The sequence below is a fragment of the Phoenix dactylifera genome, chromosome 12, assembly GCF_051530095.1.
Source record: "Phoenix dactylifera cultivar Ajwa chromosome 12, Ajwa_hap1_PhDact_Kaust_v1.1, whole genome shotgun sequence".
Classification (NCBI taxonomy): Eukaryota; Viridiplantae; Streptophyta; class Magnoliopsida; order Arecales; family Arecaceae; genus Phoenix; species Phoenix dactylifera.
In genome coordinates, this window is record NC_143201.1 from 22,287,000 (window position 1) to 22,357,722 (window position 70,723).

The following is a 70,723-nucleotide window of genomic DNA, read 5'->3' on the forward strand; positions in this document are numbered from 1 at the left end:
TGTCTACTTCAGAGGAAGCAACATAAGGCTTAAGTATCCAACCAAGCACCTTCAATAAAAAATTACGAGCAATAATTAGACAAACCTACACCGACTAGAAGAAATTATATCTTATATGATGCGCATCATGCGCTTGTTCCTATGGGTCCCAATCATTAAGTGTTTATTTTAGTGCATTGGTATAGAAATAAGTAATTATAATTGGTGGCGTACATAACCACGTGGTGCACACGATATCAGATATAATTTCTCCAAGAACTAAGGTAGGCTTTTGTCAATTTTATGGAGTTCTCATTTCCAACTCATCCCTGAAGGGCCTGAACCTAATATACAATGGCTTAGTTTTCTAAAAACAACTCCAGTGCTTTAATGACTTCTCTTTCCAGCACACAACCCATCTTTATGTTAACAACCACCAGATCAAATCCACTATGCGCATCTCACGTGCCAAGATTTGTGCTTCCAATCAAACCCCCCGACCAAGCGTGCTGTATAGCCCAGGCAACCGAGGCCTCTCTACCAACCGTTCACTGAGGGCTCGTTTGGTTCGCAGGAAAAAGAGAGGAGAAAGTGTGGTCAACCGAAAAGTAATGAAATGCCTCTTGTTTGGTTGGAGTTTTCAAAGGAGAGAGATGGAAAAGTTGTATTCCCATGGGAATATGATTTCCACATTTCATGGGAAAGTTACTTTCCCATGAGGTGGAAATCACTCCTTTTTTATTTTTTCCCAAAAAGACCCTTCAGCATTAAAGAAGCATTAAAGAGGCATTAAAGACCTAATTTTTATTAAGGGCATAATAGGAATTATACATAACTTTTCTAGGAAAGTGGATGGTCAACCAAACATAAGCACTTTGGAAATTTGTCACTTTCCCATGGTTAACCAAACATGCCAAAAATACTTTCCTAGGTATCCTCTTCCTAGGAATATGATTCCCAGGAATCATATTCCTAGGAGGGAAAATACTTCCCGCGAACCAAACGAGCCCTGAGAGGTAAGAAGATCACAATCTCTTCATTTGTGCCTCCTCGTCCGGAAGCCAAAAAATGATGGTACAGTTAGAACGGAATTTTATTTTTACCAGTGTTATTAAGATTCGAAACGTGCGAGCATCAATTAAATATTGAGGATCGAATGCTTTTCGTCTGAACATATTCATTGAAAACGCTATCTGATCCAGTTAGCAGTGAGATGGCGTTAGGATGGTCTACTCACATGTAGGATGACCCACGGGTCGGAAAGAGTATAAGCAAAAATTTCTATCCACATCGAATATTTGCTGGTGGAAGGGAGCCGAGTAGGGGTTGCTATACTGATCAGGCTTCTCTTCTTCCTTCTTTTTTATTTTTTTATTTTTAAGCAAAAAAAAAAAGAAAAAGAAAAGAGGAGTAAAAAACGATTGCTTCGTTCACCCCTGCTTCGCGTCACCGCTGGGCGCCATCCCCCTTTCCCCTGCTCGTTTCTTTCCTTGTAATCTTCCTTCGACTCCGTCTTCTCCTCCAAATCCTGGTACAAGAACCAGGAACTCTTCTGCTGGTTAGTAATCCAAGAAATCTTTTACCTTTTAGGCTTTTAGCCCAGATGGATATCTTAGCCGAGAAGGATTTAGGTTGGGCTTTCGTCGGGGGGGCGATAAGAGAGCGAAATCCCAGCGGCTGACGCATTGGAATTGGGAAATTTGGAGGTCTCGGAGAGGTGGTGGAGATGGCGATGATGAGTAAAACCCGGAACGTGTTGGAAGGGCTGGTGAAGGACGGGGCGTTCAAGTGGGCGCTCAGCCGCCGGAGCTCCTTCGACGAGGAGTTCGAGGAGATGGGCCGCTCCCCGTCCGGCAAGCGCAAGTGGATTGCCGAGCTCTCCCCGATGGCCAATGTCATCGTCGGCCGTTGCTCACGGTATAACGTTGCTTTCTCCCCGTGATTCGATTTTACTTCGAACTGAAGCGGAATTCTACTTCTGTTTAGTTAGAGCTTCGAAATTTTTTCCAACAAATACAACATATTGCAGAAATATTCATGATTTTTTTAGTGTTCAGCTTATCGGTTCAATCCCGTCTTATTGTTTATGATAAAAAAGGAAATCGGGATGGTGCCACTGAAATTGGACTTGAAAATGGGATTTTTTTGTATTATTTCGGATAAATTTTGTCAAGATGAGACTTCTAAGGGTTTCTAGTCATCCAGTCACTAGTTTTGGTACAAAGTGTTAGGAGTAAATCATTAATACCTCATCAGAATATACCGTTCGGAAAGCTCGGTAGTATCAATATGATTCATCTTTGGGTCAGTCACTAATTACTAGGCAGTGTAGCGGGCCTTCGTGCACTTGTCCTCAAATTTTGAGAGTGTTAGATGATTCAGTAAATGTTCATTATTGTAATGGGATTGCTGTCTCTGCTGCACAAATCTTTTGCTTCCGCGCTTGCTATGGTTCAGAATTCTTGAAGTTTCAATGGACGAGCTTCAGCATAACTTTGATAAAGAGGCATCTGAGTCCATAAAACACCCCTCAAATTATGCAAGAAATTTATTGGAGTACTGTTGTTTTCGAGCACTTGCTCTCTATACTCAAGGCGCAGACCACCTGGCTGATAAGAACTTTCGCCGAGTGACGTTTGATATGATGTTAGCTTGGGAAGCTCCTGCTGCTGCAAGCCAGACTTTAGTCAAGGTAGATAATTCATAGAGACCCGTACACATAAATTTTATTGGAATTATTATTCCCTTATTTTGTAATCAGATGATATAGCTTGCAAATGCTAGTGTGACTGGTTGTTCTAAGTTCATCATTCTCATCTTTAAAACAGGTGGACAAGGAGAGTACTGTTGGGGTAGAGGCTTTCTCTAGAATAGCACCGGCGATCCCCACCATTGCTGATGTAGTCACCTGTTTCAATCTTTTTGACGTACTTACAACTTTGACTGGAGGGCAACTTTCCTTTGCTATATATGACAAGTACCTTGGAGCGCTAGACAGGTTATCATTCACATTATTTCATTCAATATGCTGTCAGCAGGATACTGCTAACTACTTGTTTTATTAATAGTTTATGCCTGAGGTTGACAATGTGACATAACAATCTGTTTCGCAAATGTCTTAGAGCAGAACTTTTGAAGGCAGATCTTGATAACTACTTAAGGGCCTTTTCCAAACTTAATATATAATATCTCAGTTGAACCACAGTAAACAGACTTATGCCAAAATTCCAAATTATAAAAGGTGGCATAATTTTTTTTAATCTATTCATATGAAGGACTACATCCCTCTTCAAGCATTTTCAAGGGCTTTCTAAGAACATCTAATTCTGCCTGCATGTGCACATACCATACCCAGCACTGTTCTCCAGTTATATTCACATGCTTCCCTTAACACTCCATTTCTAATCACTTGAACACTGTCACTTAGTCTATGCTAGTGTCTGCTCATGCTATTCCCCAAGTCTATTCATACGATTCCCAACATTCTCCTCCAGTTATCTTGATTTCTTATAGTAATATGCTTTCCCTGATGTATTCAATTTTAACCACCATAGTATTCTCATTTTCCTATGCTTACCCTGTCCCTTCATGTTGCTCCAACATTTTTGATTCATTGGACATAGCATCCCTTTTCGCCATCTTATAGACACGTGCTTGTCCATGTCCCCAAATTTCTGCATGGTAATCCCAGACAATGTAAACAATCATACTGGTGTTTGTTCAGGCTATCAAACTTGTAACACCCATTCTTTGAAGTTTTTCTCCATTATTAAATTGATGTTTCATCCCTTTCCTTCAGCAATTAATTGACAGTACATCTTTGTTCAGGCATCAGCAGTCTAGCTCCCTGTTATGAGTCCATTGCTTGTGGAAAATCGCATCTCGAAAGAAAAAAAACTACTTTTGATGCTATTAATTATTCATATCCATAACAATGTTTGTGAAACCTGTTGAACTATGCCCTTTCAGATTACCTCTCATGTCTCTGTGACATATGGCTTTTTCAGTTCAACGAAAACTTTGTACAAGCAAGAAAATAGCTGTTTCATTAAACCTTGTTAGTAAAACCCAGATTAGTTCTCAGATATTATTGTAAATTTCCTTAATCATTTCATCTCCCTCTAATAACTTTATGGTATGCTGCATAACATTTATTCCACTATGGAAGCTGCAGTATCGCTTCAGTCCTTATAGATGTGTATCATGTGTCTCTTCCAATTGTTGCCATTTTCCTCTCTTTACTATCTCGCTAAAAAAATAAGATAACAAAAGTGATCTAATTCCTCCCCTGATGTCCATACCATTATTTAGTATTTATGTTGATCTAATGCCTTTGACATACAATCCCTACTTAATTTATCTGGGTTGGTGATAGCACACATTCACTCTACTAATTGTGGTTTCTCAAGGTATAATTAGTCAGTAGACCATCATCTGCAATTTATGCAAATAATCTTCCACCTTTCCTTAAATTCATCATATTTCACCAAAAACTGTGTTGTCCCTTAATTTTTATAGCATGTAACTTGGTCCATCTCCGCTTTTCCTCCATGTAATTGTATCTAATCTGCCTCAATAGCTATTTGGTCGTCCCACAAGCGTAGGGAAGGAAGGGAAGATACAAAATTGATATAACATAATCTGACAGCCCATGATGTCAACAATTATGATAGTTTTGGCACATCGAATAAGCAATATTTTGTTGCTTACGAGAAAAGCAATTTTAATGTGTGATGTTGATACTTTGAATGCCGATAAAAGCTAATGCAGTGAAAAGACAATGATGATGAAGCAGAAGCAAAGCCAAGAAATATTAGTGTGGGAAAAGGTCCTGATTTCTTTGATGCACCTAGCCAAAAAGGTACAAAGTGTTGTGTTCCTCATTAAAATTTCAGACAAGTTGACTAAAACTTGAGCTTGGGTTATCTACTACCCTTTCACTGGGATTAAAAACTTATCAAAGTATCACAAAAAAAATCAAAAACCATCATGATATGTTCCACATGCTCTTGTGAGAGTGTCAAAACTCTCCAACTTCGGGATCTGCCATTAATGATATTTCACTGAATATGGCATTGAAGTTACTTGATTGATATTTTCACAACCAACCCTGTTTTCATATTGATACATAGCATTTGACCAAAACCTTCTGTTTATGAATATTTCACCTCTATTCTCTCTCGCATTCTTTAAGGCTTGCATGCAAATTCATACCTGCTATTTGAACATTTTGGGCATTGATGTGGTTAAGCATGATCTTCCATGCATACTATCCTTCCATAGCCAACAACAAACATCACATATTTAGATCTCAAATCATCTATATTCCTTAGGTAGAGAAGCCAAGTTTTTCCATAATAGAGCTCAAAGGGGAGAAAGGTTCCAGTGATCGATGACTGTAACATCTATTGCTGCTTTTTAATTATAAGATCAATGTTGCTACTTGCTGGGTTTGTGAGCCTCCTTGCTAAGTATATTGCAAATTACTGACTTTCAGCACTGCCCATCTTTTTATTTTGCTATTTTTCAACCAAATTTTCTCTTTTCTTCACGAAGTTCTTCATACACTATTCGCTTGTCCTTCAAGCTCTGATCCACCTCTTTTCTCTGTACCGGGCGATAAGGTTCCCTCAAACTCTTCCTCTTGTATTTTCCCTATGTTCTGATAGGTACCACTGCCTTGAGGACTAAAATATACTTCAACAACATGGCAATCTGTCCATGGACATGTGGCCTTGGTAAACCTTAAAAACTGCATTAATATTGATTATCATTTTAAAGTCTACGAAGTTATTTCTCTGATATATGGAGGAAGACATAAAATGTTGCACCAACTGGGCCGGATGAATGTCGATATAGATCTGATATATTTATAAGCACTGAAATGTGTGCAATTTCAATCACGTAATTGCTGTAGCATTATAGATAGATGGTAGATATAATTTCATGCCTCACACATGAAAGCCAAGGAGCTACTATATTTTTTCTGCAAATAATGAAGTTTTCCTGCTCAACCCTTAACAGTAGGACCTGAATGTTAGCTCTGATAAAGAATGAGTTTTTTGAGTGAGAATTTGCCATCCATAACAGTACTGTTAGTAACAACTCTCTCCTGTATTTCTTCTAAATGATGATAACAACTAACCTCCCTATCATGAGCAAAATACATGCACTGAGTGCATGGTAACTAAAATCTAGAAGTTGGAACCAAATCCATGGCACTGTAATGCAGCTGTTAGAATGTGAAAAACAGAATGGAACTCCTTCCTTTGGTCCATCTCCATGCTTCTCAAATGTTAGTAAAACTTAAATTAGGACACTCCTGGCCTAACCTTTCTAATTTCCATGTTCAAGAATCTCCATTCAACTTCTTGGCACTGCTCTGTTCACTTAGTTCCCGCTTTGACACATATAATGAAGCTCAAGTAAGGTCATTAATTTTTAATTCCCTTGCTTTGCCTTTCTGAGTATCGGATGGTTCTTTTTAATATATTTTAACTTCTTGATGCAAACTGCACCGCCTCCTCCTGCTCAAGAGTGCACAGCTCATTATCCAACTCTCTTATGGTGTCTACTTCTCTACTTTTATTAATGTTTCATTGGGTTTGATGGCATCGTATCTTAGTTTCTTTGTCTTTTGTGACTTCCTGATAAATTGAAGCAATTTCTTCTGTGACACTAAGTATATACCAACTTTTGATGTCTTTATAATAGCTTATGTTGGTTTTGAACAAAGTTTCACTGTGTCATTTCACTTCGAGCATGAATCTAGTGACGTAATTATGGCTAACTTACTAATTAACATGAATAAATTAGGCAAATTTAGGTATGACCGTATGAATCGAGCATGATGTTCCATGTTGTAAGTATCACAACTGTGTGCTTCTTTCTTTTCTAGTATTTAATAATAGGTCTCTAGTAATTGGAGTACGTGGTGATGAGTAAAATATTCCAAGAACTTAGTTTTGATACTTTAGTGTTTTCACAAAGCTGGCAATGTTTTTAGTCTATGGCTCTATCTTCGAGTCGTATTTCTCAGATACAGGATCTTGACCTTTTATTCTTCATTCCTAATGATATTTTAGTTATGCACATGCTGTGTCAGCTCATAACTGAAAATATGAAGGGCAAATTGGGTCTCATTTTAGATTTTTTCCCCCTTATGCAGAGCAATAAAAAAAATGAAGACTCAATCAGAATCATCTCTTCTTTCGGGCCTTCGATCACATAGAGGAGAAAAGATTCTTGATGTAGATGGAACATTGACCACCCAACCGGTACTTGAACATGTAGGAATTTCCACATGGCCTGGTGGGTTCCGTATTAACTAACATTGTATTTGTGGGTTTGGTGAATGATAAAAACCATGCAGTGATTAATGCTCTGCTTATTCTTAAGTACTTAAATTCACAGAGCTTTGGCAACAGTCATGCCCTCTTGCTGCTATGGTTGCTTATTAAACTCTATTAATGCAGGAAGATTAACACTGACAGATCATGCTCTCTACTTTGAACCTCTACGAGTTATAACTTATGACAAAGCAAAAGTATATGACCTTGCAGATGATTTAAAACAGATTATCAAGCCTGAGTTGACTGGGCCATGGGGTTCACGTCTTTTTGACAAAGCAGTCATGTACAAATCGATGTCCTTGTAAGTCATATTGTTTTCCAGTCTGTTGCCAATGTTGCACTCTTAACTTCCTTACCGCTACTTTTTCTTTTCTCTATTTTTTATTTGGATACTGGGTGGAAAATTAATGGATTCAGGCAGGGTTTGATGTTGGTAAAAGTTGAATGCTCTTGAAGAAGATTATTGCCTATTGATGCCTCCAATTTTGTTTGTAGATCGGAACCAGTGTTCATGGAGTTTCCAGAGCTTACTGGTCATTCACGTCGGGACTATTGGCTGGCTGTTATGCAAGAAATTCTTTATGCCCATAGGTTTATTAGAAAATTCCAAATAAAGGGTGTTGAGAAGGAAGAAACACTTTCTAAGGCTGTGCTAGGCATTTTGCGTTTACAAGCTATTCAAGAGTTAGTTCCTTCAATTCCCTTACGATGTGAGGCACTTCTGATGCTCAATCTCTGTGATCAGCTTCCCGGAGGTGACCTAATACTAGAAACTCTAGCTGATTTGGTGTCTTCTAGAAGGTTGGATCAGGTTAACATATCTAGTTCAGGAAGTGGAATGTATTCTATATCTGTTTTGGCAGTCTTGTCAAATCTGGGGGTGGAATCACAATATGTTAACAACGAAAGACTTCCTGTTGGTGAATTAGTTGTAGGACAGATGAGTTCCTTAGAAAAGGCTGTTAGTGAGTCTCGGGATAATTACAAAATGGTAGAGCGGGCACAAGCCACGGTTGATGGAGTTAAAGTAGACGGGATCGATACAAATTTGGCGGTGATGAAGGTAACATGCATGTCATCTATTTTGTTTTATACATATTGCTTGTGACCTTGTGTTACTTCAACTGATTATTGTTATATGACTGTATCATCTTCATAAATTGATATGTAAAATAATCGTGTTCTTTAGTTCACTAGTCTGATCCGACATGAGTTGAAATGGCTACATATAATTGTTTTCGCGATCTACAGCTTCACCTCTTAGTTTTATGTTCATATGCATCTATGAAGATGTGATGTTGACCGAATCACACTTTGGAGGTGACCATATGCATCATATGTATTTTGTGCCATTATTATCAATATAATAGGTTCATGTAAAGTCATTTAGGGTATTGGAGTCCCTTTTTTGGGGTTAATAGAGGTTGTTTTAATGTCTTCTTATGTCGTACTTTGGATAGGATCAGGTTGTAAAGGTCCTTTTATGGTATGTGCTTGTCTAGGAAAGCTCCAAAGTGATTAAGTTTGGAAATGTTTGTCTTCGAACAAGAATTCCTGGAGGATCCAGATTTTGGTAGCCTTTTTTACTTTTCTTTGTATGTGGCAGCCTTTTTATCTTTGTACATGAGCGAGCAAGTTTTACGTTGGTAAGGAAAATAAACAGATGAGACTTTTTTTTTTCTTCGGAAATAATTCATGGGTTATATTGCTGTTAGATTTTGCTACATCATTGGTTTAATTGTTTTCCAGTAAAAATTTGAAGTATATGCAGCCTTTTTATTTTATAACTATACACTTTAATTAAACTACATGTATGCAGTCTCTAGTGTTTTGCCTGACAAGCCAGATAGATCATGCACTCAACTTATGCAATCTTCAGGCTGGATTTTATGCCAGGAGTTAATATATGCAACAGAATTCTGACCTAAGTGCTGGGTCCAGTAATATTTTGCTCTACCACATATTTGATTGCCTGCATGTCTTTTGCTTATGCCTGAACTTGTCTCATCTTGCTTATGTTCACCCCTGAAGATGTCCATATCTTTTGTTGCTTATCGAAGTTCTTGCTATTGCATCATCAGATGTAGTTAAATAAATTCATCTATTCCTAATAGACAACATCTAACTGTTTGCCCTCATGAATCTGTAGAATGATCAATTGCTAGACTTTTGCCAGCATGTCCTTCTAAGATGCTCGATTACTTCTGCATTTCTCAAACCTTCTTTTAGATGAGTGTTTCACTCGACATCCCCATTTCTCATCGTACTTAATCTTGAAAAGAATCATGGCGATCTGGGTGTCAGTAGGCAGCTACTTCTACAGGAATTCATGAGTTCAAAGCACAACCTTGGGTTGAATATGATGTGATATTGTTCTTAACAAAATTTTGAATCTTTCTTTTAAGAAAGAACGTGTTGAGGAGAAATTGATGCTTGAATCTATTTACCCACTTGAGCTTAGTATTCAGTATCCATTTCTAGCAGAATGTCACAAATTGGTTATGGTGTTTTACTATAAGTTTCATGTTCTGTTTGTTCATGCTGCTTTTCCTTTCCATGAAATGTGGAATATGAGTTAATGACACATTTGAATTATTGGCATCACTTTAGTCAAATATAGTCAATTGAACTGTCATTAAATCCATCAATGTTCTTGTTTTGTGTAAATATAACATGCTTTATCACATTGCCTTAAACTTGCAGGAGCTGCTACATCCTATGATTGAACTAGGAAAAATCCTTGATTCTTTTGCATCATGGGATGAACCTCTCAGGTCTTTGGTATTCTGTTCTGTTTCTTGTTACATAATTATCAGGTTTGGCTCTGCTACTTTTTCACAGATAATCTATCAGTAGTGCATGACATTCTTGTAACTACTGAAACTCCTTTTTTATATACCTGTTCACTTTTGTCCTTATGATGTGTGTAAGCACGTGGTCATGTTTACTAATTTAGAACCTTTATACTATTTATTAGCATAGAGATGGTTAGTCTGTTATCTGTTATCTGAAGGTTCCTTTAGCACCAAAGCAACCAGAGCTACACTACATTTCATGTCCAAATTGTGTATGATAGGGGGTTCTATCGAAAAAAAAGAAAGAAAAAAGAAAAAGAACAATGACTGCTGAATGGAAGCACAGAAGTTATAATGGCACTATCTCTTAACGCATTATAATATTGGAGGAGTTTCAGAGCTGCTCTTGTCAGTTGGCTCAGTGGTAGGCATTATGTTGAGTGATCATAGATGATGAAAATTTGAAAGACTAAAACCTGTACTCTCAATGTTTTGTAACTATGAACTGGGAGCTAGCAAATCAGACGTTTTTTCCAAAAGAAACACTTCCATTGTTACTCTTGGGAAGACTATGTCATTAATACTCAAGCTCTTTCTGAAGAAAAAAAAAGGAAAAAACTTGAGTCCTCACATCCTTGAAAGAGTCATGATGTGCTCTTAGGTAGGATGTCCTTTAATTTCATGAATGGAACTTTGATTTTCGCTGGTTCATAGTAGAATATTTTGCTTATTTAGGTATGTTCTTTTACATAAGTATTGATACTAATTCATGCCATTGGCTTTCATTATACTTTCAATATGAATGGTGCAGGGGATGGCTAGGTTATGTACTTGTTATGGTGCTTCTCTTTATTGCAATCTTCATGTTGCTCACTAGATTATGTAATGAAGGCCAGCCAATCAATCATGTTAAGGTGACAGCCCCTCCAGCAATGAATACTATGGAGCAGCTCGTGGCTGTTCAAAATGCTATATCTCAAGTTGAGGAGCTAGTCCAGAATGGGAATGTCATTCTTTTGAAGTTACGAGCCTTGTTATTGGCTGTGCCTTCTCAGGTTAGTCCCTTTTTCTTTTTTATCTTTGGTACTTTCGCATCACATATATTTTTTAATTGTGCAAGCATGCGTGCCTGGATGAGTATATGGAGATAAGACAATATAACCTACTTCATCTTATTCATTCAAGGGTTCATTAGAAAGTTGATTAGATAACACATGATAGTCCCAGGAAGTTCCAATGTTCTTTGAGTCCTTCCTGAGTTTTCCATTTTGCACCTTGTTGCTTGGTAGTTGCACTCTTTCCTTTTTATGTTTTGCTAATTGTGTTCAGCTCATAGGTGAGAGATGTCCCTTATCGGTCAATCACTTTATGAACATGTAAATGCACGGGGATGCACACATGTATGGGAATATAAAATTGAATTTATTAGAGGAACCTGCAGTACTTGGAATAGCTGGTGCAGCTTACAGATATAGAGTTATCAATATGGGAAATTTCAAGTTTGTCCTCCAATTGCTTCCTCTCATTCTTTTGTCATGAATGATATTACCGTGCAAGTAACACTATCAACAACCTGGATCATGAACCTTACGCTATCTAGATTAGTGAAGCACTAAGTTTGTTGATTTCTTTTGGTCGCATAGTGCTTAGATTGATCTAATACAATTCTTTTCTGTTCAGGGCCATCTCACTGTTTTCCTTATGATCGATTTATCCATTTGACTAAAAGTTATTGTCATCTGGTAACTAGCCTGTTGGTTGGATCTTTCGTCCAATGCATATGTTTCCTAATTATTTAACAAATTCAACGTGGCATCAGATACAGGGATACATGCCCATACAGAACATAAATTCTTATGCTTTCGTTGGATTATTAGACAACGAGTGTCTCTAACACCTGCATGCAAACCTCTGTAAATACTACAGGTCAAATGATGCCTTCTTTCTGATATTGCCTTCTTGTTTTTCCTTTATATACATGAATATGAATGTCATAATCTTACACATTACTGATTATTCGTGTGGTAAATAGGCAACAGATAGAGCTATAATAGTGCTGATTCTACTGGCCTTGGCGATAGCCTTTCTACCTGGTAAACTGATAATCTTAACGATATTTCTGGAAGCATTCACGAGGAACTCGCCTCCAAGAAGAGCGAGCACAGAGAGATGGACAAGAAGAATAAGAGAGTGGTGGTTCAGCGTACCAGCAGCTCCTGTAGTACTTGAACGAGATAAAGAAGAGAAAAAGAGGAAGTGAGCGTGTATATAGTCATGTATTTTTAATTGTTTCATATGTTCATAAATAAGATTTTCTCTTTCTGCTTATATCCACCCCCCCCCCCCCCCCCCCCAGTGCAGGAGACATTAAAAAAATAGGTGGAAAAAAAAAACGAGTCTTCAATACACATGATTGTATTCAGATTAAGCTTTTGTCTCATTGCTGCTGTGCATAACAATCTTTTAGCTCGCGTTTTGAGCTTATGCCATTAAAACAATTACTACTATAGGCTGCTCAAAAACTATGCATGGCCTCAATTCATGGTGGTTGCTTACCTTTTCGAAATGCAGCAACCTGTGATTGTAATTTTCTGGTGCTACTGGAGCTCTGAGAAGTGCTTTCCATTATCTTCTATACCCTCTCACATGTCCTCAGGTAAGTACATTAGTTTCCATGGGTGTTCTCCCTTCATATGTTATGACTTTCAAGAGCATCAGAGATTTCTGGGTAGGAGATGAGAATTTGTTCGTTGTAAGAGAAGGTAAACAACTTTTGATGGCAGTCTCATGTGCTAAGTTGGGTTAGTTTGACTGAATTTATGTTAATCTAAAAGGTTTGTAGGGTAGCGTTTGTGCCTCAGAATCGACGATGCTGATGCAGCACAAAGTTTAATTAGGTCAATGTAATGGCTCCGAATGTCACCGTAATAGCTCGCAATATAACCATATCGTATTCCGGTTTGATTCCTAAAAACTGGACCAGATATGCTCATCAAGTTTGATCTGGATCTGAGCAGTTCATTAATATATATAAAAAATAATTATATCCTTCTAGATGTAGTACTTCGTACTTCTAGGCCCTAGTCTGTCGATCCATTATGGTAACAAATTAATACCAAATTTACCAAATTATTTTGGTTTGTTCGAGGGCTAGGAACTAACCAAAGGCCGAGTTTCGAAACCTTCAGTTGTCCGCATGTATGGATCACGCCATATATTTAGCTGCCAGTTTGCCTTATCATTCAAATTTCTCGATTGCAAAACCAGCAAGACGCAGTACAATGTCCGTATCATTGCAGGAAAAAGAGAATGGAAACTAGATGCAAGCCTTCGCTTCGTTGAAGAAAAGAAAAGGAAATGAGGCAACCCGAACCAATCAACCTCCAACTACAAGGAGTCTGATTCCTCTCCTCGGAGCTGATAGGATCAGCCAACCAAAACAAACGAACTGAACTAGGAGAATTATTGCCCATGGATGAAAACCAGGCCTCCTGCCAATCTCAGTAGTCGGGGAAAGCCTTCATGGTGTCCATGATGGAAGGCGAGATGGAGCCGCCCATGTTTGGAATGGATTGCGAGAACAGCGCCGACTCCGGGTACCTATAGAAGGACCCTGACGAGCAGAAGAAGTCCGAGGAGCTGGGTGTGAAGAGCGGGATCTCCGACAGGAACGGGTTAGGAGGTGGCAGGGGGTCGAAGCCGAGCGGCGACATGGCGGCCGGGGCAGATGGCAGCGGGGAGCAGCCGACATGGTGGACGACCTCCCCCGCGATGCTGCGATTCTCCGACAACGGCGACGGATCGTTGTTAGCCGCATGGATCGTGTCGGCGTCCTTGCAGGGAATGTTGGATGGTGCGGGAGGGGGATTGTTGGCGGCGGCGGCTGAGTCGTCGTCGTCGTCATCGGTGGAGCGGGAGAGACCGGTGAGCTTCTGGACAAGGGCCATGAAGTCGCGAGCCTGCGTGTGGATGATCTTGGGGGAGTGGGTGTAGATGATGACAGGATGGTGGCGGTGGTGGGTGGTGGCGGTGGAGGAGGAGGATTGCTTGTGGATGAGTTGGGTGTCCTTGTGGATCTTGAGAGGGGCCGGGCGGGAGCCGTTGATCTCTCGCGACGAAGGGCTCATGATGAAAACAGAATTCAAAAGGATTGAAGGATGAGAGAAATGGAGAGAGAGAGAGAGAGAGGGATGGAAGGAGAAAGGTTGATACTAATGGAGGAAGGAGATGGTGGTGCTTATTTTTTAGCTGGAAGGAATGCTTTATTTGGGGTTGGGGGGGGGGGGGGATTGAAGGGCCAGCGCCAGCCAAATTGACCGTTGATAAAAAGAAGGGGAAGGGGTGATGTGGTGGGGAAGTTACAGGGATTGTAGGGGAAGGCCGTTGGGGGAAGGGCGTTGAGAGAGGGTTGCATGTTGACGCGGGAGGAGATGGCGGGAGAGAGGGTTGTGGGCTTTCGTGGATTTGCGGAAGGGAGTTTGCATCGTGGATGTTTTGTATGAGGCTAGAGAAAAGAATTCTAGAGAGAGAGAGATAAACGTTGCATTTGGGTAAAAGCTTCATATCACCTCTGTCTCCTCCTCTCTTTTGAGCTTTATTCATCGTATGTTCAAATTGGTGATTGGTTCATAAATAAAATAAAATAAAAAAAAGCTAATTGGCATGGTGCAACGCCACATTGGTGCACACCGTATAAAATATAATTTGCGGTTCAGGTGGAAATGGATATGAATCCAAATAAAAACCAACACCATTTACTACACTCAAGATAATTTTTTTTTTTTGGTCACACGGTGGGCATGAGAGAACATGACAGATTTGAATATACGACTTTTAGGACAATAAGAACTAGAGCGTGTTTTAGGAAACGGCATGAGTTTGTTGCAAGCTAGCTGCCTGCTCCCATCTTATCTCCATGGAACTACATTAAACATGTGTTTAAGGCAGCACCATTCCTCTGATGGTACTTCATGCAGAGGATGACAACATGATGTTATACCTAGTTGGAAATGGGAGGACTAGGAGGGATTAGAGGAGTTTCAAATGTACGTGGATCCAAGTCTAAACTGGAAGGATGGAGCTAATTAGAGCAAAATACAGTTTTGGACAGATGTGATCATTCTCATGGAAACAAAACTAAATCGATCAAGACTCTATTTTACTTATTCGGATCCAATAAAAAATAATAAAAAAGTTTCGAACTCTTAAATTTTGCATGAGTTCAATGCATTTCTTACCAATCTACTAAGAAAGTGGGTTTAATATGAATTTTAATTGTGAAGTGGAAGCCAGTTTAGGCTAGATTTGGGTCAGCAGATATATTTTATGTGAACCCCATGCATGTTGAAGTTGTTTTGGGTTAATCCTTCATTGCATGGAGAACCTGACGAATATTAAAACGATGCGGGCTTGATCCTGGGAATCTCGCTTGGTGGAGTCAAAGCTAAGATTTTGTATCAGAACAGAAACAATTTGTGCCAGAAAAAAGACTTCTAGCTTTCTGCGTTAGCATCTAGAAAATTTATAAAAGAAAAGCAGAAAATAGTCAAAGTCTTCACCATCATGCATCCACGAAAGGGCTGCTTTAGGTATCGCCATAACATGTACATGAATACCATGGCCAAGTCCTGCGGTTTGACAAGTTCTCGATAATATTACAAAATTTAGGTGACATTTTTTTAATAATATTACAAAGTTTAAGTTCTTTAGACGTGGATCAGAAGGATCAATCGATGTGAAAAGGCCTCCAGTGGAAACGCTATATTCGATCCCGGAATTTATGATCGATGGAGGATAAAAGTCTTGTATCCTTTGTCCTCGTTTATGCTTGAGTTGGGATGCTTTCAGTGGTAGACTTGTAGTGTTTTGCCCTGTGGGTCCTTTTTGAACAGAATGAGGTCCGGTAGTAACTCCTAAAGAGAGAGATTGAGGCATTCAAAGACCAATTCTGGCCAGTGAAAACTGCTTAAAAGAAAGATAGTACACTCTCACCACTCGTCTCTCATATTCTTTGCAAGAAAGAGTATACATCTTTTTCAATTCTTTCTTCTCATGTTATCTACGTAAGCTACTAGATTTATTTATTAGACGTATGTTCATATGCACATACGTGCAGCGTTATCATACTTAGAAAAAAAAATCATAGGATTTATGTGGGGCTTCTTTTTTCTATCTTTTTTTTTTTTTTGATCTTTTGCGTTGCTTCTTTCTGGACAAATGATATTTATTTCATCTTTTTGATCTTTTTGTATTGTTCCTTTTTCTTAGAAGAAGAGGTGCAACAAAGAAGCTTGTGTACTTGTTTTCTGTTTTTTTTTCTTTTTTAAAAAATTTATAACTCCCTTCTAATGGTCAATTAGAGGGATTTAAATTATATATTTAATAAAAAAATACCTGGCAAAATATAGGCGACGCATGATTTCTTGCATGCATGATGCATCTGGCAAGCCAAGTCTCACAAGAAATGTACTCTAATCCCAGTTGTCTATCCAATGCTATGCATGACATGGTAGTTTGAACATAATGCAGCAGTATCAAAAGTATAGGTGATTTATAATAGATTAATATTTTTCAGAAAAAGGTGGGAGTCTATGGGAGTTATTGATTTGAATTCTATTCAACACAAGATTAATGGATTGTCAAATGGTAACTATCGAGGCAACTATGTGAAGTTGTTACGATACTAGCTGTTACCTGAATGTCATGCTTTGAAGAAAGCATGTTATGTACAAAAAAGAAAAAAAGAAAAAAAAAAGCATGTTAGTTATGTTCCAAGAAATCAAGCCATCCAAATTAAAGTCAAAAATGTTGTGCCTCGGCCTCTAACATTTGTGTCCTGTTGTATCTGATAAGTAGGACTCTTCTAAATCTACTACGGATGGCATGTATGATGACTTGGTTCAAACCTTTCATTATCTGCCATATGGATTGGGATCCCACATCCCCCTGTTTTTTTTTTTTGGTACAGAGATATTTGAAACATCATGCTTGTTCGAGACCATATAAAGCACACAAACCCTAATATTGGGCAAGAATGATGACGGAACACTATAATTAAGGAGTTAAATTAAGTTTTAAAATCTTTTTTTTTTTTTTGAGGGCAACATGATGGCAAGCATGGTTATATTTAATTGAGAAATAAAATGAGGCAAGAATAGCAAACAGGAGAATATCCCAAAAAGGAAAAAGAAGAGAGAAAGAACAAGGGAAAAGGGAAGAGGAGGAAGAATGAGGAAATGAAAGGGTAATGGATCAAGCAGTTCCTAAGGGGGCGTTTGGTAACCCCAACAAGATCACCACGGTGATCTAAAATCCCTGGTGATTCGAATACTGGGGTGATTTGATCCCCAGTGATCTAAGATCAATGTGTTTGGTAGGCCATGGTCCAGTAATTAAAAATCTTCGGATATCAATGAGTAACTTGTTTGGTATGGTATGGAGATCCAAGATCACCGACCACATAATACCACAAATACCCCTAATATATCTTAGATGGATTTTTTATGTGTTTTTAATTCTCATAAATAAAAAATATAAGTCAATATGCTAATTCCTATAATAGCTCCATTATTTTGTCACATATTCTACTTTTAGTAGCCCTTATCATATATTTATTAATCATATAAAATATATTATAATAAAATATTAATATATTTATCAATATATTAATTATTAATATATTCTATAAAAATATATTTATTACTCCTATAAATTATAATCTTATAAAAATATGTTATTTTTTATTATAGAATTAATATTTTATTTATACTTATCATAATTTTTTTAATACTAATAATTATTTTTATGCTGAACGCGATGATCTTTAATCATCGGGATCAGATTACTCCAGAATAAGGATCACCACTAATCTAAGATCACCTCAGTGATCTCATCTGGGTTACCAAATGCTACCATAAGGTAACCTATGCAATAACAATATTCAGAAAATAAAAATGTTCTGAAAATAAAAATGTTCTGAAAATAAAACATACTAAGATGAATTTAGTGCAAGAAACAAGCAAATTAGTTTTATTAGTTTCCAAATCTATATAAAGGGGGAAGAAAAAAACAAAGATATTATATGTATGAGTTCCGTTAATCGCATCCCGTGGCAAGAGCTTAGTTAAAGTGACCTCCTAGACTTTGAACTTTTGATAATTGTTGCATTGGTTTTTTTATGTAAAATTCTTCTAATGTCCTAACAAAATAAGAAGAATCTTGGGATTGCTTCAACAGAACGTCATGGAAAAGCATCAAAGCAGGAACAAATCATAGCATTGACAAGATCACTCGAGAGAGAACTGAATCATTTATTCAATTTTTCAAAGAGAAACAAAAGACTATTTATGGAGCCCATAAGTATTTAGGACTTTAGAACGCCATAATAAATCATCTAGAACTGTAATTGTAGAAAAAAGGAAAAAAATTAATAAATGTTTTGTTTTATTGAATCTAATAAAATTTTGTTTTAAGGTAGTTTTTTCTCCACAAGGAGAAGGAAAACAACCTAAAAATAGAAAATTGAGATTTCAGCCAGACTAATAGAAGAATGCCAAGTTATAAATATTAGCAATTTTGATAGCGGCATCCAACATCAACAATTTTCAAGCTTCTGGAGTCGTTTCCTTAATAACCCGAACAACAAGTCATAAACAAGGATAATCATCAAATCTGAGCTCCTTTTTCAAGTAATGCACAGGCCGCTCAACAATTTGAGCATATACAACGTGCCCTGTTTGGTCGAAACTTTGGCCGAATCTTGTCAAGGTGCTTTGGAATTTCAAAATATTACATGTGCATTGGTGTGGAACCTTGTAATGTGTCATGCACCATGTATATGGCGTAGAGATTTGGTTTAGACTCTACATTCTCTGGCAGGGCCGACTCAACCATTAGGCAACTAAGGCAGTCGTCTAAGATCCTGGCTCCCAAATACATTTATTATAGTGAGTTTCAAAATGAGCGTCCAAATACATTGAGGCTCCAAATACATTTATATTGGAACATATCTCTTGTCTAAAGAAATTTATTATCTCTTTCTTTATTTGTGCGTTGAGCCCCTAAATGCATTTATGGTGGAATTTTTGAGTTGCCTTAGGCCTCCAAATGCATTGAGCCGTTCCTGTCCTCGGCTACTCCTGCATCCGTTTTCACTATGGGCTCGTTTGGATCGCGGGAAGCATTTTCCCTCCTAAGAATATGATTCGTGGAAATAGATATCTAGGAAGAGAATGCTTGGGAATGTACTTTTGGCATGTTTGGTTAAACATGAGAAAGTGATAGATTTCCAGAGTGCTTATGTTTGGTTGACCATCCACTTGCCTAAAAAAGTTATGTGTAATTCCTATTATACCCTTAATAAAAAATTAGGTACTTTATGCCTTTTTAATGTTGAAGAGTCTTTTTGGAAAAAAAAAGAGGAAATGATTCCCGCTTCATGGAAATGATATTCCTAGGAGGAAAAATACTTCCTACGAACCAAACAAGCTTGAAATGTGGGAATCATATTCGTATGGGAATACAACTTTCTCATCCTTCTTCTTTGAAAACTCCAACCAAACAAGAGACATCTCATTACTTTTCCGTTAACCACACTTCCCCTTTTTCTTTTTTCGTGAACCAAATGAGCCCTACAGGGCTAGTGTGCCTTCCGTTGCTTTTTTTTTTTTTTTTTTGGTTGATGAGAAAAAAAGAAAAAGCTTTTGATTTTTGAATAATCTAAAGGGCTTGCATTGATCAAAATGGTTTGGATTCGGATTGGACCTGGACGAACCCAATTCTCCGCAAGAGGGGAGAGTGCGCGTCCCGCTTTATGACCCGACCCGAATCGAACCGGCCTTCTCCTTTCTGAACAAAAGGCGCCTGAGGCTTCGATCCGAGGAATATGCATCCGGAGAGGGGAAGCGATGATGGCCGCGAGGCAGCCGCCGTCCGGCGACGGCTTCGCCTCCCAGATCGCGGACATGTCAAAGAGCCAGCTCTACGAAGTCATGTCCCAGATGAAGGTAACTTTATTTTTCGTTCAAATAAAAGGCAAAAAAAATGGGGTAAGGAGGGATGAATTGATTCCTGCTGTTTTCTTTCCCCACGTGCAGATTCTGATCGAGCAGAACCAGGAGCAGGCGAGGCAGATCCTCATCGACAACCCTCTCCTGACGCGAACTCTCTTCCAGGTTCTTGATTCTACTCTCATCTCTCTCTCTCTCTCTCTCTCTCTGGCTCCTCGGAAGCTAGGGTATGCTTCTTAAATTTGAAGGAAATAAAGAGTCGATTGGGATTCTGGAAAGTGGTCGTCTCTTTTGATTTCTTGGAGCGAGGAGTCGATACGATTTCACGGCTGGAATTTGTAGTTTTGGCAGAATTAGAGTCTATGATTGAGAAATATACGGGCTTTAGCATGCATGTATTATTATGGATATAATTCTTTGGAAGAGTAATTGAGGGTCTCTGATGATCCCTTCTCTTACCTGGGGTTCCTTTTCTACCCGGGGGAATGATTTTCCTTAAACAAAAAAAAAAGAAAACTGTAAATAGGGTAATACTTCTTTGAAAGATATTTAAGAATTTCTTTGTCATCTAAGCACGATCAAAGTTAATTACTAGAGAAGCTGAATCAAACCCTGGTGTTCTCTGCTGCAACCCACCCAAACCATTAAGCATACAGACATCAGATTTCCAACATGAAGCAAATTTCTTTTATATGTTGAAGTGGATGCATGTGAAGCTTTTTATTTGTTTTCTTCCCCTCTTTTAAATGTGTTTTAATGTTGTTATTGGTAAAATTTTTGTCCCATGTGCAACGATGTTGGCTTCTCAATTGACTATGAATTGAGTTGTTAGGTGGAGATGTGATTGGGGGAAGAGAACCTACTTAAATTAGGACTTTGAAAAATCATAGGAAAGGATAATAATGATATTAAGAAAAAATAATGCAAAATATGAAACTTATAACGACTTAGATGATAAGTTGGCTTAAAAGAAGGAAGAAGTTCCCAGATTAACTCAGATAATGAAGATGAACATTACAGTTTTTTTAGTGTCATTTTAGATGCATTAAGAACGAGGCTAATAAGATTTTGGTGAAATATTCGGAAGTAAATTAAGTTTATTTCTGGAAATTGTTACTTGAGGACTCTAAAAATGGATATGTTTAGAAGAACCACAATCAGAATGTTGTCAGATGTTTTATCATTTAATCTAGAAAGTAGATAAATCTTTGAAAATGATGCAAATTCTAAAGGATTAAATTAAAATGAAATCAAGGTATTTAACTAGCTTTTTGTTAAAGATTGAGATATTTTTCAAAGATTGTACAGGTATTGTGGTAGCCATTTTTAAGTATATAGATGATGTACAAAGGCCAATTGTCATGAAATTGAATTTATAAGCTGCATTATGAAATTATAGGAGACAGTGATGGAGAAAATATATAAATTTGTTTGATTATGTCTAGAAGGTTAGTCATGGAGGCTATTTCTTGCTTACAGCTATTGATAAAAAGTTATAGTAAAAGAAAAGCAATCTATATATGGTCGTGATTGACTAGTGTTGAGTAGCATATGATAGATCACCATAGAGGTATATTGTCTATGCATTAAGAAAAGTGTGCATAGATGATTTACTGAAATTGTTGAGGGTATGCATAATGGGGCTTGTAGTTATGATGGACAAGGGGATTTCTTCTTGTTGTATGATCGCAACAACAATGAGCCCATATCTCGTATAATTAACTATGAATGTGCATATTATTGCATGATAATTGATGATGTAAGGATAAGGTTGCATGCGAGTTTGGAATAATGGGGTATGTGTTGGAGATTAAAGGGTACAGCAAAAAATGAAGCATACGGGTTGCAAAATGGAAATGAAGATATGGTTCTGGAATTTGTTATCATTTGTTTCAAAAAATTGTAGATATTGATGAAGGTGTATTCAATGGGATTAGACATCGGTAGATGGAGAGGTGAAATGCTTTTAGTGTTATGCCACTGAATCGAGCTTAATGTCTTAACCAATTATTTAGTAATATGATAAAATGGGTCATGATATTGTATGGCCTGAACTATTAGAAAATAAAGATGTTCAAAATAAACAGATAAATAGGAGATAGCATATAAGATTGAAATGACTATATGGTACAGCAAGAGAGGATAGGGTGTGGAATAGGTCTCCAACAGGTGGTGTAGGAGATGTGCCAATTTGGGACAAAGTGAATAGGGAACTTGGTTAAGATGATTTGGGCATCTCATTGGAGCGCTGAAAAGGAGTCATTTGTCAGGATTTGCTTGAATTTGTCATGAAGTGTTAGAAAAGCATGGAAGATCTAAGGTAAAATTTGTGAAATTTGTCTAAATCTGAAACAACATGAAATAACAGAGGTAGTTCTTGATAGAAGAATTGCTGTATATACAAATTTATAAAGCCAGCTTTCATAGAGTTGGAGAAAGGTCTAACAGTTGTGGTGATTTTGTGGTATGACAGTAAGCAATTAGGATTTAATGCTAGTATAGTCTATTGTCTGAACCATTTAATTTTGGAGATATGAACAATATTTCTTAGAGGAACGAGGCGAGGGTGCCAAGGTTCCTTAAAGGCGATACCATGATCGAGAAAGTTAATGTGCTAGGCTTTTGTATGGAAAGGGAAGCACCATTTCTAGGTATTAATAGAAAATTTGGAAGTGAAGGAGAAAAAGGAAGCTTTCGGCTCTATTTGAGGTTTCTTGAGTGTGGAATTGTAGCCATTTAGCATTTACATTTGATCTAGGGTTTTAAGATATGGTTGTAGATTGAGCATTGGTGAGGAGAAAGATTTTGATCAAACTAACTGCATCGACAATTTATAGATAGAAAGGATATGGGAGCAAGAGGAAAGAAAGAGTGTGGGGTTTTGCTGTATGAGCTGTAGACACCCCTTAGCTGTTGTAAATATATACATTCTTGTTCCAAATAAAGACCAAGATCCTTACCTAGCATCCTAGACCTATACCCTACCGCATGACCTCAATCTAGAGGCCTAATTTCTTGTGTGCGGGCTTTTATTAATTAAATTAGGAGATCTTTTCATCAATTTCCCCTCGTTTCTGCATAAAATAAAGTTCTAGATAATTCTATTTACATCTTGACTAATATCTCACCTTATAGACTTAAACCCCTAGAGTTGATTCACTATGCACTCATATTTATTAATTAAATTAGGAAATTAGACGGTCTGTAATTTCCCATTTCTATGCAAATTAAAATTCTAGAGGACTTTGTTTGCACTCCTTGACATCTCTAACTTTAATCACATAGTCACCCAATTGTACCTTCATTTATTAGTTTGCTCCCTTAGTACCTGCCAAAACACCCACTCAACACCTTTAATCACCCTATCCCTATGGAACACTTGCATGCCCACCATTGAAAATATTAACTAATTCTAACGCGCACCCACTTTTTTCTACCTTCCCTAATTGACTAGAGCATCTAGACTCGCATCATTTCTACACCCACATGCATGCTCCACTCATTCCTCAACTACCCCAGCGCCACCTCGGATCGCACCCACATGCACCCATGTGGATCAAGGGGCTGTCAATTTTAACTTGTACCAGATTCTAACTTGATTCCAAATTGGTCTCCTGCCATGCTAACCCCTAAGTGCTTATAGGTTTTTTGTTTGGATCTATGCACCAACTACATCCCCCAGAAAAGACAAAAAGAAATATTTTCTATATAAATATATATTTCTCAAGCTAGATCCATGGCATGCATTCGTTTGTCACCATATCACGTGGTTGGCCTCCCTTGTCATTCCAAAATATTCCCTCCTACCTTTCATCTTGTTACAAATCACCAATTTGCCATCCATTCTACTGCAAATAATTACCATCACACCATCTAGTTAGATTCTCCCTGTTAGTTATGCAATCACCTCCACATCCCTTTCAATTGCAAGTATATCCTTCAAAATGTTTCTTATTTGCATGTTTATCCCTGTTGTCAGAATCTATCAGGCAACATTCGTTTCATTACGGTTTACCTAGCTTAAAAGTTAACTAAACCATTGACTTGACCATTCTATTCATCGTTAGAATGTTGATAAGCCAATTGTAAAGGGTTGTTTGTGTAAATTCCTATGCGCTCATGAGAAAAATTAGCTCCATTCTCTTCCACTCCACACACGCACACTCTCTACCCCCCCCCCCTCGAATCCCTATACCCTCACTCAAAGCCTAGAAATCCCTAAATCCCTATTTCATTACAAGACAATGTGACGAGGTGGCAAGTTTCAAAGGCATTGAAGGGAGAGGAGCATCAACTTGGGGCACACATGCGGTGAAGGTCAAAGTGATCTTTAAGCAATTCAACTCGAACCATGACAAGGAGACAATGATGCTTGTGGTGGATGTCAACCTGCACATTAAGTTCATTGACTGTAGCTTGTCACCATCCTCAATGATACCGTTCACAGCCTCTGCACCTACAACGATGATGCTAGCAACATTGATTGCGACTTTGACACCCTCATCTTCCACCTTGCCACTGCCTTTGACCTCCCTACTGCTAACAAGGCAATGGTCGTGCTCTCCACCATTTTCTTAATCCTTAAGGACCACCTCTCTCCACGTCTGCACCAAAGACTACCCCCATCACCTACCTTTAATCCCACCTTCTGGAACCATGAGTTCCCCCTTGACGTCTCCAGGGTTCTCCTTGATGACCTTGAGATCCTTGTCAAACGCCTCTGCTTCAAACACCTATCGAGATCTAGTGAACAACATCAACTTCAACTCCTTGAGGACCGATGGTCCCAAGAGATAATCGTACTCCTTTGCTGAGAGAGGCACGTAGAGGAGCTCAGGATTCGAGAGAACCAGGGGTACCTAGTGAGGTGGAGAGAGGCACTAGACTGATAGAAGGGAAGGAGAGAAAGGCACTATGGCCAGGGGGCTGGTGTTTGGAGAGAGCAATGATTGGAAGGAAAGTCAGAGAAGGGAGTGGATGCACCTGGATAAAAAGAATAAGATGAGAGACAGAAAGGGATATTAAGTCAGATTAAAAGGCTAGATATTTTATCACTGGATTTGAACATCAAGTTAGGGGTATCTAAGTCAATTTAGTGCAAAGCAACTAGTTTTTATCGTTTTTGGACAATAGAGAAATCAAATGGATAGATAGCAAATTGGAAATGTTTTGGAAGGGATATTTGAAAAAGGACCTTATTGAAGTGTTAAAAATGTCATTGTTGTTGCTTTTATACGTAAGTAATTGTTATTATTTTAATTATTATTTTTAATATATTATTGATCTTTACAATATTTTTAAAATACTACTAATAGCATATGCTTTCACATGTCGCATTTGTGCTATTCGGTCTCTTTATTGACCACATATCTTGGCCACCTTTTAAAGGACTATGGATTTATACACCACCTCTATCTACTTATAGGATTTTCAGGCAGCATATTGTCTTTCCTGATTGATTTTTTCTGTCTTCAACAACATTGATACTTCTTTCTTATAAATGAGTTCAAATAGGACTCTAAACTAAGAAAGCAATAAGAGGAGACACAATTGCATATTAATTATTTTTTTTTTATTTTTTTGGTGTGATCTTGCATCAAAAATAAACAGAAGTAGGAAAGAGAAAACAGGATCCAATGGATGGGTTGTAAGATGCCTGAGTTCCCTTGAAGTTATCGTACCAATACATCTTCATCCTCCACAAGTCTTTTCTGTAGTCCATAACGAATAAGATAGTTGTTAAGGGACATCATGGGCTTCAGATATATCTATTAATTGGCATCTCCCTCCTCCCCTCTCCTTTTCCTCCTCCCCTTCTGAATGAAGACATGAATTTTTAACTCAACTCAAATAAGCCTTAATCCCAAACTAGCGGGCATTTGGCTAAGACATGGATTTTCATACTTAGCAAAAATTAATTTTGAGTACTGGAGTTGCATGGATTTCTCTAAATTTTCACTTTGGTCCATGATGCATATTGATCACTTCTACAACATGTTTTCCAACCGAGCTTGTACTATTTTACAACATAGTGGCTCCTACTACACTAGAATCCAAACAAATGAATGTGAGTTAAAGCTCTCTCTAGAATATGCTCTAAAGCTGTTTGAGGCAAATGAAAGCTATGGATTTAAAAAGTCCCACAGATTTGATTTGTTTATTATACTTGCAGTTATTGCTTAATGGGAAAATCACCTTTTGAGATCATATGCACAGTGGATTTGGGCTCTAAGCAAGAAATTATATCAGGTCCGACTCTTTTATAAACTTTATTCATGGGGAATTGTTTTGTATTAACGCCTTGCCATAATTGATATATGCTGGATTCTGCCTATCACAAAGAAGTGATGCAGCTCATACTTCAGAAAAAGGATGGATAGAAGAAAAGGGCCACAATGAAAGAAAGGTCAACAACTATCTCGTAGTGGATAATGAAGCTAATTGGCATTTCTATGAAAAAGGAATGCTGACAAAAAAGCTTTTTGGGTTTTCCGTTGTCATTCTAAGAGAGTTTGTTCGTTGATTGGCGATCATGTTAGGTTGAATCATTTTCTTTCAGAGTATGATAGCAGTCAAGGTATCAGTTTGTCTTATGATTTCTTTTTAAAAATTGTTTGTTGATCTTGGAAAGTGTGCGTGAGTACCAATCCCTTCGATTTATGGTGCATTATGACTTGGTTTAGACCAGTTTGAATAATATTATTACTCTTATGTTATTTTAAGCACTTTAGCTTCATTTCATTCGATATGACGTGTTGGCATGTAATACTTATGGCTAGCGATTTACATTGTGAAATGTCTTAATGTTTCACTACAGGCGCAGATTATGCTCGGAATGCTGCAGTCTCCTCAAGTGGTAATCTTTCTTTTTAACTTTAAAATATATTGTTTCATTCTTAAGTAGTGCCGATGTTGAAAATATAAATCTTTGTTCTTTCTTCAGATGCCTAATGTCCAGCAGGCTTTATCACAACCACAATCAGCACAGATGCAGCAGCCGAATGCTCAAACTACTCAACCGTTGCCAGTACAAGCTGGACTGCAGGGTCAATCTAGTTCACCGCAAACCTCATTGTCTGGTAGACAGCAACATCCTACTCACCCATCCATTCCATTGCCATCTGCTTCTGTTCCCCCATTGAACTTTCAGTTGCAGACCATGCCTTCAGATACCCCACATTCAGTACAACAAATTAGGAGTTTTCTGAATGCTCAAGCTCCCGTATCGCTTCCACAATCTTCTCAGATCCATAACCTTGCTCTACCCCCTCTTCCTGCTCCTCCACAGTTCTCTGCACTTCCATCCCACATGCCTATTGTTTCTGGCCAGACACAGCAATCTTTGCAGACTCCTGGAGTATTTAATCTGCCCCTGCAACCACCTTTGCCACAGCAACCTAGGCCACCTTCCATGCAGCCTTTTTCTCATCTGCTTCATTCACAGCTGCCTCATGCTCTTGGTTTTCAACCATCAAGTGCACCGCTACAGCTTTTATCACAAGCTTCATTTCATGTAAGTTGGCTATTACAAGCTCCATGCTACTTTGCATTTTACTAATACCCGAATTTTTTAACAATATGAACAAACTGCATGAGATAACCTTTTTTGTGTTTTTCAGTCAGGTAGCAATCTTTCATCTTCCTTCCCACAAGGACAACCGCCGCCACCAAGTCAACCACCACCCCATCCGCTTTATCAGGTTGGTTTTATCATTCCTGCTCATGGGCAGGATTGAATTTGTGACTTGCTGTTATATTCACTGTCTGCAACATTTGGCTTGGAGAATTTGGATAGGTAACATTTGGCCATTCTCTTACCGACAATGCCTTATGGATAGGTGGCAGAAATTAACTCAAGGGACATCAACCGTTGCCGATTACATTGCACGATTTGAGGAGTTTCATATGAGGTGCGGTGTAATCGAAGAGGAGACTGTTACCCTCTCTAGGTTTCGGGCAGGACTTCGCGAGGAGATCCAGAAAGAATTAATCCTTTGAGAGATTACCACTCTCGGCCAACCATACCAGTTGGCTCAAGATGTGGATAGTTTCTTACGGATCCCTGTAGTGAGGCGTACTGACCCCTGACCCATGGTTCCAGGAGCCCGACCTAGTCAAAATTATCTTCCGCAAACCATATCACTTCCCAATCCTCCTACCCAGCTCGGTTTTAGCCAAGCACCGACTAGGACATCCCCAATGCCAATCCAGAACCCGTCCAATGATAAAAGAAAATGTATACTAGGTTCCAACCCTCCTTCGAGAAGCCAAACCCAATGTTTCAGGTGCCAAAAATTCGGCCATATAGCGTCCCAATGTAATGCCAAGACCTATCTAATAACTGAACTTGAAGTTGGGACTCAGGAGACTAAATGTCTCGAAGAAGTCTATGAACCAAACATCGAGGATTTTGTAGAAGACTTTGGAGACGAACAGATCGGGTTAGAGTTTATCTAAGCTGAACCTCAAAAGGAGCCGACTGATCGGAATGACCAAAATCCTAGGCTTCATGTGGTTAGGTGTACTCTAGCTCAAACTAAGACCGAACAAGATTGGCGTAGGATCTTCCTATTTTACACGCTTATTAAGATCAATGGTAAAACATGCAAAATTCTATTTGATAGCGGGAGTTGCATCAACACCATTGCTTCTGGAGTTGTTTCCCGCCTCGGCCTAAAATCTACCCCTCATCCCAACCTATATAAGGTAGCTTGGGTAGATAAGACGTCCATCTCGGTGTCGGAAAGATGCCTCGTCCCGATTCAATTCCTATCTTATAAAGACGAGATTTGGTGCGACTGCATTCCGATGGACGTAGGTCAAATCATTCTAGGAAGACCTTGGTTATACGATAGGGATGTCACACTTCATGGACGGTCGAATTCATGTAGCTTTATGTTCCAGGGTTGGAAAATTATACTGAACTTATTGCCTCCTAGAGAGCCCGCTCCTGAAAAGAAGAATGCTACACCTGTGGAAAGAGGTAATGAAAGAGGTAATGAAAGATATCGAAAACCAATCACCTGTGTTTGCCTTGTGGCTAGAGTTATCAATGTGGAGTCGAATCTTGAGCACCCACCCACAGTAGTTCCCCTGTTGGAGGAGTTTCACTCTGTTTTTTCTAAGGATCTTCCAGATACACTTCCTCCAATGCGTGATATCCAGCACGTAATTGACCTCATTCCTGGAGCATCCTTGCTAAATCTTTTCCATCATAGGCTCAACCCAAACGAGCACACCGAACTGAAACATCAAGTTGACGAACTCCTCACCCGAGGGTATATTCGAGAGAGTTTGAGCCCCTATGCTGTACCTGCACTCCTCACTCCCAAGAAAGACGGTTCTTGGAGGATGTGCGTTGATAGCCGTGCCATCAATAAAATCACGGTTAAGTATCGTTTTCCCATTCCTAGGCTGAATGACCTTTTGGACTTTATGTCTGGTGCTATAGTTTTTTTCAAGATCGACCTAAAGAGTGGATACCACCAGATTCGAGTTCGTCCTAGGGATGAATGGAAAATTGCCTTTAAGACCAAAGATGGACTCTACGAATGGTTAGTGATGCCATTCGGATTAATAAATGCTCCCAGTACTTTTATGAGGATGATGACACAGATCTCTCAACCTTTCTTGAATAAATTTGTTGTATATTTTGATGAAATCCTCATCTATAGTCAAACTCAAGAGCTCCGTCTCTCACACTTAAGGCAAGTCTGTGATGTCCTTAGGAGAGAAAGCTTCTTTGCAAATCCCAAGAAGTGTGCCTTCCTGACCGATCGCATCACCTTCTTAGGGTTCATAGTGTCTTCTAAGGGTGTCTCCGTTGACCCGGACAAAGTAAGCGCGATAGTTGATTGGCCTGAGCCCAAGACCCTCGCGGAAGTACGTAGTTTTCATATCTTGGCTACTTTCTATCATCGCTTCATTAGAAATGTTAGTTCAATACTGTCTCCCATTACAGATTGCATGAAGAAAGGAGACTTTATCTGGACTAAGTCGGCATCTCAAGCATTTATTGAAATTAAGAAAAGGATGACCGAAGCGCCTGTTTTGCACCTCCCTAATTTCACAAAGGTATTTGAGGTCGCATGTGATGCCTCTGGTGTTGGCATAGGTGGCGTATTAAGCCAAGAAGGTCACCCTGTCGCATTCTTTGGCGAAAAATTAAGCAACGGCAGGTTGCATTATTCCACCTATGATAAGAAATTTTATGCGCTAATGCAAGCTTTGCGACATTGGCGACACTATCTGCTACCGCAAGAATTTGTATTATACTCTGACCATGAGGCTTTAAAGTATCTCAACTCCCAAAAGAAACTGAACCATCGACACGGCCGATGGATCGAGTTTCTTCAAGCCTATACTTTTGTCCTGAAACATAAAGCCGGAGTTGAAAATAAGGCTGCTGATGCGCTCAGTCGATGGATCTGCCTCCTATCCATGATGAGCACTGAAGTAATTAGTTTTGAAAAGATCAGGGAACAATATACCACATGTCCCGACTTTAGTGCAGTGTACCTGACCCTACTAGATGATTACCTCTTTCGCTCCGACCGATTGTGTATTCCTCGAACCTCATTGCGAGATTTCCTAGTATGGGAAATACATGCTGGAGGACTGTCTGGGCATTTCGGGAGAGACAACCATTGAAATGGTGGAAAGACGTTTTTTTTGGCCGAGTCTCAAGAGAGACGTGGCCAAAATTGTCGGTCAGTGTCGCACATGTCAACTAGCCCAACAACGTAAGTAGAACACTGGTTTTTACACTCTACTACCTGTTTCCGATTGCCCCTGGCAAGATGTTAGTATGGATTTCGTGTTAGGACTTTCACGTACCTCTACCAAACACGATTCTATTTTTGTAGTTGTGGACCAATTTTCTAAGATGGCTCATTTTCTCCTCTGTTCTAAGACTTCGATGCTTCTAGGATTGCGAAACTCTATTTTGACGAAGTCGTTAGACTTCATGGCCTCCCAAAATCTATTGTGTCTGATAGGGATGTTAAATTCATGAGCTACATTTGAAAAATCCTTTGGCATATGATGGGCACCAAATTAAAATTTTCATCTGCCTATCATCCACAAATTGATGGCCAGATAGAAGTTGTTAACCGAAGTCTAGGAAATCTTTTAAGATGTCTGGTAGGTGAGCATGCTAGGATTTGGCCCATTTGGGATTTAGTGTTACCGACCGCCAAGTTTGCATATAATAGTTCGGTCGATAGGACCTTAGGCATGAGTTCTTTCGAAGTGGTGAATGGATATAAACCTAGGCAACCCATAGACTTGATTCCCATGTTTCATCAACATAGAGTCTCTGAGTCTGCACAATCATTTGCATCACACCTGTATTCATTGCATCAGGAAATCAGCAAATGTATTCACTCTAATAACTTAAAATATAAATCCCTTGCTGATTTGCACAGACGTTATAAAGAGTTGAATGTAGGAGATTATGTCATTGTGAGAATTAGACCTGAACGACTCCCTTCGGGAACGTTCAAAAAGTTGCAATCTCGTAGTGCGGGACCGTTCAAAGTCCTAAAGAAAATCAGTTCGAATGCTTATGTTGTAGATCTTTCTGAAGACTATGGGATTAGTGCGACATTTAATATTGAAGATTTAGTCACATATAAGAAGTCAACATTCATTCCTTCTGATCTTTTTGTTGATACATCCGCCTTTGTTGATCACCTTGACCCATCACCTGCTAATGAGCCTCCACCTCCAAAGTTTCATGCACGCAGAGAACACATGGAACATATATTAGATGAGCATGTTATATCTACCAGGAGAGGAAGTTACCAACGTTACTTTGTTCGGTGGAAAGGTCAACCCGAATTGGATGTGACGTGAATTTCGCGAGCCGAGTTGCAGCGCCTTGACCCTGACCTTCTGGAGCAGTACGACAGCTGTCCAGACCTGCACTCGACGGGGTCGAGTTCTTTTCACTCGGGAGGAGTTGATGGGGACATCGAAGCTGATTATGTTCCCGCCTAGTCCACCATCTTAGTGCATATTTATTTTATTTTATTTCTGGGCTTGTTTGCCTTTTAGGGTTCATTTGTGTATTTTGGGTTTATTGGGAATTATTCTTGTCTAAGGGGGTTTTATTTTAATTGTTCTTATTTGGACCCTATTTATAGGGGACTTTTATGATGATTAGGATTAATGAAGAATTAAATATTTTTCCCCCACGTTTCCGTCTTCTCTCTTCCTCCTCTCCTCTTCTCCCTCTTCTCTTCCTCTCTGCCGCTCTTCCTCTCCTCTTCTCCTCCTCTTCTTCCTCCCTCTTCCTCTGTTTCACATTTTACAGCCACAACAGTCATCCCGAGTTGGACCTTTCACTGCAGCCGCTTTCTCCGTGTTTGGTGCGACATCAAATTTTTTCATTGGTTCATATATAGAAGTATTTTAAGAACTATGTATTTGGACTACTGATGCCAAAATATGGAATAACACGTTTTATTTATATATGCACTCAAAATGATCCAGAGATTTGCATCTGGCTCTATAAGTCACCACATGATCAAATCAGTTCTATATGCATAAGCTTAAGTTGAACTGTGAAGTCACCACATGCTCCTGCTGGGTTGCAAACAGATTTCATGTTGAATGACTCTGCAGTCATTATAGTTCATGCTCTATAATCAATCACTTGAATATCTAAAAATATTTGGACCATACTTAGCAGGATCATGCTTCGACCTAATTATCTTCACTGCACATGATCTGGTAGCAGAATGGTCAGTTGTGCGGCTGTTCGCTGCCTTGGTTGCGGCTTTCATTAACAAAATCAAATTTGGTGTTGTTTCCAGGGTGGTCCACATATAGGTCCAGATTATAGCAATCAAGCTGGGACATCCGTTCAAGCTGAAAGAGGAGCTCCTTGGGCACTCAGCCTGCCTGAAAAAGCAACTCCTGGGCTGCAGCTGCCGGGACCACCACCATTGATTTTGGGACAGGCCACTTCTGGCACATCTGGTCAGCCACCCCGTCCACCGCCGGTAATTATCATCATGGCCATGTTTAAGTGTTCATTATTTAAGCTCCAACTTCCAAGGTTTCCTCTTATTAGCTACCCCTCTGTTTTGCTTGTGCAGTTGACTCCTGAGATGGAGAAAGCTTTAATTCAGCAAGTCATGAGCCTTACTCCGGAACAGATCAATCTTCTGCCTCCTGAGCAAAGGCATCAGGTGCTTCAACTACAGGAAATGCTAAGATAGTGATGAAACTTGAAACTGGCACTTCGTGGAGCGTGGAATGGCTTTTTTGGAACAGATATGCAGTATAACGCTCGAGAATTAAGACCAGCCTTCAGTCACAAGCTCTTCTCAACTAAGCTGTGCTTGACAACTGGTCCCGAACCTATCCATGATCTAGGTTTCTAATAGGTGCAGAGCCTGTCACATCTATTCATTTTGATTTTCACATCAGTTATTAAATTTTGATGCCTCCTGTTTTTGGGGCTAAGGTTGCCGGATATGTGTCCAAAGACCAGAGAGTTCATGGTATTTGAGTTTCCTTTAACCGGAGAGGAAAATAAATGGAAGATCGATATTTCTGAAAGTAGCACTTACAGAATATTCAGACCCAAATTGCACGCTTATAAGAGTAGCTAATGAATTTTGTCCTACTAAATTAGAGCTGGGTGTATGGGAAATTTTATCTACACATCAATGGTCGTTGGTTGCTACAATTTTGTTTGATCGTCTCACAATTTTGTTAAGTAATTTCTTAAATGTTCATGTTGAAGCCTTTTGACGCCATCCAGGTGCTCTAAAACTGATTAGGTTAAATTTTTGTCTTCATTATTTGTACAATCACATATAATAATTGCAATCTTTCCACTACAATAATGATTGGACAGTTTAAGTGGCTCATCATTCTCCCTTCACTACAATATCCCAACTAGCTCACCATTTGAATCCAACATCAGGTGGTATTCAATTTATGAGTTCTTTATTGCTTTAGCTTCACGGCGCATTTTCAGTGTTTCCTTTTAGATCACCTGTCTATATCTCTACATTTCGCAATAAATTCAGGACAGGGCTTACTATTTCTTTTTTCTAAAATCAACTATACACCCCATTGCAGTGCTCCTCAAGCCTTAATTTGGGGTCAACAGATGGTGTCCCTGTCCCATACGTGATGCGTGCAACCATCCTAAGGGGGATGATTCCTGGATGTGTGAAGCAAGATTCAAGATCCACTAACCTGTCGCTGTGGAATAACAGAATGACTCCATGTAACCGATCGACAATTAAAATAAAAATGAGGGGAAAGAAAAACTTGTCATTTCCTTTTACTTTACTCGCTTATTTCCAGTCCTAGTTCCACCGCACAAAGATAGGAGAGTACAAACAAGAACACCAAAATCTAGAGCTAGCCCCGGAGCTCCTGTTGCTGGATTTCCTCCATGTGCTTTCCACCACGGCGTGGCAGTGTTGCCATTTGAGACCGTCCACCCCCGGTTGGCCGTATCCAAGGGAGAGATGGCGACTTGAGAGCGCGGTCGGAAGGATTCCCCTCTCCTTCTCTATCCTGCGCCAACGCGGACAACGTACCGACGACACGCGACGCCTCAGCCTTTTTGTCCCTCTCTGACTTTTTAATCGTCCGGATTCGCTCAGAGAAATCCGATGCTGGACTCCAAATCCACGTCAAATGAAGAGCAACGCCTCGGCGGGACGCCATGAGTGGACGCCAGATCTTGCGTCCGCACAGAAATTTCTATGCAGAAGTTTTTGGAAAGGAAACAAGCCCATCAGCCGTAAATGCCCCCTTTAAGTCTTATATTGGGCAACGGGAGAAGCGGCTCCTTTTGAGGCCCGTACGCCATAGAGCACTGAATCGTACGCTATGCTATATAGTGCCAAGAGGAGAGGCGGAGGGCTAACCCAAAAGACTACTACATGGCTTTTGGTGGGGTAGGAAGGAAAGGAAGGCAACCCAAGGCTTGAGATGGTCTGGATTATTGAGATACTAACACCAAATGGGGAAGGGGCTATGTGGTTTAGAAAGGGAAAGGCGTGGGAAACATACAGGATACTAGGGTACGTACGCTTTCTCATGCAGGGTTGGATATTCTTCGCACTTTCCATGCGCATGTGTAATATGGCGTTTCTTCTTCTTTCTTCTTCTTTTTTTAATCTCCCTCTCTCCCTCTGTTTTTCTTTCTTCTTCTCGATATTATTATTTTTGATGCAGCATCTCAAGGTTAGATGGCTAGCTAGGTTGAGTGATAGCCTTCCACTTTATATCATGCGTGTGATCTTAAGCACATAAAAAGAAGACAACTGAGCGCAGCTTTAATTTGGGGGATTGGCCGATCATTAATTTCTCTCTCATTACACAATGGATAACACGATGTAGCTGGTTTTATATGTTAAAAAACCCAACGAACTATGAAATTTAGCATCCTAACAAATTGCCATCGCTACTGTTTTTGCCATTGCTTGTCACCGAATCTAGAATATGTACTTCAACTTTATATAGCTGAAATATATATACATGGAGAAAGTGTTCGATAGGACTGCAGATCCTCTATGTTCGGGAGCCTGTGGACCTCTTCATGGCTGCACGGTGATCAGCGTGACTCGAGAACGATGACGTGCAGGCGGGCGCAGGCACCGGACGTGGCTGCAATCTTGTGGCCACGGAGGATTCGTGGCAGTCCATCAGAAGTTAGGGAGGTAGTCCCCGCATCTTCAACCCGGAACCACATGTCACACCGGGGCCATCGAAAGGGCAAGTGTCATGATTTTAGTACGGGTTGCGACATAATACTTCCATCTCCTCTGCTTGCACCAATATAATATTTCCGTATGGTGGCTCCCCAGCCATACCACTTACAGTTCTACTCGTACGGTTTTGCTGAGTGAAGGAGCAGCAGCTGACCAGGCGTAGTCATCTCAGCGTATGAAAGTGGCTCGGGTTCCATTTTATCGAACTAGGTAAGTCTATCATCCTCGAAAAAAAGATGCTGGCCGTTCATCTGAAATCAATTTACAATCTCGTGCCATCGCTTGGTTAAAAAGCTCATATATACTCTCAAGACACACGATCTCTTAATAAGCATAACTAAAAGCTTCCCCGCCGCTTAATTTCTTGCACTATTTCATATATAGGTATGCGAGTGCTTCGTTTCTCGCACTATTTATCGTGTGTGTGTGTCTCTCTGTGTGTGTGTGTGTGTGTATATATATATAACATGGTAGAAGAAGGGCAATGGAGTTTGGAGGACAGGAGCTTGACAAAGGGCGGAGACACCCGAGAGGGGTACAGAGTGCAGAGACAGCTGCTTGACAAACATCCGGCAACGAAAGACAAGGAGAGGATGGGGAAGGAAAGATATCAAATCATGTTAAGGGGGTCAGAGAAAAGGCTCCCTCTCATGATCCCCGACTACAGGCATCCTCCCGGACACTACTGTCAGTGGTCGGCAGAAGGCTATTTTAGAAATCTTTAACATCTTGTCCATCAAGGGTCCCCTCTTCCTTTTTTGTCTTCTTGCTCCAAAGGTAAAATGGATAGTTTGGCCCATGCGAATCCTAGTCAAGGGAGTTTTGTTTCATAGTTGCCCCGCTACCCCTTTTCTATTGATTGATTGTATGTGTGTGTATGCGTGTGTGTGTGAGTGAGAGAGAGAGAGGGGCGAGGTGGGGAGAGAGTGTGTGCAACCACGCCTAGGAAGGGAAGTGCATTTAGGATTCCTGTTCCTAGACAACAATATTAACAGTCTTGGTTTCCTTGTCTAGGGAACTAAATACAATATATAGTTTGATCCAGTTACAATACGTGACTAGGGCTTTTAAGTGGACAAGGTGTGAACTAGCTGTAGGCCTAAGATATAGATTTAGAGGCGACTCATTTGCTTGGTAGTTTCAGTCAACTTCCATTACGTGTAGAGCTAGGTTCAGCTCTAAGCTAAAGGTTCTACACCAGGAAATTTGACGTAATTTTTGCCAAATCTAATAGGCCCCATTTGGATCCCATCAGATTGGCTCCAATTTTACAATATCCGTATGTCACTTAAGAGTGTGGGGTTTGGGCTACAATCTCGGACCCATGCTTGATCCACGTGTCTAAATTTTAGGTGAATTTTGGTCTAGATAGGTAAGATTGAGCAAGCACAAGATTTATTCTAAGCGTCGTGTTTGCTTTATTTCGGAACCAAATGTTGCCCTGAGCGAGGGTTGCTGGTGAAAACTAAATCCATGATACTGTGTTCGAAACGCCATTTCTTCCTTTATTCCCTTCTAGTAGAAAAAAGAAATTGCTCGTTAATTATTTGTAATATCACTCTACTTTGTTTAGTTTAGGATAACGGCCGTCACAAGCATTTCTAATAATAATTTAAGCACATTTTTATCTTTTTGTAAATACTAGTGTCTTACACTCATATTTGGCTGGACTTGCAGTATGTAGAAATCAAGCTTTCCGAAACTTGAGTTTCTTTCTGCATTTGATAGGTTGCAATTGCTTTCACCAAAAGACTAACTTTTGGCTCGTCTAAGAGAAGGTTGATTGATGCTGGTTTAAGAGCATTAAACATCATTATGTGCTGCTTGTCAACTTTGAGTTTGTTTACCTCCACAAAGGTGTCAAAGCTTGTGAATTTCAGTCTGTTTTTTGTTGAAGTTGATGCACAACAAAAAAAATAGCTTTTGAACATTAAATATTATTAATTGTAAGTATTTATACTTAGCTTAAACGATCTATTCATAAAAGGGTGAGTGGCTGCGACTTTATTAAAGTAGCATTGTCCCTGCACAATAAAATATAATTTAATTTGTTCCGGAGCAAAACAGTGGGATCCCGCCCTCGTTTAAGAAGTCGAAAAAACATAATTAGTTTCAGTGCTCCCCGAGCTGAAGAAAAGTTCAACTTTTTTTCTTGAATTGTGGGAATTTGAACGCTTTAGAGTCTCCGTGAGAAGGTTAGAATTTGAGCTTGGCACTTAGAGGCGAACCTATGCAAGTCCTGATTTGGGCCCCTTACTAACCTCTAATCAGACATGTCTTTAAATTGAGACGACCTTCTATTTTTTGGTTTAACACCTGGATAGAGTTCATATCCAAGAAACAAATGGGTGTACTTGAATATTACCTTTGTATGTGGGGAAAATTGAGTCACCTAGCTACCTATGTATATATGCTGAATGTATTTAACAAGCAGCAAAATATAGGGCAGTCAAACAAAGGACCGGGTGCTAGGGTTCCATTACGGTGAAGGTCAAGGATTGGCATTTTTCTTTGGGATGGAACGTTAATAAATGATACTGATTTTTCATATAAAATATGTTGGTAAATGGAGCTACAACAAATTGTTCCCAAGCATTAAAGATGTTGGACTCAAGAAGAATACAAGACAAAAAACCTGGTGCCTGGACTCTTATATTGCTCCTTTAAGAGGTGATAAGTAACGGAGACAGAGAGGTAGAAAAGCGTCAAAGGGTATTCCAAGCTAAAAGTTACAGTCAATTCAAGGATGTCGACTACGAGGAGCAACTTAGAATGTCTCCATCACCAAGTCCCTATCCTTTGACAACAACGATATATGATGATGAATACAAGACACAGAATGTAATAGTTTGAGTAATATTCTTTAGTAATAACTATTTGTAATATGAGCTCTTGACATGGGAGAGAACCCAGCTTGCTTCTTGGTTGCACTCATGGGTACTGGTGCAGGTATTTCCTACTGAATACGGAGTTATTCTGGAGACGTACGTTCGGTGCAGTCGCTCTGAAATGGTAACCACGTAACTGGCAATGTGAACGGAAACGGAAACACAAGAAAGCCAAAATTGTACGTGAACTTTAAATTCATATCATAGCTAGGCGAGAAGCAGCGGGAAACATTAATTGACCAGTGTCTGATGGCCGAGAGGTGAATTGAAGGTCATACGAGAAATAAAAAAGGCTCGAACCCAGTCTGTGATGTTGATGTAACTTTCAGGTAATACAGCCATGCACCCATCATGTCATGTCTCATGCTGTACAAATTCCTAGGCAAGATAATGATGTATCTATTTAAGTAGTCGTAAGCTAGCCGGTGCAAATTTTTCCATGGCATTTTTTATGTACATAGCACGTCATAGATTTGTTTGGGCCTTCGGGCACCCAATGGTGACGCAGACCGTAACCTAGTTTCTATGCCACCCCGATTCTCTTAAAACTCTAGCGTTGTTCCAAAGTCTGGAGAGGCTTTAACACAGTGCAGTCCCAAATAGGTCCCAAGGGTACTCTCCACAGTCTCCTACAGCCAAGTGCATTTGACAATTACTCTACCACAAGCCAAGGTAAACCTGTGATGGTCCTCATACAAGCAGGCCCTCTTCCAGACTACAAGCCTGGCATACCCTTTTGAACTGAATATTCGGGCAGCATTTTGTAAGAGGTGTTATTGTCTTTATTGCCCACTAAAGGATGAGCCCTCATTTCTTGCGTCCACAGTCACAAGAGCTAGAAGGCACTCCCCACCAATGTATGTTACGGTGTACCCTACTCTCTGGACCATATCTCTCTCGCCAAGGATCCAGGGTGGTGAGCAAGGTTATACAGGAAGAGAAGGGTGTGAGGCTCATATGGACGCCTCCCCATGGTAATTATACGTGCAGGGGCTCAGTTCATCTATCACTGGGCACAAGATATGAAGCAGTGAGAGAGGGAGGGGAGCAGAGTAGGGTTTGTAGGGGGTGGGGAGGAGTGAAGGCCACGTCCCTCTCAGACTTCCCTCATCCCAACTAAAAAGAAAAGAAAACACTACTTTCCCCCAAGCCCCTCGTCGTCTAACAGTCACGGAAACCAAGGTCCTTTGCCCCTTCCGTGGTATAAGAAGAGGGGATAGAGAGAGAGACAAAGAGAGAGAGAGAGAGAGAGAGAGAGAGAGTGAGGAGAACAAAAGGGGCGGTGAGGAGAGAGAAAGCGACGGCTGGGCAGTGGAAAACTGATAGAGAACTTTCAAGCCTCCGCTCTCTCTCTCTCTCTCTCTCTCTCTCTGTCTCTCTCTCTCTCCACCCTCACTTTAAAACTGCCTTCCCCACATTGCAGTCCAAAACTGCAGTCTTTGCTCTCTAGTCTCCACAACCATTCTTCCATCTCTCTCTATTTTTCTTTGCCTTGTCTTCTCCTTGATTGCACTCCCATGTATTACCCTTGTTCCATTCATGCTCTTCTTGCGGTTTCCTCTCATCAAGCTCTTTTTTTTTCCCGGAAACTCATCAAATCGTGTCTTTGTTTTGATTGTAGGAGACCAGAGGGGAACCCATTAGACCTCAACAACTTGCCCGAGGAATATGGTAAGCAGGCTTTGGAAGAGAGCTCGATGACAACTGCTGCATCCACTGATACTACGAGTATGTTGGAAGGGATATGAAACAATTAAGAAACATATGATAATTTAGCCAATGATTTAGAGTTTTGAAGTAAAGAAAAAAGGGGGAGCAGGAACAGTAAAGTTACCAGTTTTATTATGTCTGGTTTTAACTTTTGTCATGCGTGTTTCACTTGGTTAATTAGTAATTTAGTCAAGAGAATAAAATGGTGCAGGGTTTAAGAAAAAGAAGAGCGAAGGAAAGGACGACAGCGCAAAGGTTTACGAGTGCCGGTTTTGCTCCCTAAAGTTCTGCAAGTCGCAAGCCTTGGGTGGTCATATGAACCGGCATCGCCAAGGCAAGAACTGCCATATAGAAGTTGCACTGCCAGATTACAACCACGGGTTTCGATAAATTAAATATATAAGGACTATTTTAAACTAGTCATTCGTATGCACTATTACTCCATTTTATCAAGTGGTGTTTGAGAATTCATGTTGATTTCTTTTGAGTTTTGATTAGAGAGAGAGACGGAGACTCTTAACCGCGCTCGTCAACTCGTGTTCAGCAATGAAGGTCTGGCCGGGGCCGGCGCTCATATAGGGTAAGTTGTCAGACCAAAGAAGCTTCGCTCAATCTATCCCACTTTCCATTTCTCTATATTTTCTCCGTTATTAGTAAATTTTTCTTTTTAACGTTTCTCATATATGTTCAACTTTAATATATATATATATATCCCTTTCAAGGCCATATACTTATTGATATTTCATTTCCTCCTGCAACATGGAGACTATTTTGTAATTAGTCAGCTGTCTTAGAGATTACACAGCGATGTTACATCGTGGATCCATGACTCTCCTTTTCTTCTTCATCGTAGCCATTTTTTTTTGTATGAAAGTTAATCAACAATTAATCCAGACCTTAATGATATGAATTCTTTGATCAAAACAGCAGCTTGAGAGATCTAAGCCTCGGGGGAACGCAACCTATCCCTCCAGGAGGGTTCCAGCACAGAGGTGGCAGCATCGGAGACCCATGTCTCCAATACGGGCCAGTCTATCCGACGCTACCAACACCATCACCACCTCTGCAACCATATGTTTACCCTACCACTTCCTCACAACCCATCCCCTATCCACCTCCCCATCCTTCTATGGGTGAATACTTCATAGGCCATGTCCTCAACAGCAGCTCCCAGCACCAAGTACATCGCCCCAGTTATGGACCCGATTCGAGCTACACTTGTTTTGGAGCCCCTCTTGCTCACGGCTTGCCCATGGAAGGGGCGCGGGCGCCAATGGCTAGAGAGAGCGCTGGTAATCAAGCAGACGGGATGAATTGGAGCTATGGACATGGCCAGCACATGGATTCCTCCTCCTCCAGCATCGATCGATTTCGGGATAACTTCTAAGAATGAGTTGAGGAACATCAACACTAGCTCATTCTGAAGGAAATACAAAAGATGGAATTGGCCATCCAAATGAGTTACTGGAACAAACTCTTTATTTTCCTTTTTGTATGTTTTTCCCGCTCAACTCTGTGGCTTTGAGAGTGAAGCGAAAGATAGAGAAATGGATATCAACTGAGAAACGTTGCATTACTTAGCCTCTCTCTCTCTCTCTCTCTCCCCCTCCAAATTGGGCACCTTAAAACCTAAGGCACTTCTTGGTAGAAGCCTTGTTGGTACAATAGGAGAAAAGGGCCTAGAAAATGGGCGAGGCATGGGTTTCAAATCCCGAGCATGAGTTGTCAAAGCTAATGCTCTTAGAGCTCTGGATGCTACCAAAACACTTTAATCAGTGAGTCTCAGACCGAATAAAAGTTTTCCAATTAAGTGTTATTCAAAAGCTACCTAGCTAAGATGTAGCCTGACCAGTCTATGTTCACTTTAATCCCAACTTTGGCAAAGAAACCACAAGAAAGAAACAAAACAGAGAGAGACGAAAAACAACGGATATTTATACTGTAGCCCATTCTCACCATCTTTTTGTTATGCTTCCATTCTGCGCTCTATGATTGGAATGCATGAGACCACAAGAATCCAGGTAATATAACAATATGATTCCGGAATAAGTTCATATCCACTTTTTCCAGCAACATTATGATTGTGGATTGGACTATTAATTCCTGAATGGAAGTCGTGAAGCTGCATTGGTGGGGCAGGCGGTATGTTAAGATGCCAAGAGTACATTAGAGCTCCGGTAAAGTTGGATTCCGTTGTGTGGTAATCAAGAGAAGTTGGTGAGAAGTCCTTTGAGAAATAAAGGAAGATGCCGAAGGGACAAAAGCAGCATCACCCCCCCCCCCCCCCCCCCCCCCCACCTTGATAATCCAAAGTGCAGATATATCAATCTCTTTCAGAGCAAATCGAACTCAACGAACAGTGGCAGAGAAACGCAAGACACAAGCGTTCAGCAAAATGACTGAATTCTAAGAATAGAAATGAGAGAGCGAGAGATTCGCATTCCAACATTAGCAATTACGAAATGCCTGGATCTGATATGTTGAGGTTACGAATCTAAAGCTAGACGTCAACTTGAGACATCTTGGGAGATGACAGACATCAAAGGTGATATCATATGTCCCTGACCTTGAGTTCAACATAACATGTTCTTCGACTGCCCTTCCAAATTCGCGATCGGTCCTCCTGGTTGTTCTATACCCCATGATCATGAAACTTTTTTAGGTATTTGCAAATGACTGGCTGTTCACTTTCTGTCTCTGTACATGGTAGAGCTGGTTTGTTTTTGGAATAAGATCAACAAGGTAAAAATCGTTGTGATCTTGGCTCAACCCGGAGTTCTCAATGTGCAGGACTGTTCAGGTTTCACCGCTGGCCTATGGGAGATGGTCTATGATGGTTTACATGGAACCCATTGGCAAGAGAGGTTGGAAACACTATCAAAGCAATGTTCACAATAATGCAAGAGTCTGGAGGTGCTGTTTGTACCATGAAGGACCTTATCTACACACACACACACACACACACATGTGTGTGTGTGTGTGTGTATACATATGTATATACTTCAAGAGCAGCATCAGAGAAGAAGGTTATCATAAGGAGGCAAGAAATTGTTTTACGAGCACCGTGCAAGGTCAACTCGGAGTTCTTTATTAGTTTATCTTGATGGATAGTTTCTAAAACCAAACGTTTTGGCAGTGCATAGCTCCTAAGATGGATGAAGAACAATTCTTACTCCGAATGAACTGTTTTTCCCTCGACAGGTTTGGACGAGCTTTGTTAAACATGTTTCCTTGTTAAATGGTTTGTTATGCTGCTATAAATATACTGATTGTTCTTCTCTAGCTCTATGAAAGAGAGAGAGTAATGAGCGGACATAAAATAGTCACATGAAATACATTGGCATCTTAGTGAGATCAAGCAGCAAGAGCTGGGACTTTGGACCAAAATGAAGCACCTTTATCATTAGTCAGGATCACCATGTTCAATGTGCATATTTCTTGTTATTGACAAAATGATGTAAGGGTACTTTTTTATGAGAGGCCTTATAAGTGAAAAAGGCTGGGTTTGGACATAAAAAATGTCAAATTTTATATAAGAACGACGCAATGCCCGATTAAAATGAATAGAGTTATGCCCGAGGCCTGGCCCATGATGAGCTATTTTGCATCTACATTTTTGGTCTCGGATTCTGATGAATATAGGGAAATATTTAGATGCACAAACTTAACGAGCTAAAAAGATGCATTAAATTTTAGACATGATTAAACCAATAACAATAAAGACTTGTTCAAGCTATTTCAGCTGGATCAAGTATTTGGTTTTGTCGATCAATTTTTTTTTGGTTTATAAGAGCTAGAAAAGGCTGTCCATAAAATGACAAGAGAACCTTTTCAGGGGAGTGAAAGCCCAACTGTCTAGTAAGCCCAAAAATCCCAGCACCTTCCAGGCCACAAAACCAAAATCAAGGGTCTTAGACTTAGAGCTATTTGTAAGACTGACATAATGATCCTTTAAGAAATAAAAATCATGTTATCCGTGAATAACATAAAAGCCCTGCCTTTTTATGATGGCTTGGCTTTTGAGGCAAAATTTCATGAAGAAAAATGGAGCAAATTTGAAGTGAGTGGCTTTTGATGTACTCGAAGAATGTTTTTATTGAGCACTACTAGGTGTCCTAGATAAAAAAGATCATGGTTGTGTTCCATAAAAGTGACAAATAAAGTTATAATAGTTCTTTGTAGGCACAGGATTGGTTTCTCCAGTGTAATCTTTAGACTGAGAAAACATTCATTCGTATATTCTAAACCTTCAGTGATTGATTTTTTTTTAATCAAACGTTATATGCTGGGAATTAAATTGGATAAATATATTTTACACAGAAGTGTCTTCAGATAGATATCAAATAATTGAATAATTGAGCATTAGCTACCAGCTAATCCTGTCATGGAGTACTGGGAAATGACTAAGGCATATCTTCAATATTTTCCAGTCGTGGATTCAACCAGGACCGGTCCAATCTTGCCATTAAAGTAACAAAAACCTGTGCACCAGATAGACTTAAAGCAATACAGATACACACCATAGCCTTTAAAACTATTGCGCAATATTTTGAAAATATATTCCCTGAAATTTTTGAGAGATGACGTAATCACAAACACATTTTTTCCTGAGCAGATCAGATGGCACTAAATCACAGGAACAGAAGCAAAAGTAGAGATCTCATTTAGTTTACTTCAATATTTTATCCTCGTTTCAGAAGCCAAACGGAAAGCAAAAACAAGAAAAAACTATTTATCTGTGAGAGGAAATCAAAAAATAGTCCACAAAATTTAATTTAATAACAATGACATAATATTTAATACACACAACGATTGAGTTACCTCAGTGCTTTTGACGGATGGAACAGCGATGTGCTGCATCTTAAAAAATTAGTATCCTTATCTTTTAAGATTTTTGACGAACCAATACAATAAGCATACTATGCCAGGACTATTATACATAAAGTATCACCCGATCATGAAGGGGCTCTTTTGACATAGTGCTCATCCAACAATGAGATAATGTTGTTGAGAACTTTAAATACCATCTCATCAGATTCACCTTCAACGATAGAATGATATGCATCTTTGTAAAGGCACAGCTTCTTGTCTGAGCTACTTGCCTTCTCGTACAAAGCCTTCTTGTCTGACCATGCAGAATTATCAGTGGCAGGGAAACCTGAAGAGGCAAAGAAGAGCTATCATATTCTACTGCCATATAATCTCGAGAAAATAGTTCTACTACTACTGCAAATTGTCTAAAACAGTAAAGGTTTATTGCTCAACATAAACACGCATCGAACTGGGAGGCGATTATACTGGTTACTAAGAGGGGGTTGTTGGTGGCCACTAGTTATTATAGGCAAGGAGATCAGGGGTCAAGAAGAGAGATGTGTGGGGGTGGAATGGTGTTTTGGCTGGTATGTTCATGGTTGAGATCATGAAAAAGAGGACAGTGTAATTTTGCCAAAGTGGGAAGGGTGTTTTGGCTGGGCACTCCATATATAACACCGTACTTCTTGTTCATTCTGAAAATTTGCTTAACAAGAACCATTTCCATGCCCTTTATTCCGGGTGAATAGGGTAACGTCTCCGTGACGGCCTCTTTTTCTACGGTGAAGTCTCGAGAGGGAGCCGATCTGTTCGAGGCTTCAAGCCTTTTTCAAGGGAAATGGCGGGGCAGAAGCTTAGCACCAAACCTGTCTAAAGTTTACTCAAGAGCTTGATTACCGAGACCGTCAAGCTGAACATGGGGCTGCCTGCCTGCCCGCCCAGCCCAGCCCAAAAGATGAAGGCTTGCACACCGAAAATAGGCCCGTGCGACGGGCCTGGTCAACAAACTGGGCCTATGTGAAAATCAGGCTGGGCCTGGGACAATTAAGAATCAGCCCATCCCGACCTGAGATAATAATATATATTTAATCTACACATTCTATATATTAATTATATTAAGTAATTATATATCGTAATAATAAAATCTCTTTTTATATATTAGTGAATATATGGTCTGTTGGGCAGACCTGACTTACATTTGAACAATGGTACATAGCTGCCAGAGAACATTTTTGAGTTGTAGCCGCTTGGGTGAACTCTAAGACCTGTCGCTCAAAATCTTCCCGGAAATTTTTTATCCACAGCAAACCATCCGCAGACAGACGGTCAGACTAAGCGGATTAATGCTTTGTTAGAGGAAGACCTGCGACATTATGTCACAGCAAGCCAGAAGAATTGGGTGGACTTGCTTGACTCGGCACAGTTCTATTATAACCTTCATCGGAGTTCGTCCACGGGGATGAGTCCATTTGAGTCTCGATCTAGTCTGCCGACGATGCGTCTGGCCCCACCAGATTGATTGCTCCAAGAGAGTCTGTGCCCTGAGGAACGAAGATCAGTCAGGTTCGCATTCTGCAGACAGTCAGGTATTGACCTTTCAGGATGGAGCCAAGCCTGGACAAACACTAGCGGCCGATGCCTGGGACATGCCGGGCATGGGCATAAACATCAAGCCTAATTTCAACTGTAGAGCCTGGCCCGGCTGGACATTTGATCAGCTCTACCATGAGACCCGCCCTGCATGATGTGGGCTGATCGTTTATGGGCCTAAATTAGCATTTGGGCCATGCTATATCATCTTCCAACTCAACCTATTTGTAGCCACGTGTATTTTCTTATTCGATGGATAACAAATTTATCATGAAAAATTACATATGATCTACATATCATTTTTCTTTTTTACATTAATAACAAAAGTACCGCTCATCATTTCAAAGAAATGGTTTGGAAATTATCTATGTCACATACTTGAGAAATCATCTTCAAAACTTGAGCATGTTACCTAGTTAGGATCTAGATATCAATTTATACTAACGCAAACAAGTTGTATCTAGACTGGCAAGATGCTTTAAGCTCACAAAGACATGACTCAGAAGTTAGATTGGCCAACCCCGAACCCACCAATGAATAAGCCTGTATTGGGTTTTTGAGCTACCAGCCGACCAGGATCAAAAATAAAAATTAGAAACCCAGCATGAAGTTATGAATTTTGAATGCCTTTTTTTTAAAGGCAAAGGTTCCATATTTGAGTGACTACTAAAACAGTTCAAAAGAATCCATGATTTTAGTTGGTCTTGCCTCCCTTTCAATCAAAAAAAAAGGAGAAAATTCCTTTTTATTACATTTTCTTTTCCAAATCGAAATTAGGCCTCGCAAGAGAGACAATTTGGACTCAATTTGGTTAGGTATATGAATCTGGAAGTGCATATAACAGCGAAATTTCAAGCCCCAATTTTTTTTTATATACGAAAGCAGTGACTGGGATTTGCACTTGCATCTTTTCTGCAAACCTCGAATACTCTTTCTCACCGGACTGATGTGGATTCTTCTTGGTGAATACATGGTGATACGAATTCCTCAAAAAAAAATATATAGTGGCTTGAATGTTATCCATTATTCAGAAGAAACTGAAGATATGTTATGTTAGGCTTCAAATTTAATGATGCCCAGTTCTGTGCGTCGTTTCTTCTTGATGGTCGGACACATGATATTTTAATCTGAGCCACTAATAGCCCCTTAGGGCATATTACAGTATATTCCATACCAAGGGGGTAGGCCAATGATTAAGTGAAGAGAACAATGAAATCGAACATCAAAATTGTTTTTTCTTATTTTATGCATTTATTCTCATTATTTACTGCGAGTTTAATCCCCCTGATTGACTGATTAGAGCTGGGATTGGTCTTTGCCAATTTGGATCCCCCACTTGCTGCAGTAATTTTGCTAGTGACTTAGCTAATGATCTTCAAATTCTATAAAAGTTAACTTGAACTCCCATAAGAATCTTTGTCTGAAATAGATGAACAAAATATCTGACAACAGCTCGAGGGGTGGAAGTTGAGAATACTTTCTATGATGGGCAGAGTCATTTTAGTCAAGGTCATCCTCAGCTTGATACCGGTCTACCTTTTGTCTAACATTGCCTTGCCGAAGGCCATATTGGCAAGACCAGAGCAGATGTTCAGGAGATTCTTATGGGGTACATAGGAGGCTCGGGTGGAGTGCACGTCCTTGCATAGGAGGTGGTCTATCAGCCTTTTCGTCATGGAAGGCTGGGCATTCAATCGCAGATGATGAAGAGAGAGGCCAAGTATGTGGCTAGATACATGCTCGAACTAGAGGGCTTGTGGAGCTCTATAATGAGGGCTAAGTATGGCTTCCGGACTATTGCGATGGACAATCAAGCTAGTCATCATTGCTCTTATATCTGGAGGGAGATGTGTGCCCGAGCTCTGTGGGTACTACCCATGATCAGATGAATGATTGAAGATGGGCAGGTGATTGATGTGATGGATGACATTTGGATCTCTAACTTACCACTAAGACTTTGGCCTACTACAGTTAACCCAGGGTATGTGGAAGGCCTCAAGGTCTGTGATCCACTTCTTTCGAGTGAGCGGAGGTGCAGTGTTGATACTATTCGGCGGTCTTTCGGAGATCAGCTAACGGAAAGAATCCTGGTTGTGTCGATACCTAGGTAGAGGATCCCGAACAAGAGGATATGGACTATTCGAGGGAGGAGGAGTCTATGTCTCATGTGTTGTTCTACTGCCTGAGGGCAGCTCAGGTGTGGAGGTGTTCTTGGATAAATTTGAGATTAATGCAGCAGATGGCCCCGACTGAAGCCTTGTTGGCCTTCCTGAAGAGAACTATGAGGATGCTAGCAATGGTCTCTCTGGTGTCAGGGCAACCTACATTGCCTACCATATTTGGTTGGAATGTGGTGGATAGGGCCTTATTTCATGCGGCTGAGATTATCTAGCCTCTTTCTACTCGTGAACTTCGGATAGCAAGAGACATCTGGGATACCCATTCGGCTTTTGCAGGGACTCGGACAATCCTCGTCTCTTGTGAGTCTCCCACCCTTGAGCTTTCTCAAGGTTAACTTCGACGAGAGTGTGTCTAATGGTGGACACAGAGTCGAAGTAAGATTCGTGATCAAAAATTCTGACTCTAGACTGGTAGCGGCTGGGGGTAGGCATATCTATGATGTCTCGGTTCTTAGAACGAAGTTGAGGGCATCATGGGAGAGCATCACTTATGCAAGAAGTATCCTAAGAGCATTTAGCATTCAACTTGACGTGGACTCGGCGATGGTGGTTGGATGGATTCAGAACCCAATTAAAGCAGGTGGAGAGCATCCGTTGTTGCAGGACATTCGTAGGCAGATGATGGGTTGTGCCGCCTTTTGGATCAAACATGTGTACAGAGAGGCAAATAGGACGGTTGACTGGGTTGCCTCCTATACGTGGCTCGGCATTGTGGTGGTTGTTTGTGGGAGAGATATGAGGCTACCCGTCTTCCTTTCCATCTTATTCTATCCTCTGACTTCCATGGAGGTACTCATATTAGAGTTGTATGATCTATCGATCTTATCAAAAAAATATAGATGAATAAACTACTAAAATTTAATAATTTAGCATATGCACCACACCTTGCTGACCTACAACTAGATTTGAAATAATGGACATCAAATAGTTGTGGCAAAAAGAGAACTTAAACGGGTTTGGGTTGTATCCTTCATACGAATGAATGATTAATCTTATTTCGCGACGTCGTCCGTTGGATCGAGCCCCACACAACTTTCAAAGCACTCCAAACTCTCTCATTCATTAGCCTGCACAAATCTTGAAGCGATGTTTGCGCGATCCATGGGTGGATTCATTGAAAGAAAGGCTCGCAAAAGATACAACCCCAACTCAACTTAAACTATTCCTTTTCTTTCCTCCAAATATGCTGTCCCATGGATATGTTTAACTAGGACTTGAGGGCCATAAACTCTGCTCTGACTAGGCACAAAAGTTGTGTAGTCAAATACTTTGGATGACGCATGAGACAGAATCTCCAAAATCTTTACAAAGTCATTCCATGCTTTATATAGACGTCTGATTTCTAGTTTGCCCTCATCTTCTTTTAATCTAAAACCCATGTTCAGGGCCATTACCCACCCACAATTACAAATCCCCCTCGCAAAGCAAAAGAAAGCTAAAGTTGTGCTCGTCTCTATCCCCCCTCCTTTCACTCTCATGCCTTTCGCTTTTTTTCTTAACTTTGTCCTTCAATGCTCATGAAGAAATCCTGCGCCTTTCACCTTTTTCTGAACAGCATGCCTTCCAAATCCTCAAAATCCATGTCATCACATGCAGCCATGTTTAGATGTGACCTCTTATTTTTCCATATCTTTATAGTGATTTGCTTTTATAGAGAAGGTTGGAGATGCATATTCTCATATCCTAGTACTTTATCTAGTCATCAAGCAACCTAAAGGTAAAGTAGATTATACAAGGGTAGGGTCAGCGAACGGGGAAAAATAGTGGGGAGGAATCTCTTTCTATTTTCCCATTCCCAACTCTCACTTTGCTCATCTTACCATCACACCAATGCAGCTGCTCCGCACTGATGTTAGGCATCCTTAAAACCCTTGAAACGACCTTCATGTCTATTAGGCTCATCAGTATCTCCATCTCCTGTTCATGTTTTATCCTCCGCTTCTTCAGACATCTCCGCTGCCTCCCAAGGTCTTTGAGCCTCATCTTCTTCTGAACACGTTATGTGAAGAGAAATATATATAAGACTCCCATTAAAGTGCAAGGAGGGAAAAAAAGATAGCAGACCTTAGATAAGGCAGTGCAACCTACCTTTTTATTAGCTTTCTTGAGCAAACGAAGAAGAGTTGGATCAACCGATCTTGATTTCTTCTTTATGAGTGCTTTCAAAGTTTGGCAGTAGCTCTCCTTATCGGCCTTGAGAAAATTCATGAAGGTCCGGATCGCATCTTCCAATATCTTAACAAATTCAGCAGATGAAATCATTTCTTCTTTACCTTCATCAGCCTCTGAATCTTTTTATCAAACAGTTGAAACAGCACCAAAAAAAATATAAAAAAAGAAAGATCAAACACAATTTATTATGAAATAAAGGCATTGGGGCTATCGAGCAGGACTTGGAAACTGTGGTACCTTTGAATTCTGGAACTAGGAGCAACTTTGGAGAGGAAATCCTCACCCGGGCGTAGACTTCAGGCCTTCGTCCGCGCTCATAAGGCTCATTTTCTATGAAACGTTGCAGCAGGACCTCAAACTGCTGGAACCGCTGAGCGATTCGTGCAGGGCAGCAGTAACCTTCCGTGTCTCGATTGGAATGCACTCGCCGGAAATTAGCATGAGTCCAATTAAGAGCTTCCCATGTCAAACAAATCTGAGCCACGTAAGCACTCTCCAATTCCAAATACGGATCCCTACCTTCCCTTGATATGTTCTCATTTTTCACCGTTAATTTGTGAACTATCCTTTCAGAAATTGATCTTGGTTGGAACTTTATAGACCTCAGCGATTCTGAAAGCAAGTATTTACACTAAGACAGTTTGTGACTGAAGGCAAAAAGTGGAGGGGGGGAAAAAGGTTAAGAGGAATTATTAGGAAGGATCAGTTGAAGAACCTGTTTCGCTCAGTTTTTGTGCACTGACCCGGTCGATGAACATCATCTCCTCGTCGTACTTGCGGAACAGTGTATACGATTCCCAGTTGGAAGAGCTCCTCCGGGATGAAGACGAGAAGGGATATTCCGTCTCCGAATCCCTGAGGATTGCGGAGCTTCTCCATTCAATCGAGCTTTTCGAAGTCGACTCGCCGGTGAGAGACCCACCAAAATTTTCCTTATCATCATGGACTCCCTCAACCCGGAACGACGTCTTGCTATATAAATCAGAGTTGGTGACGACAGGGAATTTCTCGTCCTCCCAAAAATTCTTCTCTTCGTGATTCTGAGTTTCTTTTTCATGACTTCTGTCTGTTAACACCACAAGCAATGTCAGGACGAGAGAGAGTCAAATCGTAGGACTCACGACTGAGACTTGAATGATTACCTTCGCAAGCAACATTCTCCGATGCCAAAATGATTGGACTTGGGCAATCCGATGGTGTTAGCACGTCGGCTATCAGATCATTACCGGACTCGATTCCAAGATTCTCATTGTCGGGATTCTCTGGAGGGAAACCGTGCAGAGATTCCGAAACAAAGGTATCCTCTAGTTCCAAGGAATGCTGCTCATTGGAATCTTTTCCTTGCTCGGTAAGTAGGGAATCCCTGGCACTGCTTTCCCTGTAAAAGAAAAGTTGGTCTCCTCTGCAAACCACGTCGGCGACCAAGCCATCCTTCTCGGAGTGCTCGTCGGAGGCCGATACGGGCTCGTTCTCATGTTGAAGAGCACTGAGCTGAACATCCCTGCATTAGAAGCAGTTGGTTGGTTGGTTAGTTGGGGGGAGAGAGAGAGAGAGAGAGAGAGAGAGAGAGCGGGAGAGAGAGGAGTTACCCTTGGCCTTTGGAAATGGCTCGATGATGGAGAAAGGTGAAGAGCTTGGTGAGGAGCAAAGAGGAGAGGTGGATGAGAAGCAGTAGGAAGCTGAGAGAGATGGAGGCATGCAGGAGAAACATCACACCCTCTTCCTTCTGGCACGGGAAGGTGGTGTGGCCATGGCAATGGAGGGAGTAGATTGGCTCACTGGGAGTCTCCAGGCCAAGCACTGCGAGAAAGGCTTGGGGGCAACTTCTATCATGCATTTATGACTGAAGGAGGAGGAAGTGGTTTTGCTTTTGATCACTCGCTAGAGATTACGATGACTTCTTTATTTAAGCAAAGCTGGATAACATCAGCCGACTCTCAGGCGGAGATGACAAAGATGGCCTCCGAAGCACAGATTAGGGATGCCAATGGGACCCAGTCGGATTGAAGCAAGCTGAAATAAAAAAACCGACCGAACTCGGAGTCCGGTTCAAGTGACTTGACCCGAAAGCAAGTTGGTACGCCCTGGATATAAAGCATGTCTGTGTCATTTGCTTTGGGCCCGGTTTGGAAAAAGAATTCGGATTTTAGGGATATATGAAAGCTTTATAACGGGTAGGGTTAACTTTGGGCAGGTTTAGTGGGGATTAGTTGGGCCTTATTTTTATGTAGGATTAAGGTTATTATCCTATGTAATGATTACAGCATTGTTGTTTTTTTTACTTGGGATGCATTTCAAGGAATGAAATTTGATAATAAATATTGAAAAGTTAAAATTTTTCGTTTGGTATTATGTAATCTAATTATACAATCAAGCTTCCAGCTTTTTCTAAGAAATAGTTAGACACTAGATCTAACCTTTTTCTATTAAGACAATGAAAATCAAACATCACAGCACCCTAACATAGGACTAGAGGGGTCAGGCTTTTAATGTTATCCGTGTGCACTTATAAGTAGGATCGTATCTTTTCACCTTTTTTTTAATATAATGTATCTTATTCTTCTGAGAAATATTATATAATCTAATTTCTCCACGAATTTTATGGTATCATTTTTTCAAAAACGAATATTAAATTGTAAACTAACTTGATCTTGAACTAAATTTGTTAAATTAAAGTGGTTTCTTATATATGCAGCATTTCTTGCACCACGTAGAGTGCCCAGGCAAACATTGTGCAACAGTAACCATAATTTTCAAGGGTATTAAGAGTATAGCACAATTTTATTTCGAATGTATGCTAGTTTTTTGTTTTAAATAAATAATCAATTATTCGACTTCTTTCCATGCAAAAATGAACATGGGCTTGCATATAGGCTCAAGAAGTCCTCGAATCATTACTTTCTTATGTATTGACTGAGGTAAGAAAATCTCTTATTGTTGTAGAGAAATAAACAGAAGATTATGATGTCCTCATCACATATGTCCGTTTAACAAAAAAAAAGGTGAAAATGCATATCTAATCTTCTTTACTAAATGGCAAAGGCCTTAGTTGCTCATCCACCGCTTGCTTAGCCTTTAGGGTTGGCTAAGACAATATCAAGTTGAGCTGGTTGTATTAACCCAATATAATTATATTTAATTACAAATAAAACAAAAATATGGTGTACTAATTGCCACTCTAATTATGATTGGATTCTTCTTCCTATAGAAAGGGTTATGATCATGCAAAGCAAACATTAATTTTAGAATAACACTGAAAAGTGAAAACTACAATATTAGAAAATTGTTACAGAGATTTTTCCTATTTGCTTTTGGCTGCAGTTTAGCTCCGTTGCTGAGCGAAATTAGAGTTTTCACAATGAGCCCTCATCTACTACGCATCAAAGTTTGAGATTCACAGAATACTTCATGATGAACTCATCAATGGTGAGCACTTGATAGAAAATAAAAATATTATAGGCTAGCTCCTAGCAGACTCAGTTCTACCTTGCAGCTCAGCATATCACCAAAGGATCCTAAACCAGTGTCTCAACCTTTAGTTACCTTGATTTTTTTTTTCTCACTGGGGGCATATGGTATAGGGTGATCATCCCAAGATCGGGAGTGATGTGAGTGCAAATGATGAAATCACAATGTTTGGTTACACCCCAATAATTCTATGTGGCAGTAATCCCAAATTACCTCAACCCTTCACATCATCGCCCAACTCAAGGATGGGATGCTTGTCCTTGAGATTGAAAATCCAAGATCATCCCAGGCAATGATCTTGAGCTAAAAGTTGAGGATAAAAATATCTCTCCATCTAGCAAAAAAAAAAGTAGTATATCGATATACTATTAACATATTAATATATTTTTATTATAATATATCCTATATAATTAATAAAAATATTTTTGTGGAATATATCAGGGGTAATTTGTGTATTATATGGTGAATAATCTTGAATTTTCATGAAATACCAAACAAGGTACTCGTGGATATCTCGAAATCTTTAATTACTAGAACATAGCATATCAAACGCGGTGATCTTAAATAATCGAAAATCAGATTATCCTGAAATAAAAATAACCAATGATCTAAGATCATCTCGATGATCCTATCTGGGTCACCGTACGTGACCATAAGATTATAGCTGTGGTGTATTAAAGCTTTCTCTTTTTCTTTGTTGGTTTAGTTTCTTTTTTCTCTCACAAGATGATTAAAGTTTCAAATGATGATCCCAGAGATGCATCATTCTCCTTTCCTCTCCCTTTGCCCCACGCGCATCCGCTTCCAAACGGCCTTGTAGTTCGAGCTTAAGCGACCATAGGTTTGAGCATGAGTGGAAGAAAAAAAATTCTACTTCTTTATGGTGATGCCTTGCATGCCTTTTGACATCAGAAAACTCGGCCCACGCTCTATTCATATGAGCTCCACTTTAATCTTATTGCCTGTCAGCCATATTGCACTTGCTACCGTGGCTAGTGTCACGTCCGAAAAGGTAAGGTGGAAAGAGTCAAGTTTTACGTGCTAAGACCACTTTATATTATAATTTGAGCCCAATGTGCTTAGTTAGATATGGATATAGATATGCACGTTGACTCAGATAGGAAATGCTGTGGAGTCCAAATCTAGTGCCAGAATTTTTCTTGGCAATTAGCATGCCACATGGCATGAGAGGATTGCTAACTTAAATCATATCAATATAATGACTTTCATATTGTGCCAATCCTTTAATGCTACATAGTGTCATAGCTGTAAAGAGAAACTTTTCACGTAGCGGAAATGGTTGGCTTCCTAGCCTAAAATTTGCCATGTGCATGCATGTATATGTCATTCTAAGTATTAATTAATAAACTTTATAAAGGAGACAAGAAGAATGACATTCATATCAGCCTATGGTCTATGGACGCAAGCTGCAGGTCTGGTACTTTTTGTAAAATATGAAAAGGCAACAAAGTAGTAAATTATAGGAGATAGAATGACAGGAAGATAAGTGAGAGCCTATGCTCCACAAATTTATGAAAACTATATATGTCCTTGCAGATCAACGCACGTCCAAATCAAAGTAACATTGGCAAAAAAAATTCAATTTTCTCTGATTATTGTTAGCACTTGTTCTTAAATACACCCTACATGTATCTCCAAGTGTAACTTACGTCTAGGCTAATATCCACATCTCAAATAATAATTCTGCCCTCCAAAGAAGTTATCTAGTGAAGATTTATCAAATTTGATGCATACCTTCTTCTGCACGACATTCAGAGGATTTTGAGAGAGTGTGTCAGGCATATCTACTGATAAGCAAGCAGGGCTATGGGTTGCCTTTTATGTGATAGCGCACTCTGGAGGAGTAAAAAATAAAAGAAAAAAGTTATCAAATTGTGTGGGATGACCATGTTGTTACTCCAATTTCAAAACAAAACAATGCAATTCCCCTCGCTCTCAAAAATATTTTAGTCATGCACGTCCATTGTCATAGGTGAGCTGCATGCATCATCGCATATGGGTGAAAATATACCTCAAAAAAATGGTTTACAGTTCCACAGTATATAAAGTACGTCTAAAAGAGTAGATCGTACAAGTAGGATGCACAGGAAACGCCAGTAGGGAAGCCTTGGTCCAGCTGATGATCTGCCCGTTGCTTCAAAACTCTCGACCAGTGATGATTGAGATTGCCACTCAGGAAAGAGCTAGGGTCATTCTAAAATTCCACATGAGCTTAAGCTTATCCCAAATGCCCCTTTTGATGAATCAAACTTTTTTTGGTAGTCCAGGCATCACGCATTAAAAAGAAGACTTGGGCATGAAGGTTATGGAAGAGATGAGAGGTGATATTGTGCCATCTGACGCGTATCCATGAGGCTTAAACGTGGACGGTTCTCCAGATAAAGCGTGCCTGTCCCAATATCCTCATTCCAATAAATTAAGATTCCAGGAATCTCGCATGCAGGCTTTTACATGCAGGATTGCGAGCCGATAGGAATAAGAAATCAACTCTACGATGGCATTTTCCGCTGCCCACCAATTTAATCAACGCCAGGCTTTTGCTTTCTTCAAAAAAACACCAAGATGGCATTTCGTGACCTAAATAGGCTCTGATCTTAAATGAGTAGTAATCCTCATCTCAGAGAAATCTAATCACCAATGATCTGAAATCACCGTGTTTAGTGTTTTAGTTTTTAGTGATTAAAGATTTATGCTTATCCATGATTAACTTATTTGGGTAATACCAAAAGTACCTCTAATATTTTCCATATATTTTATAATTATTAAATAGAATTCTTAGATAAGTCATAGAAAAGCAGTACATATGAACTCTAGCAATAGGGCCCAACAATTTATTTGTAGAATTGTTTGGACAAATAAGTTATAAATTTGATAGCAAAACTATTAATCCTATAAAAATTATTCTTTTATTATAGAATTAACATGTTTTATTTTTTCTTATATGATATTATTATTTTAATAGTATTATTTATTTTGATTAGGAAAATGAGGAAAATAGAAGCAATAAGTTCAACAGTTTCATAGTATAAATATGAAGCACAATAAGATATTTCTATAATAATTCTAAAAAATAACTGAATAATAATGATGATGATATGATCAATAGTATATTAAAATATAATATATATTATAAATGCTATGCATGTAATATTGAAATAATATAATATATAATATTGATATAATATATTAATATTATACTTATATACCAATTTTTCTTGCCCGACTGAGGGATAATTTTGGCCTTTAATTTTAGTTCAAAACCACTATCCTAGGGCGAATTTGGAATCCATCCTCAAGGACAGATTTATGATCACTGGGTTGGGCGATGATTTTAGGAGTAGGGGTGATTTAAGATCACTAAAATATAGGATCACTGGGGTGTAACCAAATACGATGATTTTATTACCTCCACGCACATATAATCAAAATCTACTTGGTTTTCCACTTTAATTCCTCAGCATAGATTATGAAATTTCTATTATTCTTCTCCTCAATTAATTTAAGAGAAATAAAAAATGGATGAGAAGGAACCAAGAAGAGTTACAAGTATATTTGATAGCAAATTTTGCCAACATATAAGCACATTCATTTGTAACATGAGAAATCAAAGAAGTTGAATTTAACATAATTTTTAGTGGAGATTTCTGCAAAATAGTGAAGGGCATATTGATCTTTTCCTTTACAAGAACGATCCCCTCTTTGAAAACTTCGGCTTCCCCGCCTCTAATAGAAGACGTATTAGAGGTGGTGAATAGTGATTTGAAATAGCTTACAGTGGTATGGGTTTATTACCTTCTGGTCAGAGCACCACTCTCCATTGTCTATTTTGTTGTATATAATTGCTTCTCCTTCGATTTAGTGTACTAGATGAAAAAACCTGTGTTGCCAACAACATCTTCTCTTCTTTTTTTTTAAGGATATTGCAATCGACTTCTTTAATCCACGTTGATTTAGCCATTTGAGACCAAAATAGTTCTTCCTTTTTGAGGCATGACTAATAAGAACTTAGGACTTGCTCTGCTTTCAAATTGTGATCAGTAGGAGGAAGCATCTAAATTCTGGCAATTTGCTCTGTTGTCTATCAGAATTTGCGCCAAAGTATATGACTTGCAGCTTGTCTTCGAAAAAGAAAAGAAAAGGTGTAAAGTAGGACAGATATAAAAGATCTGCATTATAGGTTCATCAACTCCTTCTAGGCTCAATTATATGTGTTAACACTTCTAATTAGAATTTTTCTAACATCTGGGAAGTTGATAGTCCCATGTAGCCCTGTCAGAGCCAAATTCACCTTTGAATTTGTCATAACCAACATTGGCACATGCAATTTATGTGAGAGGGAAATATAGACAATTTTGATTCCTATTTTTGATTAAAAGATTTTACTAACTTAATGATATGCTGAGAGAGAGAGAGAGAGAGAGAGAGAGAGGAGGAGGAGGAGGAGGAGGAGGAGGAGGGGGACAGAATCTTTCACTTTTCACTCTTATGTTTCTCTTGTTTCTCTCTTTTAAAAAAAGTAAGAATCAAAATTAGTATGTCTCCAATAAAGATGTGAGATTAGAGACATTAGGAATTTTCTTATCAATGATCATGATGGGACTCATTGGCATAGGATTTAGTTAAACTAATGCATAGATGGATGTCTCAAAGCTTTTAACAAAATAACAACACAGATAGCAAACTTTTTTCTCACAAAAAGTTGAAAAAGGTAGAGATAGAAAAAGGAATGTGAGATTGGAAGGGAAAACACATAGGAAACAATCAAATCTCATTTATTCCCCAGAAAATTATAAAGAAAATTGCGGGAACCACTACAAATCGATGTTTTTTGGCAAGGACTACAGATTGACATTCAAGCTTTGTCACGCCCCGGATCCGGATCCGTGACACGGCCGTGCTATTGCCGACTACTACCCGCAATAGCACGCAGCCTCATACCTGGGTAATAGGGTAGTCAAACCAACCGAATCTTTTCATATGAAAGCATTCTTAGTACAACATGCTGGTCAGTACCCAAATACAGAGCTTCTACATAGTTTATGTACACAAAAGTATACTTGCTTTACCCCAGAAGCCCTGATACCAAATTAACGTGTCTCTGGCAGCTATCAGTGGTGAAGATCTGAAAGAAAAAGTAAATGAACGGATATGAGCTACACGGCTCAATAAGTAATCATACGTAATCTTACCGGATCGAACATAACGGTAACCATGTTTATGCAGGGTTTGAGAAGCTGACATGCATATTTATCTAATCATCATCATGGCATAATATGTATGCAATTTAAAGGAGATAGCGGTTATAGCAAAATACAACATTTCATAACGATATATTCAAAAAATCCGTTGTAAAACAATGTATGCTTTGGTCAGGCATGTTCATAAATGTCACAGTCCGCCTTCGCAGGGCACGTGACTATCGGGCCTACATGAGGGGGAAACACGGGGCTCCCCTGCCAGATGTTGGCCGGTTCCGGGGCTTCACGCAAGCGTCCTTCACCCCTCACCGATTTTGCTTCTCCCCAAAAACACATCTGCAGGATTTAGAAGCACCCGCCTCATATACCCAGGCTCTGAAACGAGCCTCATGATCATGCTTCAAATATCATTTTCATAAAGTATGCATATGAAACCGTGCCCCCGGCATACCGTGGTCATGCTCTTAAATGCTACTGCGAAGTCATTCTTGGCCACTGGCGGGACCGGCTCAGTTATTAGGCGGCCACTGGCGGGGCTGGCTCAGTCATTCTCGGCCACTGGCAAGGCCGGCTCAGTTACATTGGGTCAGTAGCTCTTAAGAGTTCATAAATAATGCTCCGTATAGGTAGTACCTCATAGATGCTACGGCGAATTCTTTAATGGTCACTGGCGGGGCCTGCTCAGTTATTAGTCGGCCACTGGCGGGGCTGGCTCAGTCATTATCGGCCACTGGCAAGGCCGGCTCAGTTGCATTCGGCCCGTAGCATTAGTAGTTCTTAGGTACCCCCTTACAAGCAATATGCAGCTAAAGCAAATCATTATTACTCTTTACACTCATGCTAAGAAAAATCATAACATGGAACTCCATTCATTTTGCATGTATCACAAGAGCTATGAAACATAATATGTGCACAACTATGAATTATGTGACTGACATGTACCACTCATGTTCATGTTTCATAACTCATATCTTAGCATGTAACGTAATCCCAATATTTTGTAGGCATAACGGAATATAAAACATATATCATCACATCTTGTGTAACTAGAGCATGTCGGGTACACATATCATTCTTAGCCTACAGTACATGCATAACATGTTTAATTTCATGTATGATCCATAAAGATTAGGGCAGATTACTTACCTTTCTCACCAATCATGTATACAATTCAAGTTGTATGAAAAGCACTGGTTCATCTTATAAAACATAATACAGGATCTACGATAAGATTAAGATAGATTACTTACTTCAATTCGCTTTCCAAATTGCTCAAGTCCAGGTGACAGATCCTTAATCACCTAAATCATGTCATAATAACAATATGTTATTTCCTTTTCTACCTGAAATTTAGCCCAAGCCTAATTCCTCTGTATTGGGGTCTTGGCTGGGCTCATAAGTCTTAATTGGCCTTCCGATTGGCCACTAAGCTTAATTCCCAGCTTAATTGGGTTTAATTTCGGGTTTAGGGTCACTGTGACCCGTTTGGGCCTGAGTCAGGGTTAATCCGGAATCAATTTGGCCCCCAAATTAATTACATTGGCTTGAATTGGGCTTAACGTGTTTCGGATCCGAACCCGATTCCGGTCCGTTAACCCACTCTTTTCTTTTCTCTTCTCATTTTCTTTCTTTTCTTTTCTTTTTCTTTTTTTTTTTTTTGTTTCTCTTTTTCTTTCTTTTTCTTTTTCTTTTTCTTTTCCTTTTTCTTTCCTTTTCTTCTCTTCTCCTTTTTCTTTTCTTCTCCTTCCCGAAGCTTCCTCTCCTCCCTTCTTCTTTCATCCCGATCTCCCCTTCCTCTTTTCTCCGACGATGGGAGCACGACGAGCGGAAAGGGAGGTCGATGGTCTCCTCCTCACGGGGAGGGGGTCGGACCGCGATCGGCGACGCCCGCAGCCGAGCTCTCGGCTTCTTCGGTCGAGCCCGCGGCCGAGCTCTCGGCTTCCCCGGCCGAGCCCGCGGCCGAGCTCTCGGCTTCCCCGGCCGAGCCCGCACCGGCGACGCTCACGGCCGTACACGGGCAAGTCCCCTCCTCCTCTCCTTTTTCTCTCTCTCCTTGGTTCCGATCGGAAGCCCTAGCCATTTCGGCCGATCCTCCGGTCTTCTTCTTCTCCTCCGGCCGGATCTACGGCCTCTTCCTCCTCTCTCTCTTTCTTTCTTTCTTTCTTTTCTTTGGTCCTTCCCTCCGGCACCACCCCATATTCTCTCTCTCACTCCCAAACCCTCTCTCTTCCTCTCTCCATTCTTCCCCTGTGAAGGAAGAAGGGGGGTTTGGGAGGGCCGAGCCACAGTCGGCGGTGCCATGGCCGAGCTCGCGGCGTCCACAGCCGCGCCTGCGGCTGAGCCCACGGCCGCGCCTGCGGCGGCCCTCTCTTCTCCCACGGGGAAGAGATGCCGGGAGAAGCCGGCGGCACTGCGGGATGCCCGCAGCCGCTCCCCTTGGTCTGCCATCAATCCCCTTCCTCCCTTCTTTCTTTGTTTCTTTGTTGTCTTGCACAAAACAGGGGGAGAGAAGGAAGGGGGCTTACCTGGCTTTTTGCCCTTCCTCTTGGAGCTTCAGGGTTCCCTCGCCTTCGGCTCCAGGGCTTCGGCTCTCTCTCCCGTTCAGTGTTCTTGGGGGTTTGTGATTTAGGGTTGCCGGCAGAGGCTTAAATCATTGTTTAGAGGATGAAACCCCCCTCTGAGAGGTCCCATCCTCTCTTTTCCTCCATACTTAGGGACTGGCCGCCGCCCCCCTGTCTCCGGCGCGCCGGCAACGGCTGCCAGCAGGGGGTGCGGTAACCCCTCCCTGTCGGTCTTATCCCTTCGTTTTTTTTTTTTTTTTTTTTTTAACATTATAACAGCACCGCCCACAGTGAAATTTGGGCCCAAACCTTAACTGGGCCTATTCCTTATTGGGCCTGGTAGGTTCTGGGCCCGGACATTACATCCTACCCCCCTTAAAATAAATTTCGTCCTCGAAATTAGTCATACCTTAAGGTTCAGGCTTTAAAAGTATTCAACCATCGAGTCACCTTCTAGTTCTCGGTTAGTCTCCCTCTTAAAATGCTTGCTGATAAGATTTTGGCAAAATCATGGCACCTCAAAACTTGATCCCTTCTATTTATGATATAGGAGTTCTTTTGATCTCTTCCAAAAGAAGACTAATCTTCCCACCTTAGATGCTATAATCCTTGGCCCGAGAAATTAATTGCTTTCGATTAAGTCCACACAAAGATCGTAATCGGCTTAACAGAAATAGGTGAGAGCATTAGCATCAAATACTTTTCATAATCTATAATCTTCTTTCTTCTCTTAACCCTGCCTACAATTTTATGATCAACTTTTATCCTAGCAAAACTTCAAACCCCTTTTAGATAGGTAGATCGAAGATGTCATAGCTAGGAGTAGGGAACATTTCAGGTCTAAGCCCAACCAAGGCACCATCGATTCGTTAATACTAAATTTAAGATGCCAAGATTCTCCCGGGAGTTGCCAATAATAGAAAAACTCACTGGTGAAAATTATACAGCTCTCTCTCTCCAGATTATTCATAGAATCAACATCTTAATTCTGAATAAGAAGATCAAGTTTCTTTGTCAAAATATCAACTTCTCTTGATTAACCGATCTATCACAAGATTAGATCATAAACAACTCTAATCCACTCTGGATAGAAATTCCTCGTAGTCTACTGACAACCTCAATTTCTTTCAACCAGATGGAGGGTTGATATTAATTAAAGAAGCTCAAGCTTCAAGTTTAGGAGGACGGAGGTTTATATCAGCATATTCCAGGTCTGAGATCAAAATTGATGATCCGTTAATTCTAGTCTCGAGATGCTAAGAATTTCTTAGCATGACATAAAACTGGAGAATCTAAGGTAGCACAGCGATATCCCAAAAAAATCCGATCATTTTCTTTTCATTTATCAAGGAAAATCCTACTACAGAAGAAAACAGATCAAATCTTTTATTATTACAACTTTCCGAATCAATGGAATAATACTACAGACCAACTTAGAGAACTAATTCAGCCCACTATGTTTTCGCTGCGCATTCTGATCAAATTCCTTTGAATCCACAAATAACTTTTGATCAACATACTATTTGCCTACAAATAGAACTATTTAATTCCTCATCTGTATTTGCATTTCAAATCTTTCCTCCATCTTGATCGAATGTTACTTAGCCAAAACTTCTTTTTACTTTTCCATGAGCGAGCAAAGAAAGGGTATCCCAACATAAGATCCTCTTAAATAAGCGACAACGCTTTAAAATGAATTTTACATTTTCAACAACTTCATTCATTGAAAATAAGCCTTCTTTCCTAATACGAGATAAGCTCTCAAGTCATCTTAGGACATTTTAAGCTCGAAATTGTGTAAACTTCTAAAAATTTTTTCTCAATATCCCAATCTTATATTAGGTATCTTTAAATTGCATGAACAATAATCTGCCCTACTTTAGCATGGCTAGAAGGTGATTCTGGATCTCACATCCCCGTTAAAAGAAAAGGATGTATACTTTTGTTGTAAGATCTCTATTTAAAAATCTTCTTCTATTGTACTCTTTCCACTAGGCGATGATATGTGGAATTATCATCCATAATTTTTTTTTTTTTTTCACCTTCCTCATAAAATAATTTAGACTTGCTTCTTAGTGATAAATGAAAGCGTTTAATAATTGCCCCTCTATTAGAGATAAAATAATTTATTTCAAATCTTACAAGCATGATCACTAATCATGTGCTATTGGGCATGTTCCCGTATCAATTCTATTGCTGATTCCACTCGCATTTCCTAATGACCCCATGTCATCATCATTCTCTCTCTTTTTTTTTTTTTTTTTTTTTTGTCAATACATCAACTAATATTTGTTTAATTGATTTATCACAGGATCACAAACTACTGCACTTTATCCAATGTAGAACATTTGAGCCTAAAATATTCTTCAACATTGAAAATTATTCTCAGAATTTACTAAATGACTTCCAATCGAAATATTAATCTTGCATTATAATTTGCAAAGATCTAATATTTCACATTCCAAGTAAACAAAGGAGAAATTCTTAAATCTCATTTCTCAAATATACTTTCTTTCTATATAATAGTTGCCTGCATAATTGTCATACAGATTTTATCCTCGAAGAATATTAAAAAATATCTTTCCTTGTCCAAGCCTTAAACAACTTATGCATGAACCCTATCTTGCCATCAAAATAATTAACTTCAAACTAGAAGTATTATCCACAATACTCAGTATCAAGTTAAACTTTCAAAATCACATATATACTGATACGCACTGTACTTTAATATTCCATGGCTGGTACTCCACTTAATATTAGTCAAAATATACTTTAATCATAATCCAAATACAAATTACTCCATCGAGAAATCTCCAAACTAGCTTATTCTTATTTTGCCATGGCTTTCTAGCATCCTGATTCAAAATACCAAAATCCTTAATAATCTTAAGTCTTGAATTCTAATACCATACCAGTCACAATCATGCCCCTAGAATGGTTGTGTATTAGCCCTAACTTCTCTCTTTTTGTTGCTCATTGTCACCTATCAAAATATTTGTGTCAAACAATTTTCGTGATTGACCGATGATACGACCAATAAAATCTTTTCTTTCCTTTCCGGTTATGCGGAATCTCCCTAAATGAGACTTAACTACCCATTTCCTTATTAAAGCTTAAAATTTTTACTCATGGTTAACCTATTGCTCTGATACCACTAGAATGTCACGCCCCGGATCCGGATCCGTGACACGGCCGTGCTATTGCCGACTACTACCCGCAATAGCACGCAGCCTCATACCTGGGTAATAGGGTAGTCAAACCAACCGAATCTTTTCATATGAAAGCATTCTTAGTACAACATGCTGGTCAGTACCCAAATACAGAGCTTCTACATAGTTTATGTACACAAAAGTATACTTGCTTTACCCCAGAAGCCCTGATACCAAATTAACGTGTCTCTGGCAGCTATCAGTGGTGACGATCTGAAAGAAAAAGTAAATGAACGGATATGAGCTACACGGCTCAGTAAGTAATCATACGTAATCTTACCGGATCGAACATAACGGTAACCATGTTTATGCAGGGTTTGAGAAGCTGACATGCATATTTATCTAATCATCATCATGGCATAATATGTATGCAATTTAAAGGAGATAGCGGTTATAGCAAAATACAACATTTCATAACGATATATTCAAAAAATCCGTTGTAAAACAATGTATGCTTTGGTCAGGCATGTTCATAAATGTCACAGTCCGCCTTCGCAGGGCACGTGACTATCGGGCCTACATGAGGGGGAAACACGGGGCTCCCCTGCCAGATGTTGGCCGGTTCCGGGGCTTCACGCAAGCGTCCTTCACCCCTCACCGATTTTGCTTCTCCCCAAAAACACATCTGCAGGATTTGGAAGCACCCGCCTCATATACCCAGGCTCTGAAACGAGCCTCATGATCATGCTTCAAATATCATTTTCATAAAGTATGCATATGAAACCGTGCCCCCGGCATACCGTGGTCATGCTCTTAAATGCTACTGCGAAGTCATTCTTGGCCACTGGCGGGACCGGCTCAGTTATTAGGCGGCCACTGGCGGGGCTGGCTCAGTCATTCTCGGCCACTGGCAAGGCCGGCTCAGTTACATTGGGTCAGTAGCTCTTAAGAGTTCATAAATAATGCTCCGTATAGGTAGTACCTCATAGATGCTACGGCGAATTCTTTAATGGTCACTGGCGGGGCCTGCTCAGTTATTAGTCGGCCACTGGCGGGGCTGGCTCAGTCATTATCGGCCACTGGCAAGGCCGGCTCAGTTGCATTCAGCCCGTAGCATTAGTAGTTCTTAGGTACCCCCTTACAAGCAATATGCAGCTAGAGCAAATCATTATTACTCTTTACACTCATGCTAAGAAAAATCATAACATGGAACTCCATTCATTTTGCATGTATCACAAGAGCTATGAAAACATAATATGTGCACAACTATGAATTATGTGACTGACATGTACCACTCATGTTCATGTTTCATAACTCATATCTTAGCATGTAACGTAATCCCAATATTTTGTAGGCATAACGGAATATAAAACATATATCATCACATCTTGTGTAACTAGAGCATGTCGGGTACACATATCATTCTTAGCCTACAGTACATGCATAACATGTTAAATTTCATGTATGATCCATAAAGATTAGGGCAGATTACTTACCTTTCTCACCAATCATGTATACAATTCAAGTTGTATGAAAAGCACTGGTTCATCTTATAAAACATAATACAGGATCTACGATAAGATTAAGATAGATTACTTACTTCAATTCGCTTTCCAAATTGCTCAAGTCCAGGTGACAGATCCTTAATCACCTAAATCATGTCATAATAACAATATGTTATTTCCTTTTCTACCTGAAATTTAGCCCAAGCCTAATTCCTCTGTATTGGGGTCTTGGCTGGGCTCATAAGTCTTAATTGGCCTTCCGATTGGCCACTAAGCTTAATTCCCAGCTTAATTGGGTTTAATTTCGGGTTTAGGGTCACTGTGACCCGTTTGGGCCTGAGTCAGGGTTAATCCGGAATCAATTTGGCCCCCAAATTAATTACATTGGCTTGAATTGGGCTTAACGTGTTTCGGATCCGAACCCGATTCCGGTCCGTTAACCCACTCTTTTCTTTTCTCTTCTCATTTTCTTTCTTTTCTTTTCTTTTTCTTTTCTTTTCTTTTTTTTTTTGTTTCTCTTTTTCTTTCTTTTTCTTTTTCTTTTTCTTTTCCTTTTTCTTTCCTTTTCTTCTCTTCTCCTTTTTCTTTTCTTCTCCTTCCCGAAGCTTCCTCTCCTCCCTTCTTCTTTCATCCCGATCTCCCCTTCCTCTTTTCTCCGACGATGGGAGCACGACGAGCGGAAAGGGAGGTCGATGGTCTCCTCCTCACGGGGAGGGGGTCGGACCGCGATCGGCGACGCCCGCAGCCGAGCTCTCGGCTTCTTCGGTCGAGCCCGCGGCCGAGCTCTCGGCTTCCCCGGCCGAGCCCGCGGCCGAGCTCTCGGCTTCCCCGGCCGAGCCCGCACCGGCGACGCTCACGGCCGTACACGGGCAAGTCCCCTCCTCCTCTCCTTTTTCTCTCTCTCCTTGGTTCCGATCGGAAGCCCTAGCCATTTCGGCCGATCCTCCGGTCTTCTTCTTCTCCTCCGGCCGGATCTACGGCCTCTTCCTCCTCTCTCTCTTTCTTTCTTTCTTTCTTTTCTTTGGTCCTTCCCTCCGGCACCACCCCATATTCTCTCTCTCACTCCCAAACCCTCTCTCTTCCTCTCTCCATTCTTCCCCTGTGAAGGAAGAAGGGGGGTTTGGGAGGGCCGAGCCACAGTCGGCGGTGCCATGGCCGAGCTCGCGGCGTCCACAGCCGCGCCTGCGGCGGCCCTCTCTTCTCCCACGGGGAAGAGATGCCGGGAGAAGCCGGCGGCACTGCGGGATGCCCGCAGCCGCTCCCCTTGGTCTGCCATCAATCCCCTTCCTCCCTTCTTTCTTTGTTTCTTTGTTGTCTTGCACAAAACAGGGGGAGAGAAGGAAGGGGGCTTACCTGGCTTTTTGCCCTTCCTCTTGGAGCTTCAGGGTTCCCTCGCCTTCGGCTCCAGGGCTTCGGCTCTCTCTCCCGTTCAGTGTTCTTGGGGGTTTGTGACTTAGGGTTGCCGGCAGAGGCTTAAATCATTGTTTAGAGGATGAAACCCCCCTCTGAGAGGTCCCATCCTCTCTTTTCCTCCATACTTAGGGACTGGCCGCCGCCCCCCCTGTCTCCGGCGCGCCGGCAACGGCTGCCAGCAGGGGGTGCGGTAACCCCTCCCTGTCGGTCTTATCCCTTCGTTTTTTTTTTTTTTTTTTTTTTTTTTTTAACATTATAACAGCACCGCCCACAGTGAAATTTGGGCCCAAACCTTAACTGGGCCTATTCCTTATTGGGCCTGGTAGGTTCTGGGCCCGGACATTACAAGCTTCATTTTGAAAGGGAACAAATCAGAGGCAGACATCATTATACTTGGATAACTGCCAAATAACCTAACAGTATTGTCGAGATTGTTGTTTGAAACACTTCAATCGGACCTAGTATAACGCAAGATCCATCATTCCATAGGTGCCCACAATGAAGTATTCCTGAGGTTCTTATCCCTAATAATTTGATTTAAACCACAATATGCGTCTCCTAAAGCTCTCATAATTTTGTCAGTATAATACATTAATAATTGTACCACTATAGATTATAGAACATGAATATATCATATTCTCATATATTATAATAATTTTACACTACTATATTATGATATATTATATAGCATATTACCAATGTGATGGTAGCATACAATTTATGATCCAGTAAATTAACATTATATAATAATAAATTTATTTTTATAGCACAATATATATACAATATAAATAATATAACATATAATATTACTGTAATATAAGACCATCTTATATTATCATAAGATTATACTAATATACTATAATAATATAATTAATTAATTATTATTACTACAACATTAAAACATTATATGGTAGTGTGAATATTATTAGTTTAATAATTAAATGCGAAATGCGGTACTGGGAATGCCACAGTTGGGGTCCAATCCCAGTCCAAACCGGGTTAAATTTAGTTTGGACTGGGAGCCGGGTTTCTTTCCAAGAAATGGAACCCTTTTGTAGATATAACTTCGGATTAAAATTGGGTTAGACACAAACTCTGTGCGATTTAACCTGAAGTAAAGTTGCTGGCATGACCCAACCAGACACAAACAGGAAGTTGGTTTGCAGTGAAACAGGCAACTACGGCCATAACAGCCATAAACACTGGCTAAGACCTCTTCCTCTTGAAAAGTGGGGACGTCTAGAAGCGCAAAGAGTGCACGGTGCAAGGAGCTTAGCCGTTCCCTTTCCATCATTTCTTTAAGTGCAGTTTGGTAAGGATAAAGGAATTGGTCGGTAGTACCATGGAGAGTGATTTGGAGAAGCCATTGCTTTCACCGAACGTAATCTCCTTGTTAGGAACGAATACCCGGAGGCTGTAGGCGTGAACCGAGGAGGCGGCCCCCAGAAAGCCCTCAACCTTGGGGCTACGCGTTCTCTGTGACAACGGGAGCAGCAGTGAAGCTGCGTGAATCCAAGGTTTCAAACCCACCGATGGGAAAGCGCGCATCCGGACAAGGTAGCTAGGGGTCTGATGGTTTGGTGTGAGTGCTTGTTGACGACTGTAGCTAGCCTCGTTGTTTGTTTGTGGTCCATCAAACCTTGCGTATCCTACGTTGCATGAGGAGTTGTTTGGATTGGGCTACTAAATTGATGGACAAAGTAACCAACGTGCAACAAACAAGATTAAGTATATCTATCTTTGTGTGGTAGACACGTCCGTGTTCACCGGCTAGTACGAAAATCGCTGTAGTGTGACTTCCTTTAAGTGACATTCCAACATTGTTCAATGGTTGTAGAAATGGTCCACGCATCGCAAAGAAAGTAAGGAGGAAAATGATAGTGGTGATATATGGCTGCATCCATTATGCCTTCTTAGCAAAGGCGCCTAGATGGAGAATTCTGATTTAATTAAGAGAAATAAGAGTTGTGATCTTAGACAAAGTGAAAGCAATTTAGATGCAACTAATTTTAGCAAGAGCAAGAAATTTCAGAATTGAAGTATGTTTGTAGCATAAAGATTTAGCAACTGAAAGATATTATTTGGATTTCTTGATTCTGTATAAATAGCCAAGTCTCATATCTAATGCATAGTCTATATGGGACTAAATACACACTATATTCTTCCTATTTAAGATC

The 70,723-nt window shown here is 40.1% G+C and overlaps 5 protein-coding genes across 17 annotated transcripts; 3 read left to right on the top strand and 2 right to left on the bottom strand.

Moving 5' to 3' along the window:
• The first annotated feature begins 1,279 nt into the window (after nt 1-1,279).
• On the top strand, nt 1,280-12,633 carry LOC103719567 (uncharacterized). Of its 6 annotated transcripts, none has more exons than XM_008808882.6 (10): nt 1,280-1,537; nt 1,611-1,896; nt 2,437-2,671; nt 2,808-2,977; nt 7,148-7,290; nt 7,455-7,632; nt 7,827-8,394; nt 10,035-10,147; nt 10,938-11,181; nt 12,159-12,633. In XM_008808882.6, exons 2-10 carry the CDS (start codon nt 1,706-1,708, stop codon nt 12,384-12,386), a joined length of 2,070 nt encoding a protein of 689 aa, XP_008807104.3. In that variant the 5' UTR covers nt 1,280-1,537; nt 1,611-1,705; the 3' UTR covers nt 12,387-12,633. The 6 variants fall into 6 exon arrangements, 4 of the variants coding, with proteins under 4 accessions (XP_008807104.3, XP_038986067.2, XP_088565245.2 ...); XR_015972248.2 differs by adding an exon at nt 11,807-12,052 and having other exon boundaries at nt 1,403-1,896; XR_015972249.2 differs by adding an exon at nt 11,807-12,052 and having other exon boundaries at nt 1,403-1,896; nt 12,166-12,633.
• Nucleotides 12,634-13,483: 850 nt separating this feature from the next.
• LOC103719580 (uncharacterized) lies at nt 13,484-14,379 on the bottom strand. The gene has a single exon (XM_026809425.3). The coding sequence runs from the start codon at nt 14,251-14,253 to the stop codon at nt 13,627-13,629; it is 627 nt and encodes a 208-aa protein (XP_026665226.1). The 5' UTR covers nt 14,254-14,379; the 3' UTR covers nt 13,484-13,626.
• A 5,591-nt stretch (nt 14,380-19,970) lies between these two features.
• LOC103719569 (cleavage stimulating factor 64-like) lies at nt 19,971-33,832 on the top strand. 7 transcript variants are annotated; one of them, XM_088709122.1, is made up of 9 exons: nt 19,975-20,130; nt 20,221-20,298; nt 26,306-26,382; nt 26,479-26,710; nt 26,951-26,989; nt 27,077-27,646; nt 27,753-27,833; nt 32,952-33,140; nt 33,237-33,832. In XM_088709122.1, exons 4-9 carry the CDS (start codon nt 26,696-26,698, stop codon nt 33,357-33,359), a joined length of 1,017 nt encoding a protein of 338 aa, XP_088565248.1. In that variant the 5' UTR covers nt 19,975-20,130; nt 20,221-20,298; nt 26,306-26,382; nt 26,479-26,695; the 3' UTR covers nt 33,360-33,832. The 7 variants fall into 7 exon arrangements, with proteins under 7 accessions (XP_008807107.3, XP_088565246.1, XP_088565249.1 ...); XM_017845823.4 differs by having other exon boundaries at nt 20,087-20,130; nt 26,476-26,710; XM_008808886.4 differs by having other exon boundaries at nt 20,087-20,130; nt 26,306-26,710.
• Nucleotides 33,833-40,052: 6,220 nt separating this feature from the next.
• Nucleotides 40,053-42,053, top strand: LOC103719581 (zinc finger protein STAMENLESS 1-like). 2 transcript variants are annotated; one of them, XM_039130574.2, is made up of 4 exons: nt 40,053-40,495; nt 40,689-40,811; nt 40,976-41,057; nt 41,408-42,053. In XM_039130574.2, the coding sequence occupies exons 1-4, from the start codon at nt 40,285-40,287 to the stop codon at nt 41,862-41,864; spliced, it is 873 nt and encodes a 290-aa protein (XP_038986502.2). In that variant the 5' UTR covers nt 40,053-40,284; the 3' UTR covers nt 41,865-42,053. The 2 variants fall into 2 exon arrangements, 1 of the variants encoding a protein (XP_038986502.2); XR_015972043.1 differs by lacking the exons at nt 40,053-40,495; nt 40,689-40,811 and having other exon boundaries at nt 40,873-41,057; nt 41,405-41,539.
• Nucleotides 42,054-49,897: 7,844 nt separating this feature from the next.
• Nucleotides 49,898-53,296, bottom strand: LOC103719570 (uncharacterized). Its single transcript, XM_017845825.5, has 6 exons — nt 52,821-53,296; nt 52,374-52,732; nt 51,947-52,297; nt 51,469-51,843; nt 51,148-51,350; nt 49,898-51,048 (listed from the first exon to the last, which is right to left on the bottom strand). The coding sequence occupies exons 1-6, from the start codon at nt 53,066-53,068 to the stop codon at nt 50,803-50,805; spliced, it is 1,782 nt and encodes a 593-aa protein (XP_017701314.3). The 5' UTR covers nt 53,069-53,296; the 3' UTR covers nt 49,898-50,802.
• Between the last annotated feature and the right edge of the window lie 17,427 nt (nt 53,297-70,723).

Bases quoted from the DNA above. Each gene is read 5' to 3' on its own strand.
- LOC103719567 (XM_008808882.6), top strand. From the start codon at position 1,706: ATGGCGATGATGAGTAAAACCCGGAACGTGTTGGAAGGGCTGGTGAAG. The intron at 2,672-2,807 runs GTAGATAATTCA...TCTTTAAAACAG, and splicing joins CAAGCCAGACTTTAGTCAAG to GTGGACAAGGAGAGTACTGT. The intron at 11,182-12,158 runs GTTAGTCCCTTT...TGTGGTAAATAG, and splicing joins TATTGGCTGTGCCTTCTCAG to GCAACAGATAGAGCTATAAT.
- LOC103719580 (XM_026809425.3), bottom strand. From the start codon at position 14,253: ATGAGCCCTTCGTCGCGAGAGATCAACGGCTCCCGCCCGGCCCCTCTC.
- LOC103719569 (XM_088709120.1), top strand. From the start codon at position 20,010: ATGCATCCGGAGAGGGGAAGCGATGATGGCCGCGAGGCAGCCGCCGTC. The intron at 20,131-20,220 runs GTAACTTTATTT...CCCCACGTGCAG, and splicing joins AAGTCATGTCCCAGATGAAG to ATTCTGATCGAGCAGAACCA. The intron at 33,141-33,236 runs GTAATTATCATC...TTGCTTGTGCAG, and splicing joins AGCCACCCCGTCCACCGCCG to TTGACTCCTGAGATGGAGAA.
- LOC103719581 (XM_039130574.2), top strand. From the start codon at position 40,285: ATGTATTACCCTTGTTCCATTCATGCTCTTCTTGCGGTTTCCTCTCAT. The intron at 40,496-40,688 runs GTATGTTGGAAG...AAAATGGTGCAG, and splicing joins TGCATCCACTGATACTACGA to GGTTTAAGAAAAAGAAGAGC. The intron at 40,812-40,975 runs GCAAGAACTGCC...AGTTTTGATTAG, and splicing joins TATGAACCGGCATCGCCAAG to AGAGAGAGACGGAGACTCTT.
- LOC103719570 (XM_017845825.5), bottom strand. From the start codon at position 53,068: ATGCATGATAGAAGTTGCCCCCAAGCCTTTCTCGCAGTGCTTGGCCTG. The intron at 52,733-52,820 runs GTAACTCCTCTC...CTTCTAATGCAG, and splicing joins GCCATTTCCAAAGGCCAAGG to GGATGTTCAGCTCAGTGCTC. The intron at 51,844-51,946 runs GTTCTTCAACTG...ACTTGCTTTCAG, and splicing joins ACAAAAACTGAGCGAAACAG to AATCGCTGAGGTCTATAAAG.